Source organism: Sebastes umbrosus, chromosome 18 (assembly GCF_015220745.1).
Source record: "Sebastes umbrosus isolate fSebUmb1 chromosome 18, fSebUmb1.pri, whole genome shotgun sequence".
In the NCBI taxonomy this organism is placed as follows: domain Eukaryota; kingdom Metazoa; phylum Chordata; class Actinopteri; order Perciformes; family Sebastidae; genus Sebastes; species Sebastes umbrosus.
In genome coordinates, this window is record NC_051286.1 from 15,634,375 (window position 1) to 15,689,692 (window position 55,318).

The window sequence follows — 55,318 nt, forward strand, 5'->3', positions numbered from 1 at the left end:
CAATTGTCTTGATACTCAATACTCTACTAAATATTAGAATTAAAAGAATTTGCAATTACTAATTGACCCAAGTCTGTACGTGACATCGGATGCAGTGCACAGAGTGCCTGCAGTAAGTGTAAAAAGAAAGTGCTATAAAAGCCGTAGAGAGGTAACAGAGCAGTGAGTCGATGTGTCAGAACAGTACATTGGCACGTTGGCAATGCTCACCCAATCTGACCCTGATACTGGGTGAAAAACAGGAAGCCAGCTGCTATACAGTACCGTGAGTGTGTTTCAGTATGCTGGTATGGCTGAAGAAAGAACAGGCAGAAACTGTAAGAAAGCTAGTCCAGAAAATGGTAAAACACCATTACAAAGTGTGTTTCACAGACAGACCAAGTTGCTGTTAAGGCTTTGTTGTATATGAGCGAGGTTGTCAGATAAATAAATAAATGCACAAAAGTGTTGTTACAAAAGTAACGCCAGTGTAAGAGTTATATTTCCCAAATATCTTTACCCGGTAAAAAGGTTAATACATTGCTGAGATTTTGGCATGTGAAGTGCTGAGGTTCGTACATCACAGTATGTACAGATTATACCGTTTATAACATTACACGAAACACAAACGCTTTAGAAAATGGCTCCGGTTTGTGTTCTCCGCAATCGGTGAGTTCAAAAAAACATCCAGCTGACGGTTGATGTCAGCGTTCCAAGGTTGTATCGGTCAGTTCAGTCAGTCAGTCTTACAGGTTACACAGTTAAAATACATTGTACAGTTTACAGTACCGTGACATTATACCAACTTAGTGAGTTAAAAACGCACTTGAGTGAAAAGTAGACAAGTGAGACACTTGTACGAAAGAGCATCCAATAGAAGTGCAAGCTGTACAAAAAGAGAAAAAAGTGAAAAGAGCTTAATACAGTGTGTATTGTCTAAAAGTTTAAAAAGCATAGTATAGTGGATATATTCATATATTCCTCTTTTATCTTTCATATATTGTTATGTCATCTCTTCCAGCACAGTCCAGCTGACTTGTACGTAAATTTGGCTTTTTCATTTCTTTAGCAGCATTGTGCAAAACACTTTAATTCTTCGTCTTCGTTGATCCCTCGTCCGTCATCTGATAGAACCTCTCAATTCCTGCTTTTCTCAGATATCACTGGAGGAAAGAGCACTTTGTCAAATTGGCATGTATTTACTAAGATTGTCCATCCATTCGCGCCCACCACCATAAATCGTCTTCTTTTTTTCCCCCTGCAGGGCTACAATACTCCGCCCCCAGCAGAGGGAGCCATTTCTCATGAATTGAAGCCCGACTCTCCGCTCTCAGAGCCTGTGAACAACCAGCAGTGGGAGAAAATATGCTGGAGGACACTCCTGGAGGACTCTCCTCTCCTCTGTTTACAAAGGAAGATCAAACGCCTCAAGAAACAAGAAGATTAAGGGATGTCTTCACCCTCTCCTCCTCCTCCTCCTCCTCCTTCAGGCTGCTCGACGTGCGAGTGTGTTTGCGTGTCTGAAGCTGTGTGTGCGTGTCGTAGGCGGGTCCAGCGGGCCCTGTTCTTGTGCAGGTGACCCATCATGGTCTGGCTGAGCGGGCTGGGCTCGGTGAAGCGGTGCCACTCGTCAAACAGAGGCTCCACGATGTAGGAGATGAACCCTGAGAAAAAAAACACAACAACGGTGGGTCATCTCCCAATACGTTGAGGGTAGAGCTGTCAATCGATTCAAATATTTAATCGCGATTAATCGCATGATTGTCCATAGTTAATTGTGATTAATTGCAAATTAATCACACATTTTTTTATCTGTTCAAAATGTACCTTAAAGGGAGATTTGAAGTATTTAATACTCTTATCAACATGGGACTGGGCAAATATGCTTGCTTTATGCAAATGTATGTATATATTTATTATTGGAAATCAATTAACAACACAAAACAATGACAAATATTGTCCAGAAACCCTCACAGGTACTGCATTCAGCATAAAATATATGCTCAAATCATAACATGGCAAACTCAAAACCAACAAGCTGTCAGTGTGTCGGTGTTCTGACTTGACTATGACTTGCTCCAAACTGCATGTGATTATCATAAAGTGGGCATTTCTGTAAAGGGGAGACTCATGGGTACCCATAGAACCCATTTTCATTCACATATCTTGAGGTCAGAGGTCAAGGGACTCCTTTGAAAATGGCCATGACAGTTTTTCCTTGCCAAAATGTAGCGTAAGTCTGGAGTGTTATTTAATCTCCTTTGCAACGAGCTAGTATGACATGATTGGTACCAATTGATTTCTTAGGTTTTCTAGTTTCATATAATGCCAGTATCTTCTCTCTAGCTTTAAAACTGAGCTTGTTACAACTTAGAAATTGCAAGTTGCGTTAATGCGCTCAAGAAATTTGTGGCGTTAAAATTAATTTGCGTTTACACGTTATTATTGCGTTAACTTTGACAGCCCTAGTTGAGTGACATCTTGATGATGATACAGTACACAGTTGTAGTACTCACCTATCTGAATGGCTGGAACAGAGTCAGCCTGCTGGTTACACAGAGGACTGATCTCCAGGTTGAACTTTCTCTCCAGGTCACCTGTCAGGTTAAAAGCCAAAAGTTCAGAAAACAGTATCCACATAAATAAATAAAAGAGAAGACATAACAAAATATAATACTGATGCAGACCATCATAACATATGTAGGGTAATATCTTAACACTTTGATGAATGCCAAAAAAAAGGTAGGGGACACAAGTATGTTTTAAGCTGTTCAAACATCAATATTAATCATTATCATTAATTATTTTCAGCAGAGATACACCAATTGCAATTTTCTTGGCTGACCCGAAGTCGGACCTGCCGATTTTCTTTCTTTCTACAAACTATGATTGACAGCATACACAAACATTTTTATAACTTTTCTTTCATGGAAAATTGCAATTCAATTGTATGTTTATAATAAATACATTGACTATTATATAACTTACATTTTCTTCTTCTTGTTGTCATAACCTTGTTTTTAAGGTCATCCATGTCTTGTTTTGGGCTTGCAGGTGTTACAAATTGTGAGCTTTATGTCTTCTTCGCTCGCGCTTTACAGTCTGCGCTGCTGTATGCACGGCGTAAAATCATCATGCGGCATCATGTGTGTAAATTTGACCGGCAAAAAAATGCAAGATATGACCGATCAGCTGACAACCGTCCGGTTTTGACCGGTGGCCGATCAATCGGTGCATCTTTGTGACCAGAGACCATCTCTGAGAAGAGTTGCATTCAAGTCTTAATTACAACCTGGAAGCTCAGATTTTTCTGATATGATTTTCCAGATTTAATGGATATAGTGCTATGTTGTTGACAGTGTTTTTAACCCTCACACAGCCTCTGCAATCATACAACCATCTTGAGTTGTAAGTTTCTTTCAATCATCTTTTAATATGAAGCAAGGGGGTTTGTGGGAAATGTGGTCTTATTGTCTCTAAATCTAATTCTGACATGAAATTGAGACTATAAATCATTCCCTCTGTGGTAAAATACATGTTAATGGTATCTAGGTATTTATTTGAAAATTCCTTTCATAAGACACAAGGTATTTTTTCTCTTTGTATTGTTTAAATCAAACTTTACTCACCCTGCCTGTAGAACTCCTCACACACCCTCTCACTCCACTGTCTGCTCAGCTCCCAAACCCGACATGGATTACAGACATCTGCACACTTCAGAGCAATCTGAAGGCAAAGAAATGAAGAAAAGATTAGGAAGTATACATTATAGTTTGATTTTTCTTTTCGTGAAACATGCATGGACATACTGTACTGTGAGCTGTGGGTGAGCAGCATACCTGCAGTATGAAGTGCCTGTGTGAGGCGAGCTGAAGGTCGAGGTCCTGGTTGTCCAGATGTTCTCTGAAGGTCGTCAGGAACTCGTTCTGCCTGCTGATGTCTGTAGCCAGGATGAGAGAGCCCAGCTGCTGTTCCATGTCCTGCCTGCAGAGCACAGAGGGGGGCGCCACTGAGCCAAAACAACACAACCACTAATACCTGTGATCATTTTGATTCTACCTGCACCAACAGCTATATTTTTGTTGGAACATACTGTATATTTGTTAGTAAGATATCATAGACTGTACTCTGTTGTTCTCTGTGCCTTTCCTACTCCTTTTCACAGCTAAAAGAAGAGCTCCTATGTTGGTGTTCTATAACTGACCCTGACGTCTGACCTTACTGTGGAGGCTGGTGGATCAAAGGAGATTATGATGCCGAATGCATCATGAATATTGAACCATATCAAACATACGGATGTGTGTGGTTATGTGCGTGTCTAAATTCTTTGCAGGTGCTAGGTTTTTGGAATTTCTGGATGTATGTTCACTGATAAGTTACAAGAAATTGCAGTGCAGATATGTCAAACATATGTTTGTGGTAAGTAAGACACAGTAGTACATAGTTTGTCTACTACAGAGCACTAACTAAGGTTATAATAGTTCTGAATTTTTAATTAGTTTGTATTTTATTTTTTAGTTTTAGCTTTGCGATTTCATTTTAGTTTAGTTTTTCAGAAAAGTTTAGTTTTTATACATTTAGTTTTACAGTTGGCCTAGTCTGTTTGTTTGTTTTAGGGCCAGGTATATTGTCTCAGAAGTATGTAGCTACATATACTGTATGCATACAAAATACATGGTTGGAGAACTGTGTAGGAATGGCCATAATGTTTAATCTTCACGCTACTTTAGTGAAGCAATTGTGGCGTTTTCTCCTGGAATGTCAAGTTCTTTCAATTTCTGTGGTTCAATGTCACGAGTGTTGGCGGAAATTTATGTCTCCTTTTTTTTGTAGTGATTTATTATAGCTAAAAAACTAAAACTGAAATTAGTTTATGTTTGTTATTCGTTTTTTACCAAGGCAATATCGTTTCAGTTTAGTTTTTCTTAATATATCGTTTTCATTTAGTTTCAGTTTACAAAAAATTATTTTCACTACTTATTTTTGTTTTAGTTTAAGTTTTAGTTTACTATAAAAACCTGGCACTGACACACACATACATGTATGTATCTTGGTCGCAATTCTTCAATGACCAAAAGAGTGAGGAATCCTGATGACATATTTGTTTATATTATAATAAAAGTTCTTACGACATGTCAGCAGGCAGGTGGGACAGCAGTCCTGACTCTCGCAGCATTCCCACAGTGGATCTCCAGTGGTGACTCTCCAGCACGGACGTGTTCTGTAAATGTGTTTTACAAATAGACTCTGTTACACGCTGGACACTAAACCTACCGCACATGTTAACCCCCGCGCTGACGCACATCAGCACACCCGTGTGTACCTGGTAGAGGGATGCCAGGTGGTGTCTGGTCTTGATGAGGAAGGGCTGGTTGACTCCAGGATGGTCCACGTCGTGGGCGGCTGCTGCCATCAGACCCAGGAACACGTCCAGGGGACTCAGCTGCTCTGCCAGCTACAACACACATCATGGTCCACAGGGTAACAGTTGTTCCTTACGTTCAGTAGGTACTCATTTCAAATGAAACTTGATTGCTAAGCAGCCCTTGAAAGATTCAGGAGAGGCGTCATGAAGAGCTGAATTTATAGTGTTTATCCCGACCAGTAGCCGGTTTCCTCAATATTGTCAGCTCGCTTTTTCATTATTGTGGCTCATCCATAGTGGTGAACTTTGTAGGACTTGAGCTCTTTTAATCCTTGGGGGATATATTAGATCACTAGAATTACCGCTTTGCGGTTGTATGCCTCCACCGACCAGTCAAGTTGCAGTTTACATCCATGTCTGTCCTCAAATGTCCTCACTTCATCATTTTATCCTGTTAGACATTTGTAAATTTGTTTTGTGACAGTGACCCTTTGACCACCAAATCCTTATCAGTTCATTCTTGAGTTCAAGTGGACGTTTGTGCCAAATTTGAAGAAATTTCCTCCAGGCTTTCCTGAAATATTGCACTAAGGAGAATGGGTGAATGGGTGGACGAAACGTACAGAAACATAATGCCATAATTTCTACAGAGACCATCAGATGAGGACTTAAGCATCCTCAAATGGATGCTGACCTCAAAAAACATTATCCTGAGTCTTACAAACTGCACTCTAGATTAGGTTCTGAAAAGTTCTGACTGTGTTTTTACTCTTCTATTTAACTTATACAACTGCATGTTTTGTGGTTTATCGTCGCTTTTAGAAAACAAAAGTTCCTTTTGTGATTAAAGTATAGTAGAGGACACATTCTGGATAATTCTATAAATGCCAAATACAAAATAAGTAGGTACTGGAGGGCTGCAACTAACGATTAATTTTATTGTTTATCAATCTGTTGATTATTTTCTTGATTAATCGATTAGTTGTTGGTCTGTAAAATGTCAGAAAATGTTGATCACTGTTTCCCAAAGCCCAAGATGACGTCCTCAAATGTCTTGTTTTGTCCACAACTCAAAGATATTCAGTTGACTGTCATAGTGGAGTAAAGAAACCAGAAATTATTCGCATTTAAGAAGCTGCAATCAGAGAATGTTGACTGTTTTTTTTTTTTTTTTAATCAATTATCAAAATAGTCGGCGATTAATTTAACAGTTGACAACTAATCAATTAATCTTTACAGCTCTAACTAGACTGTGTATCACACGGTGACGATACATGCTTAATGGTCAGTAAAAGACAAAATGGCATATTGATCGGAGAAGCGGCAGCAGGCTTGACATCTTATATTGTGAGTGTGTGCTTGTTATGTCGAACACACCGGCGTGTGAGCTGCGCTCAATTCAATTTATTTATGCGAGTGCTTTTAACAAAATCGGTGCATCACAAAGTGCTTTAGAGGACACAAAAGCAATTACTGTATGAAGGGAAAGATGCTGAGACTCTTAATCTGGTCAGAGGGCTTCAGGGATTTCTCGAGGCTGACGATGGATGTGTTGTCGAGTCTAAGTGAGCAGGAATTATCCCTCAGGAAGAGAAGCTAATAGAATATGTCAAGGAGAAGCTCAGGCCTAGTCAATTCAATTCAATTTATTTTTTATTTAGCGTCAAATCATAACAGAATTTATCTCAAGACGCTTTTAGAGTGGAGCCTTATAATGTGTGTGTGTGTGTGTGTGTGTGTGTGTGTGTGAATACAGTATTATTGATTACCTTGGGCTGCTTCAGGTAGCAGTACATGGCTTGGGTGACATCAGCAGCATGAACAGCATTGTGATAGGGATTCTGGGAGTGGTAGTCCTCTTGCACCATGCCTGGCAAGACAGAACAAGGTTAAACCCCATTAAATTATCTCACCTTCCACTTTTTCTAATCTGATTGCAATGCCAGTTTAGCAATACAGCTGAAACTGTTATGTAATTGCTTTAACCCTTTGAACTCTGCTATAGAAATGGTCTGCCATTGCCTACATGGTATTTTTGCTTGTCGTTATGTCATTTTTTGGAATATCTTCAAATGAATCATATCCCTGAACTCTGTACAACCTAAGCTACAAGGTTATATTAGTCAATAAACCATAATAATTGATTAAAGTATTGACATTGTGTCATAAATAAATAAAAAATACCAAATGCGGACATGTTTTTCCATAAAATGTTACTAAATAAACACAGAAAACATATTGATCCAAAAATATAAATGTAGAAACATGAACAAAGTATTTCTTAACACTCCAGAAGTTATTTGAACTATGTACAATTCTTTGAGACATGCTCATTTTAATGAGCAGAACAAGTGTAAAGGCATTTTGATAGTTTGTAACGTTCAGCACGTAACATAATATAATGACGTCATCACGAGTGTACAAGGTGATGACGAGAAAGACAAAATCCTTAGCTCTCTGCTGCAGAAAGAATGAATGCTGTAGCTATTATGTTTTTGTTTTTTTACATCAATTTAAACAGGATCATGCAGACGCAGCGATCTCCCACGGCCGCCCACGGGAGGTCCATTTTTAAAGGGTTAATTTGTTTATCAGAGTCTTGTGTGTGATTCAGCTTGATATTTTGATTTACTAGGGCATGTAAACATTTTGAACAAAATAACAGTATTAGCTCTTATTAGCTGATTAGCTAAATCATGTTACTGCAGGTTATTTTCATACATTACATTTTGTGTGTGGAAAAAAACAGAAGGACAAAAAAATGCTGATCACACACTTTGTTTCCATAACAACACGCAGCTAATTGTTGCTTTGCTGCATCTGATAGCAGCATTTAGGGTGCTACAGATACTGGATTAATATTCCCTTACAACTACCCATATTTGTTTTTATCGTGGGGAACATAAACCCTGTGACTCTTTGGTAATGACTGAGTGGCAGACAAAAGAACCAGTTGACATCAGTCTGGGCTTTCCTGAAATGTGAAACCCTTCTCACCTTTCGAGAGCATTGTACCCCGCCAAAAAGGCCGCCAGGTGCACTTTTTACAGTAAGTAAATGCTTTAGGCTATATGAGGGACCTGACCTGACCTGTAGTGCTATTTATCAGTCTAGATATCAGTCTCGGTTGCCGAGTGTTGGAGATATCGGCCGTAGAGATGTCTGCCTTCTCTCCAATATAATGGAACTACGTGGCACTTGGCTTGTGATGCTCAAAGCGCCCAAAAAATACATTTGAAATACTCATCAGAAATAATACTCTTTCCAGAAATCATGACCCATCAACCGAATTACCGCACAGAAGGAAGCGTGCATCTACTCATGGACGAGAGGCTCGAGCTTCTGTGGTCTGTGGATCATCTTGAGTAACTGGGTCATGATTTGAAATGTATTTTTTTTTGGGCACTTTGAGCACCTCAAGCCGAGTGTCATCTAGTTCCATCGAGAGAAGGCAGACATCTCTATAATCGATATCTCCAACACTCGGCAACTCACACCACAACAGTCTAGATTGATAAATAGCACTACAGGTAAGAGGAAAAATATGTATTTTTGATTTGGGAACTGTACTATACTCAACGTTTTTATATTATTTTTTTGTTGAGTCGAGCAAATTCCTTAAGTCAACAGACTAAAATATTAGAATGTACTTTTACACCTCTTCCTCCTAGGGAGAACAAAGCGAGACAGAAGGGTGGATGGGTGTTATCAATGACAGCTTACCGAGAAACCTGTGCAGTTTGACCATGTCCAGCTGGAAGTGGTGAACGAGACCGTAGACGTTGAAGAGATGGCACATCAGAGTCACCAGGCTGTTACCTACAGCACACACATTCATTCAAGATGTGTTTTAGTGCAGTTACTCTGACAATTACACTACACAATGTGCATAATAACGGTATTGTGAAAGAGAGAAAAAAACTTGTAACGAAAAGAAAACAATGCTAATATAAAATAGTTAAATTGGTGAAATAATATGGGAGGTGAGGGACATCTGTTAAACTTTAAGTCATACAAAAAGCCATCTTACCATTTGTAAGACGATCGAAGAGGAAAATGTCAAAGTTCCATGTGCCTACTTTTGATAGCATGTGCTGTAAAGAAAGAGAGATTGTGATTCACACATGACGCATAACACAACACAGAGAGCTGGAGATATTGGGTACCTGCACCTCAAATGTGTCGGGCTGTGTGTGTTCTTACCGCAGCTTGTCCCAGGTAGTCGTCGTCCAGTAGGTGTAGTGACCCGGGGGTGTGGGGCACCAACCCCCTGAGCAGCCTGGAAGCGTGGCAGTATCTCTGGAAGCTCAGCAGACGCTTCACCTTTCTCCTGGTGCCGGCCTCTACCTCCCCCTGCTGGGCACTGGCTGGAATTACAAATGATCTACATTAACACACCATGCAGAGTGCCTGACAAAGCAGTGCATCAGTAGATAAAGCATCTTAAAAAACAGTTTTACGATTTCCTGAATTATATGTTGGTCTCTCCTAGGATCAAGATTTTTTTTTTGTCTTGCGCAATTAAGTGCAAGTTCAACATCAGGATCACATTACCCAAATGTAATGCACAATTACCCTGATTCTGCCTCCCAGCTGTATTCAGAGTGCATCCCATGATCCATCGAGATCTACCACTGGTAGTTGAAGTGATCAAGTTCATGACAGCGTAAATACAAATGCAGATTTGATCTAAATCACACATTATCAGCCACATATACAAAATGATCTAATGTGCAATAAATATTATACTTGTTGGTAAATCTGAGTAAATGGGTTATCATGTAAGTTTGCTGTCTATTTTTTCACTGATTTAATGTGCGTTCCAACATCCATATTAGTATGCCAAAAAAATGTCCTACGACATTCGGTCGCATTTTCAGTAAGCAAGCCAGCATGCTTTTCTGGCTATTCTGACCCACAATCCTCTGCGAGCAAGTTAAAGTTCAAGGTGCAAGGTTATGACAGAGTAGTATGTCCCAATTGTAAGCATAGTGCATGCAACAGTATGTACTTTGTAAGGGCAGCTGCAGTAAGTAAACAGAAAAGTATATGCAATTTGGAACATAGACAACCTAAGATTAAAAAAAGGAAAATAATATCAGGTTACGTCTCTTAATTTATGTACAGAACTACTCAAGGAACAGCTTTATTTCTTGCAGCCTCCCTTCATGTTAAAATATGTTAAAATTAGAAAAAGCATCTGTTATTTATTTATTTACCCCCAGTTGCAAGTTTATTAGGTACACTTAGCTAAAACTAATGCACTCTAATACAACAGTCCTGCAATAAATCCTCCCTTCATGAAGGTTATAATGTTCAGTTCAGTATTATTTAGAGAGGTGTTGATTCAACTGTGTGCAGGGTAGGCTGCATTTTGACACTTAACATACAAAAACAAGTGTTAAAAACAACTTACACATGCATTTACTTTTAAAATGCAAAAAATAAGATGCATTGAATGCACGCATTTTAGTTGACAAAATAGTTTATTTCTAAGAAAACAAATAGATGAGAGTTGTGTGAGTGGACTGAAAACTGCTGACAAGACCAATGAATGTATGGTGATTTGCATTTAAAATGGGTCAGGAGACTTACTTCTGAGGATTCGCAGGTCAATCAGTGGGTAGGAGCCTCGTCTCTCAACCAGCAACACACCAGCATGACCAGTGTTCAGTCTGCCATCAGCTGCACACAGACGGAGAGAAAGAGGAGAGGAGAAAGAAAATGTTTATCACTGATGTTCTGTTGCTGACATAATGCATGATGAATCAGCTGAGGAAATAAGAGGAACAAAGCAAGCAAAAGGTTGATGGCTGAACGATAAGTCGAGCAGCCGGCGGGGTGACGAGAGGACAAAGTGTTCCCTGGTGGAGATGCTCATAAAAGCAGATTTAGAGTCTCTCTTTAAAACCCGCCTCTCTGAAACAAGAGGATCTTTGACATCGCCGAATCACCAGGACATCATGCATCTGGTCCGAGTTTGCCTGAGGAGAATGGATTTCACGCCACTGTGCAGCTGTTACGGCGCAACGATTGGAGCTGCAGTGACTCGAGTATGTTCTGCTCAAACAATAATCCTTCTTGTTTTTACTGTAGTTTCACACTGATACCGATAGGTTGAAGTGGTTCGTTTTGAAGCCTCATAGTTCTGTGTGTGTTGAAACCACGTACCAAACTACAAAACAATCTTTTTGAAGAGTTTGATTCCAAAACATGATACAAAAAAAAAGGAAATGCGTATTACTCATAAGTTTAAAGTGCCCATGTATTTTCTCCTAAGCGTTTTTGTTTACTGAATGATTTTTTTTTCCACAGGAAATGTCTGCAGAGTCCCAGAAGGAACCTTTTTTTGGGGTTTTAATACTTGCCGCGTGAGCACCTATCAGACGGAGAGGGAACACAAGCAGCCCGATGAGTCCTTGAATGCTGCCTCTGTTTTAAAAATGCTCAATTCACACACCCTGAGGCCAGTGACAACAAGACACAACAGAACTCAAGGTCCCAAGCCACAGTGCACATGCACACACATGAATTTTTCACTTGAATAAACCAAAAACTATGAAAAACACTGAATAATTCACGGATCAGATGTGAGGAACTGGAGCGTGTTATGTCCCCGAGGTCGCCAGGTTCACATCACCTCTGTGACTTATGAGAGCAGCTAAACTACCTGTTAATGGGGTTGGAGTCACTGTGGTAACTCCCTCGGGTTGCCAGATCTTGCCTTGCAAGTGTAAGGGGGTTGCCAAAGTGGCATAGTTTGCTGCTGTGGTTTTGGCGTGGTGTATGTGTGTGTGTGTGGTGGCTATACATAAAACATACGGTGGAAAAGTGGCGTCATTCCCTATTTATGCATCTTATAGTCCGACAAACACATATAAACCGCTTGGGGGAAGTGACTCAGCCTGTTAAAGCGAGGCAGAAGAGTCCTGCTGGCCTAGTTTGAGTAAGAAAAGGAGAACAGGGGGAAAGCCTCTTTGCTTTTATATCCTGTCCGCTGGTGGGCAAGGAGAGGGGGAAATGCATCATCTGGAAAACCCCCCTCCAACACAGACAAATAGACACACACACACACCACCCTCTGGCTCTCTTCCTTCACTCGAGCTCTCTCTCCATCCTTCATTCCTCCCGTCTCCACATCCTTCTCTCTCTCTCTCTCTCTCCGCTACAACCCCCTCAACCTTCCCATCATCCTTCATTCCTTCCTGTTCAACAACAACACCCCCTCTCCCCACCTGATCCATCCTTTCGTCTCGCCCCCCCCCCTCCTCTTTCCCCTTTCTCTTCCTTTAACTCTCTGTGTGGTAAATAGGTCATTGTCTCTGCGCGGCGCAGAACTGGGTCATTTAAGATGACAACGTGAATCAGCCGCAAAGGGTGTTTGTAGATGGCGACGCACACGTGTCACATCATACACTCACTGCACATATATAGATATATATATATACACACACACACACTTGCGAATGAGGTTAAATCCCTGATTCCAAATGCGAAAACAAGATCGCACACTTGGCACACACACCCACACACTCACATATGGGACACCGATACGAATATGTTTGTTTGGGCTTCGCTGAATCTGTAGGTGTTTACGGCACATATGGTGCTTTGGGGCTGCGTTCCTTCTCAGAAAGAGAAAGTCAGACACATCGCTGCCATATGCTGCGGCAACAACTCGAATACAAACAGTTTTAAAACAACACAAAGTGGCAGGTGATGTGTCCTGCTGCCTGCAGCTGCTGCTTCTTCATGTGGATACGTAGATGCATCCACGCAGCTGGCTGGAGTCTCCGGATACAGTTAACTCGCTGGCAGTGCTAACACTTTTTCTTCTTCTGCGTGTTTGTACTAAAATGATGACTTGACAGTGACAGCAGCCAGATGCGTCCCTGTTTTGAATGTGACGGTACACTCTTTTACTGATTTATTTTTTGCACATCCCACACCTTTCTATCGAAACACAAACAGACAGAATTATCACATTTTTATAGAACACCGGAAACTTATTTTTTAGTTCATAAAAATGTCAGAAAATAGTTTTTTTAAAAAAGGGCCGTGGCAAAGCCCATGTTGATATATCCAAATGTCATCTTTTGTTCAAACAGCAGCCTAAATTCCAACTATATTCCGAAGAAAAACAGCTAATGGTCCCAATTGAGGGACTGGAATCAGTGAAATTTGGCTATTTTTGATTAAAAAAAAGTAAAGGATGATTAACAGATTAGCAAAATAGTTCTCCTACAGATCAACTATTCGACTTCATCATTTCAGCTCTATTCTAATGATTTATTTTTGATGGTTATCTATTTAAACACAAAAGGCTGAAAGGCTTGAACCTGAAAGAAAATGTGCCTATGTATATTCTTTTTAATAGCGTATGACCTGTAGGTGAATTCTTTTTATCAAATGTATTTTACACATCGTCTTTTAATCCGGGTAGCTCCTCTAATTCAATGTTCTGCTATTGCAAATGTCTCAAAAGATCAGTGTGTAGCATTTAGGGGGATCTATTGGCAGAAATGGAATATATTATTAATAAGTATGTTTTCTTTAGTGTATAATCACCTGAAAATAAGAATCATTGTGTTTTTGTTACCTTAGAATAAACCGCTTATATCTACATAGGGCCATTCACATCGGCCAGCGTGGTTCTCCATACACACTTAGCACATTGGAGAAGTTTCAGTTGGTTGCAATCTTCAACCTCACCGCTAGATGCCGCCAGATCCTACACACTGCACTTTTAATAACAAAAAAGGAGAATTTTTAATACATTTTAATAAATGTTTTGAAGATTGAATAAACTGTTTTGCCTGTTGGCTTGGGGTAAAATGCTAAACTGTACTTTTTCTACCTACATGTACCTATAAATACTGGTCTTTTCGGGCCCTTTACATCCTTGGAAATGGCAGAATGACTCACTATCAACGCTGACGTTATCTCACAGTGTCTCGACACATGTTGTAAGTGGTGAAATCATCAAGCAGATAGCCTTTCACCCTGTGTAAGGAGTCATTACATGAATGAGGTCATCACGATGCAAAGGGAAAGTCACAGGCAGTGATGAGCGTACATTTGCCCGTTTTCCACCTTATGAGTCAGTGGTTGCGAACAGGTAATTCCCCACAGTGTGAATCATCACTTCATCATAACTCTTCTAAAAGCACATTAAAGATGTATATGTACATTGTTCCATTAGTATTATCTGATTACTGATTAAAGTATTATTCATAATGCCAGTTAGTAGTCATTAATCTTGTTTATATGCTAATATCACAGTCAACATCAGATTGTACATTATCATCGTTGAATATACGATTTACCTTATTTCCTGTCGTCACTGCTGACATTAAACATCGGCTTAAGATCACATCATCCCCCTCTATAAGCAATCCACATCGAACTGTCAACAATGTCAGTTTGTATCATCAGTGTTTCACTCTGGACAGACGGGAGTCTGCTTGATTGATGGGAGTTACGTCAGTGTCATCGGGACAACTCAGCAGATGGTAACACACTCTGGCTTTACAGCGCAAATCCCTGATTTCCCTGTTTACTCCGCCTGGGCGTCTGAACTGCTCTGAAATGCGTCTCGACCCACGCCACTTACAAAACACACGCGCGTAAACATGCGGCCGGAGGCTCGTTGGTCAAATTTAAATCTGTCACACACACACAGGCACTTGTCAAAAATGAAAACGTGCACCCAGGCGTGTAGTCAAGTCGAATATTGAATTGCAGAAATGTACCCTTATTCATAAAAAGCCACTATTTTGAAGAAACAAATAAACAATGAATTATAAATAATTACATATCGTGAAGGAATGTGCCACACACACTATCTGTTTTGTACCATGGATGTGTTTTCATGTAGCATTCACAGCTACTGGGTCAAAAAAAAAAAAGAAAACATACATTACACATTAAACATTGATGAGAACTCCCATGAGCTTTACTGTACATGCAACATGTATTATGTGCAAGTTACCTTCCTGATGAGCACTCCTGTCCTCTATGTCAAGCTTCACCTCCTCTACCTCTTCCTTCTCTGATTCCACCCAAGTGCTCGCCTGACTTCTCTCGGGCCCCCGGGGGCCTCCCCTGCGAGCTCTCCAGGCCGCCCTGAGCTGCCGTATGAGAGCCGGAAGCTCCAGGGACAGCGACAGCCCTCCACAGGTAATTGGAGGAGTCCTGAGAGACCCCCAAACCGGCGAGTGGGGAGCCTCATCGGGACAGACCCCGACGCCAAGACCGGAGTCCCGCATCCTGCTGAGATCTGGGCCCCAGAGCCCCTCCAGCACTGGCATCCTCGCACCAAAAGACAACAGATAGGTGACAGACAGGTGCAAGGGAAGGAAGGATCAAAGTAAAGACGGGGGGTGAAACAGAAGAAGGGGAGAGAAAGAAGGAAGAGTGGGAGAGGAAGAGAGACGGCGGAAGGGAGAAGCTCGCCCGTCAGGTAGCCATAGGTGAGGAAGAGGAGGACAGACAGATAGTGAGCAAGTCAGAATGTAGGACAGAGGAATAAAGACTGCAGAGAGACAGAGTCAGTAGAAGGAAAGAAAGAGGGACAAAGAGAGCAAATGGGTGAGGAGTGATAAAGACAAAACAAGCGCAGGGAAAAGCCAGAGAAAAAAAAAGTGAGGATCCGTCTCTATGTCCTTTCTCTCAGAGTCGGCCACTGACGGTCCGCTCCCTCCTTCTGCCGCATTCTCTCTCCTCTCTACTGTCTCACTCGCGCCGGTGTTGTTGTGGAGTCTAAAAGCCCCTCCTCTCCCCGCTCGGAGCTGGCTCGCACACTCTCTCACTCTGCTACATATGCTGCTACACCGACGGCAGACCAATAGGATCTGTGTGAACGACTGTGGGACTTTGGGTTCACGGACATGGCCTCATGGTCAGGTCAGTGGGGACACGCAGAGTCCTACCTTTCCCACATGAATCTCTATAACAAATATACTTTTTTGAAATCCAATATTAAGTCTATCTGTAAAGACTTTGCATTTAAAAGCAGATCGGAACATCAGAATTGTGTGCCAAAAAAACGAATCAACTAATTGTTTGATCTATAAAATGCCAGTAAATAATGAACTACTAGAATAACCGCCTTGTGGTTTTATGTTTCCGCAAACCAGTCAAGTTGCAGTTACTTCCATGTTTGTCCAAAATGTCATCACTTCTTCAATTTATTCTATCACGCACTTGTGTGAAATTGTCATAATTAGCATATGAATTATTGAGTTATGAGAAAACGTGTTTTCTGAGATCACAGTGACCTTGACCTTTGACCACCAAACATACTTGCCAACTCTCCCGATTTTCCCAGGAGACTCCCGGTTTTCATTGCCCTCTCCCGGCTTCCTCCCGGGGTTTTCACACCTATTTTTCTTTTTCGTTATCTCAACGTGTTTCTGGCACTGTACAGCGTGTGTTATCCATACTGTTTCCACCCGGACGACAATAGAGCTACACCGAAATGTCTTTTCCCGGCGCTCGCCGCACATCACAGCAAAGCCGTCATGGCGTGGCGCAAGCCATTGGAAATAACGGGTTTCAGAGCTAACGGCAACAGTTGTCGGGTTGTGTCTGAAAGGGCGTTCAATGAGTGAGAGGAGAGAGAAATGGAGAGTACTAAGAGATAGAAATAAAGGGTCAAAAGTGAAGGAATGAATGAAAACTGATGAATATTAGCCTAGTTTATATCAGAGATTCACACAAGTTCACGTCAGATGGGCAAATTATTGAGTTGTCTTTCCTGAGAATTAAAAGTAAAATTAAAAGTCGGTCTATTTAACAAAAAATGCTGTTGCAGTATACTTATTATTTTGTTATTTTCATTCTTTAAAAGTCACCAGAATGCAGCAAACAAAGTCTCTGAAACTCAAATTTCTATGGGGGAGGACCCCCCGCTTTGGTTTTGAAATACTCCATAGTTTTGAGGTCTCAAGGTTGGCAAGTATGACGCCAAAATCTAATCCGTTCATCCTTGAGTCCAAGTGGATGTTTTTGCCAAATTTGAAAAAGTTCCCTCAAGGCGTTCCTGAGATATCGCATTTAGGAGAATGAGACGGACGGACGGATAACCAGAAAACATAATGCCTCCAGCCACGGCTGTCGACATGGTGCTTGTTTTGTCAAAAACTTAAAAGTTGCTAACAATATAAAACAGGAAGAAAAGCAGGAAATACTTGCCTTTGAGAGGCTGAAACCCGCAACTTTTTGGCATTTTTTATGAATTCCATAGATTATTAATTGATAAACTAATCAATTAATTGTCTAATTGTTTCAATACTAATTGTGTGCATAGTTTATTTAACCTTTAACGCTCTTTTCCACAAACATCTTCATTCCACATACACTGAATGAGTAACATAATGGCACACAGGAGCAGACTCCAACAGAACAGAATAATAAACTTATTCTGCTTGAAGGTAAAACGCAGTACATGCTGCGAGTCATTAAGGCTTCGCCAGTATAGAAACACTTCAACGGGTTTGTTTTGATTTATCTGTTCTGAATGCTGCTGTCCAGGTGACTAACCAGCCTTGGGCTTGAATACAACTAGGACTTCTGATGGAAGCAGAAGAACAAGATTGAAGTTCTTGGAAGATGTTTGAAGAAATGTCGAATGAAAACAGAGAAATGGTTAAATTTATGATGATTAATGCGAGGACCACTGTATGAAACTGTACAAGATTCCAACTTTCTACTGATTTCCAACTTAAGCTTCAAATTCATACTTGCCTTATTCTCTACACTTGTGCTCTGGTGAGTCTCAGAAAATGAACCGCTTTTAATAACTCAGATGAACTGAACATTTTGTTTGGGACTGAAAAAACTCTCATCTTGTTGTCCTTAAATGTCACACACATACACCCGAAAGGCTTTACGGTGGCTGTCGAAAACCAGATATCAATAAAAATGCGGAATACAATTAGGTGAATGTAAGTTAATAAGACCCGTGTGTTCCTTTTTGCTTCATGAAGGATGCAGTGTTACAACCATTACATTTTTCCACGGAAATGTTCCCCGGAGAGACAGTCACATGCAGACAAAAGTACTGAGACACACACACAGACACACACACACAGGCGCAGACAGACACAGCCTTGAACATCACATAACAGACGCAAGAAGTTGACTGCAAGAAATCATGAGACAAAGAGCGTTAAGATAAAAGATACAGGCCGTGAGAAACTGTGAGAAGCAGTGGGACATAATGTACAGAATGGTTATTCAGAGAAAATGCACCATGTCTATTGGTCAATGTACTGTTGTTTTATTGTAGCTGTGATCAGCAGATGACATTGTGGGGTAAAAAACTGTCTTTTCTTGTTAGGAGCAGGCAGTAACCTCCGGGTCTGAGAAGTGAAGCCAATGCTGAAATGCCTTAAACTTGCATTCTTTCTAATAGCCAGCAGGGGGCGACTCCTCTAGTTGCATAGAGAAGTCTGATTGTATAGAAGTCAATGAGATAATGACTCTACTTCTCACTTGATTTATTACCTCAGTAAACATTGTAAACATGAGTTTATGGTCTAAATCGCTAGTTTTCAAATCTTCTTCAATACAGCATGATGTTCGTTTAGTAAATTATGGTCCTATTTAAAGTCAAATAGACCATAAAGCAGCGTATGCTTTAGCGCGTGGCTACCTTGTGATTGACAGGTCGCTACCACAGCATTGTCCGGTCTGGGAGTTGTCCGTGTTTTCATCTTACAACATACAAAAAGGGAAATATTCCTGCTACATGAAGTCGGATGTGCCTCTTCCCATTGTAAAAATCTAAGATGTTTTAAGAGAATAACAGGCAGCGACAAGATCACAAGACAAAATGAATAGAGTCTTTGAACACCACACGCTGTATGATTTTTATCCCAAGCTGTTGGCACCAACTGGCCCAGACTATAGAGAGACGAAGTCCTGCCCCTTCCGGTGGACCACAATGGGACCTTATTTCAGAAAAAATATGAACGGTAGTCAATGGCGAGAGACAATTTGTGTTTTCGTCTTGTTTGAATTGCGCCATGAATCACACATATGATGTTTGTCAATTTAAAAGACAATTGTTCAAGTCAAGAATGTCGCAGTTTACCTTAAAAGTTAAAACAAATATATATCAGACTGTGAAAATACATAATTAGAAAGTCTACACAGTCAAAAGTTGCGTAAATGACGTCTCTCTCGCTGAAGCTACAATGCCCGTGTGTAAAACAGCCTTTACCAGGATGATTAAGGAGTGCAACAATGCCGCCGCAGACGACAGGGAAACTATCCTTCTTCATGTTGCCACTGGCAAAAAATATCATACTGTGTGACTTCAATAGATGAGAACATGGGAGCAAAGCTGCGATTAAACAAACAGAGCTAAGATTCGCAACAGTGTGAATGTGTGAAAAGAAATCATGTGGCAAAAAGAAAGAAACAGTGATAATAATGGCACAGAAAGAGAGAAAGATATCAGAGAGGCGACGAGGTCAGTGGGGAGTTTTGAAGTGTAAACTTGGGAGTCAGCCAGAGGACTGCTGGCTCCAAAAGATCCTACCCTTCCTCTCTCACACACATACATACACAATGCACAGTGTACATTAGAAACTCTTATTTTTGATTCTCTTTAATGACGCTACTGGTCACGTTTTTCTGGCAGGTCGCTGCAGAGAAGTAGGGCAGCCGGTGAATAAAATGGCCTGTCTAAAGAAAACAGCGGCAAGCGTTTGTATCTACATTTCTGCTTGCTCACTCGCGTGCAAGTATGTGAACACATGTGTGCAGATTGTTTTGGCACTGCTAATTTACACCCTACCCTTACCGTACATTTTTCATCATATGTTTAAGGTTGCCTCACACTTGCACGCAGCTAAGCACTTCTTCAGGCAACTTTTAAACAACCTTGACATGAGTATGGGAAAAAACATACCCACATTTCAAGGTCTGAATTTTCAAGGTCTGAGAGTGCGGTAATGATAAACAGCTACATTTTACCGTCTCCAGTCCAGACACTACTTCAAAAAAACATGCCTGGAGTAAAACGTTCTGTATTAGCACCACCGTTATTCAACAAAACCCATTCAACTGGACAGTGCAGAGCATATAGAGAGATAGCAGAAATATGCCTCAGTGTTTGACAGAGATTATACTGGGCCAAAGGTTAGTGACGGCCTGAAGCGCTGTTACCAAATATTTGGACACATTTTTTGCACCATCAATTCGCAGCTGGCTACATGCAATATATTCACAACCTTTTGCACTGCGCTATTCAGGTCAGTTAGTGTTCTTACCCAGCATGCAAACTTGTATGGCATTCTGCTCCGACCTTTTCAGTGCGACTGCTCCACACCGCTGTGGCAGAGAGAAAGAGGGGGGGGGGAGAGAAAGAGAGGCTGAGATTAATATTACAACACCCCAAAATACACACACTGCTATCTAAGAGCATCAATGAACCACGTTAAGAAATAGGAACTGTGCGAAAAGTCACGGTGGCCCTCTGCAAAAACAGAGAACCTCTTTCAGACTGATGTGCCATTCTGCACTGTTTTCACACAAGCCCCTCAAAATCCAACTTGATGTTTAGTTTTCTATTCTTTCACATGCAACTACTAATTCCGACTGTGGTGAAAGAATTCAAATACTGAAAGTTTGTTATCCACTCACTATGGTGGTGTTTAACAATTTCTCACCTTCATCTGTTTGGTTCTAAATCACAAACTGAATCATGATTTTGTGAGTGGATAAAAGGCATCTGTGTAAAGACCACCCTTCGTCTCGGTGAGTAAGAAGCATACAAGCGACGTCTGTGTGTTGGCGGACTACACTGAAAAAAGTGGGTCAGGCCGCCTACTGGCATAGACTGGCAACCATTTGCACATTAATCACATGCTTCCTCATGGTTGGTCCTCACGGTAGGAGGTCTTAAGGCATCTTTTTTTAGCCATTTTTCCTTATCAAAAGGTGTGTTTGTGTCAAGTTCAAGTCATGTGTTTTTGTTTTTTAGAGAATACTGGCAACGGAAAGACGTACTAAAATAAAATTCCCTTGTACATCCCATTAAGTTAATAATAATAAGGCTGGTCATAGTGAAACATTCACCATCACCACTGAAAGTTGGTGAAAACTGGTTAAAAACCACAATAACCATGAATTAAAATCATGGTTGCGAGTAACAATTATTTTACATTGTAGTTTTTTTTTTTATTAAATGTTCAAAAAATTGTGAAATTTGCTCAGAAAAATTTCTCAGAGTCCAAGATGTCAATGTTAACCTGAGGGGTGCTGGAGGGTGGGTGTTACGCTTCCGCGACGACGCCATTGGTCGGGACGGCGTTATCAGCTGTAACCGCCGTATCAGAGCAATGCAGAGCGGCGGCTCAATTTTCCTTCGCTTGACAAAATGATTAATCAACTCATCGTTTCACCTCTGATTCACATCAAGCCTCTATTTGTGAGTCCTGACTGATCAAGACTTGTGTTGTCTCACTCCAAGCCCCCCCCCCCCCTGCAAAGTAATGTGAGTGTTGACAGACAAATATTTTCCATCAACAGCCCTGCCCTGTTTTTAGATTTACACCAGCGGTACCTAAAATTGATAAAGTACATCAGTAGTGTGGCAATCTGCCATTGCACGCTGATCTGAGGTCAGTTCCAAAACATAATTACAACCCAAAGACTTGCTCTGCAGTTCAGGCAGCTCAGTACATTTCCCAATTGGGGTCATCTATTTATAATGGCTAGTAATGGCTATAATGGTTATAAAGGCTAAACATCTGTGCGCATAGCGGACAAGAGTGAGAGTGGACTGAGTGCACTATAAGCAGTGTCAGTTTAGAGAAACACTACGACAAAGACACGTACACATTTGATGGAAACCAGAACTGACCTTATATTTCTTATTACTGTACATAGCGTTCAATGTTACCCCCTCTGCAGGAAGACAGTCATAATGGTGTACCTCGAGTAGGAGGATTTACATCGAAATTAGACACACTGTTGTTTAGCAGCATGCAGGAAACGGGCGGATGGAGACAAACCAGAGGCGATGACGGTTCACTCATCCAGCCCACGTGGTTATTGCATGTTTACAGGACGCCCTCTGTCAAATGTGTTTCCATGATCTCCAGCTCTACGCTCACATCATTATTCACCTTAACCTGAAAGCTCTCGAGTCAAACTCTGTCTTTGCTTAGAGCGAGCTGCTGTCAAACTGTTTACACTGTGGGCAGGTCTGTTCACTGTCTCCTGTATGTTCACCAGAGCTGGCAAAAATGTTTTTTTCAAACTTTTTTTTTTTTTTTACATATAAAACAAGCTCTCCCTGACAATCAACAAGTAATGGTACATGTCCACAGGGGTGTTTCTTATCGCTGTGGATCAACTCGCTTCCCAGTATTGGACGCTTGATGGGCTGCCACTTGACACAAGGCACTCAGTCAGCACCTGATTGGACGAATGCTTTCCCTCATGGGCTGCTGCTTCCAGCTTTCAAACCAGAACTAGCATGGCAGCTTGTTTGGAAACTTTATTCTCTTATATCATGAAAATAATTCACCGAAATGTGTTTCTGAAAACATTTTATGCGAGAAATAAGCCACGCAGTTGCTGAATCGGTCTTTGTTTTGGATCGACAACGCTTAGTTTTAAAAGTTTCTCGGGAGTTTCCAGAGACGGCGGGTTGCGTCGGACGCCCCGTGATTTGAATAAAGTAGCCTAGACCTCAACTTTATGCAAATGAGGAGCGGACAACGTGACGCCCCGTCTCTCGAATCGCGCCGCCACGCTACCAGAATGCATTGCACGGCTGCTTACGTAGACAATGAATGGGAAGCGTGGAAAGGACGGTGGCTGTGGACATGTACTATAAGAAGTGCTTATTTATAAATATCAAATAGTAGACAAAAGTGGTCAATATGCAAGTGATGACAACTGAGCCATCTCCATGACAACCAAGCAAACTCCATCTGCTAAGGGAAACCATGAGATGTGTTAGAAAGCTCTGAAAAAGCCTAGTAAGTGGCCAATGAGTAAAACTGTTTTTTGTCAAACTTGTTTTCAAGTTCAATAATGAACCTTATGTTTGACAGCTATGAAGTGGACCTTGAGTAGGGCTGTCCCGAATACTATTTTTTGGGCTTCCAAGCTTCGGTGAGAAATATTCGAAGGTAATCGAATCTTCGCTGCGTCGTGGTGCAGCAGGCTGACATGTTCTTCTATCTGTCTGTCTCCATCTCCCCTGTTTCAGTGCTGCTGCCACACTACTGTACACACACGTGTCTCTACACACAACAAACAGTGATATCCGTCTGAGAATAACTAATAATAATATTTAATGTTGAATATGAATGATGAAAAATGTGGGATTATTCCTTACTTTATGGACTATTTGGGGATTTATACTATATAATTACATACTTATATATGTTAAAAAACATTTTAATACTGATTTGGAGGTCGATTTGGAGGACGATTCAAAGCATTCTGGTCAGCCCTATAACCTTGAGTTAAGATTTTTCTTAAAAACTACTGTTACTAAGATCAAAAATGAACTCTCATGCTCAAATATGCAAATTTGTTTCACATAAGACAGTCACTCTACATGTAATGTAACTGTACTATACTCAAGTTCTTGCACAACCACTTTACGCTGTACTTCCTGTACATATTGTGTATAATAACACATCTTATGATGCATTCAGATCTGTTTTTAACACATATACTAGAGCATATAACCAACACAAACACCCAAAACATTCCCTCTAATGCATCCTAGCTGAACACATGTCCCTTCTCTACATGTGGTCTGCAGTGTGTCCAAGCTGCAGGTTCACTGCTGTAAAGCTGTCAATAAACTGACACATTGCAACAATACACCAGGAACTACTGTAGCCCATCACTGCAGCTTATAGAGGAGGTTATATATATATGAAGAAGAAGAAGAAGTCTGCACCAAAAACTATTCCTAAACCAAGGTCACTATAAACTACCTACCTATAGAATCAAAACATTTTAGCCCCTATGACAGTACTATCACAAACATATAGCATACACAAAGTAGACAACAATATGGTCATTATAAACTCTTTTGAGCACTAAAAGAGACTTTATAGGTCCTTAAATGATTATAGGAAGGCAACACTGTTTTTCATTATGTTGCACCAGGCCTATACCAAAACAACTCTGTCTACAAGCCCCTGTGTGTGTGTGTTTTTATAGCTGTAAAGTCTACATACCTCGACCATTAAACAGGACATTTAACCATCGCGGACGCTCGTGGATAGCAAAGTGACGGAATCAGGCGCGTGCGGTGAATGTTTTCATGTCACCTGAAGCGCACGAGGGAACCTGCAGGAGGAAAAGGTGACTGTCTGACTGGCTGTGACAGTGACACCTGTTTAAAAAGCGACCTGTTTCATCCTCTGACCTTCCTCCTCGCACTGTATAGGGGACAGTGTCGGAGACAAGGTGTCTTGTGAGACTAAAGGTGAAGTTGCTGTTCCTCCGCGTGCCGTTTTGTGTGACTGTATGGTGGAGAGCCGCAGAGAGCGGAGAGGGGCGGGGCTGGCTGCAGCAGCGTCATCACAGGGGGCGGGACTTGTTGTGGGGATTGGGCCAATCAGAGACGGATACAATCACTGATTGGAGTAGAATTGGTGGTCCTCAATTAAATAATAGCTTTATAAAAATAATAATAATACTTGTATTTGTTGTGCTGCCTTTGAAGTTAATTTTGTAATTTAAATAAGTTAAAAAGTGAGCTAAAAAAGGTGAAAACATTAAAAAGAATTGTGATTAATTTGTGGTAGTTCAGATTGTGTGCTGCCACCTACTGGTCAGAGAGCATGCCTGCAGTCAGGCACCCTCTTCAATTAAGCACATGCTTCAGTTGAGCACAGAGTACAATTGAATTTATTGAAAGGATAGGATAGCCCCTTGAGATGGGTCCTATAGACACAAATACAAAAAACACATACAGACAAAACAGCATTACATAACAAACATATACTGCAAATACACAGATACAGACAGCTTGCTCACCATCTCCCACCCAGACCCTTCATCAGCCCTCTGCTGTTATACAAGAAACATTTGATACAATTACCATATTTAAATCAATTACATCAGCATAAAGAACAATTGCAACAGTTTGTCTTCAGTTTGTATGTAGCACAAATAAACTGAGGATCATAAGTACACACAAATTAAAAACATGAACAGGTTGTTTTAAGATAAGAAAATAAAGATGTCCTGAAGCAACGGAAAGAGGTAATAGATCTCAGAAAAAGAGGAAGATTATTCCAGTCTGATGGAGCTTTGTATTAGAATGACCTGCGTCCAACTTCTTTGAAAATTCTTGGGACAAAGACAAAGGGATGTTGCATATGTCTGGGTGAATATGAAGATCTACATGGAACCAAAAACTGTTTCAAATAGGAAGGACAATTAAAATAAACACATTTGAATAATTGGTGGTCCTCAATTAAATAAAAACTTTATAATAATAATAATAATTTGATTTGTAGAGCACTTTTCAAGCCCAATGCACAAAGTGCTTTCCAAGGAAATTCACATCATAGACAGCAGAATACAATGAAACATAAATAATTAAATAAAAAAACAATAGAATGGGAAAATAAAGAAACAAGCATATATATATTCATACAATTACATATGCACATACATACACATCAGAACACAAGCATACAAAAGACTAAAATTAAAGTAATTTAATTTAATTAATTTAATTTGTAAATTAATTTGGGATATTTTACTATAAGAGTGTGAGGGAGGGATATGTTTGCAAAAGGATGTTTCCCAAAAAAAAGGAAATGAAAGCAGGGCCCAGACAGTTAAGCTTGAGAAACTGAGGAACAGTTTTTTTCCCATAGGCCGTCAGACTTTTAAACATCTAATTCATACAACACCTTCTCACACAAAAAGTACCTCAATAATATATCTTATACTGTATATACTGTATATATATATGTTCTTACTGTATATGTTCTTAATATGCTTTGTACAAAGTATTTCTTATATATGTACATTCATACTTCCTGATATGTATATGTTGTTAACATGCCTTGTACAAAGTATTTCCTTTTATAATTGTAATATAACTTATTATTTTTAATGGAGTTTCCCAGCAAAAAGCATTTCACAAGATTGTACTTGTATAACCGGCATGACAATAAACATCTTGAATCTTGTTTTTTGTGTTGAAAACAGGAACTTTCTTCTCAATATTGTGTTGTTACTGGGGAAGTTTCATATATATGTATATATATAGCCTAGATTAGTGTGTGTAATGCTGCTCACAACAAAATACACCTAATTTATCACTATCCTACTTGTGTATGTGTCCAATCCAACTGAACACTGAAAGATATCTCTGAATAGTTTCCATGTTTGTACCTTTTTGGAATTCACTGAAAATGAAATACAGGGAGACTTGACTGTAACACTGCAGCAAGCTCTAATAAGCTCAGGGTTGGTTTAAACACAATAAAACAACTTACTTACTTACTTTTGCATTGTCTGAAAACAAAAAAAACACTTAGCCACCACATATGCCTAGTTTGCACATATCCCCAGAACTGTGGTAAACATGAGGAACAAATATCTTCTCACACACATTTTGGCTACATATGAAAGTCCAGACCCTGAGAAAAAGCCACTTGACTGAAATGATCATTATTATTATATTTTTTAAAGCATTCATTTGTGAAATAGCTGAAAAAAAATGTCAATTGAAACAATGTCAACGCATGGTCTTAATACGCAATACTGACACCTGCTGGAAAAGAATTTAAGTGAGTGAACAGGCTGCACTATAGAAGCACTTGTGAGTGAATAAAGAAAAAGGTCAAACTGTGATCCATTTCCTTTTCTTCATGTCCTCTATTATAATTATTATGCACACGTTTCACTTTTTCAATTCTTCATTATGCTGCACCATTAAGCTAACGCAATACATCACATGGTAATATTTATGTTTAATATTGTACATGGTCCCTTACAAATACAATCAAATATGAGCACTTATAATAATAATAAATATGAAACTTATTAAGTGTTTCTTTTGTGGGTAGAATTTTTGAGAACTGTCCAGTTCCTGTCATGTGTTGAGTCCCGAATGTCAGATGTGCCTCCACAGGGTTTACATTTAATGCATTTAAGCCATCCATCCATCTCATGACAACAGGCTAAAAATTGTGAAGAAAAAAAATGTGAATTGTAGTGTGATTGATATGAGGGTTTTCTTGTTTAACTGTAACATTTCAATGTTTGTATGTTTTGTGTGTCCTTTATATTTTGATAGGTCACAGTGACATAGCAGGATGTGGGTGACAACTTATTGTGCTGATGATTTTATGTTGTTGCATCCTGTTACTTAGAAATGCTGTAGGAGTTGCTGAGAAGAGCAAAGTGTCTGCAGATATATTTAATATTTTATAGGAAATATGAAAATAATTATGATTGGATAAATCTTGCAGGAAGGTTTCAGTCAATATTACTGAGATGTCTTGTGTTTGTTTTTTTAATTGGAGGGCCACAGAGAGCCCATAACATGCATTTATGAATAGAATGCCTTTTGGAGCAAAATTTCAGTTTTAGATCCAGGTACAAAGTTACAGTGCACAGGTTAGTGTGTACCTGCTCGTGAAAGAAATGTTTGACAAGACACTGCAGGAGCACTGCAGGAAGTCCTGACTTCCTGCCGCACTAGTGCTTTCTACACTAAGGCGTCCTAAACATCTGTACTTCATGCACTGCTGTAGGAGATTCTCCAACATGACAAACCAATGGGGCTTAATCATCAAAACATGATCTAAATTGCTCATTCAGATCATTTTTCAAATCACAATAGCTTAACCAAACTTTAGTCTGATATCATTTATCAGCAGTCATTCTTAACAGACAGATATCTATTTGACGAGTGATGTATGCTGCAGAAATTATTAATCCCTTTGAGGCAAATTTGTGATTTTTGGTTGCAGTATTAAAATAAAATTGACATGACTTTTCGTTACTTGTTATAACACCACTTTTGAATGCCATTATTATATTTGAAAATTATAGATTCATGTCAAGTATGCCACTAATGTTATAATATCAGCTAAACTGGTCCATCCTTCTATAGAAAACTAATTACATTCACTTAGAAGTTGACTTTTCTCTGACAAAAAGAAACATAATCAATCTGTCAATTATTGTTTTTATGTAGAAACTATTTATGTGTGATTATGTTTGGTACAAACTTACTACAAATAGAAACCTGCTGTTACAGATTTGCAAACATGGATTAAGCTTTGTATGAATAAAGCATTTCCAATTTTGATCATTTTCGAAAACTCACAAGGGAAAATTATGCTTATACACAGCTGTCCTTAACAGAAAAATTACTGAAGTGGTAATTTTGCTGATATACTTCAGAACTACGCCACAAATACTCCTTCTGCATAATGTCGGTTTGTGGGAGGTTGCACCTCCTTTCCTTTGTGAACTGAAACAGCTACATCTGAGGTTTGCAAAGGGGAAACTTAGACTCAGCACGACTCAGTCTTTCATTTTTGTTCATCACCATAGACAAGAAGCCCTCTTCTGGGGCTGTGAAATGATCTTAGATGGTATAATACAGAAGACATCTCTAAAAGATGTCTAATAGACATAGATATCTCTGATCCAACCAACCATAGATGGATATCTGTTTTTTTTTTCTCTTAGCTGAGATGTTGAACCAACGTGAACAGAGGAAAGGTCAGTAACCCATGTTCTGTACAAGGATCTCAAGAAAAAGGTATGATTCTTCTTTAGGTGTTTGGGGGTGATGGAGAACAATGTTATGTACTTTGTCTGGGAACACATGTTAAATCATGTGTCATCAGCGTATAGGGAATACCGATTTGAAAAAGTGCTTTGAAGTTATCAGGCAGAGAGATACTTTTATATTTTTCACAGTGACTTATTTTAAAACGTAACAATGTTTTAGTTCGTAAGATAAATTGATGAGATTCTTCCTTCTGTAATAAAAAAAGTCTGACACAAATGAAAAACAGTTATCAGAAATAACCCAACAAGGAAAAGGTTTCATGTAATTATTTAAACAGCATTTTGACAGTCTCAACATTGCTGTACATTAATTAATACAATATCGGATATAATAGGTTACAATTGCATTCACGTGGTTTAAACCACACCTACCGCCTACCGCCTACCACCTTTCAACGGAAGACAGGCAAAATACAATGGCGGCCTTAGATGAAATAAAAACAAGGGTAAGTAACATTTTAGGCTGAAATGAACATACCTGTGCAAGCATTAGGTAAAGTACGTGGAAGTACTGCGGTTTGGGAAGTTACTGGTTGCATTTGAATGTGGATTGACTTTGTGAATTACTTGAAATTAGAGTAGTTCGTTTGCAACATTAGCATTGCTAGCACTAGGGCAAAAACATGCCTGTTCAGAACGGGTCGAATGTTTGGCCTGTGGTGTTGCTGCTTGCCGCTTTCTCGAGAACTGCTCATAAAAACAACTTCACGCTCAACACTGCGCTTTCTTGGGTCCTGAGCAATACACCCGCCACGACAAAGCCACAGACCCAAGTCGCGGCTACTCGTGGTCAGAAACACCGGGGAACGGGAAAAAACACCCGGGGCAGACTTTACCGTTTAATTGGGACCCAACTAAAAGGGCCCTAAACAGATATTGATTTATTATGCTGTTTAGATATGAAAAATATTGAATTATGTTACTATTTTAACTCACTGTATCCTGAAATAACATACAAAAGGCCCCCAAAGCACTTCAAAAATATGTAACGCAACTGTAGGCTACTTACTGTGTGCCTCTACTTCAGAAGAGAAGCTCCCATTAGCTGTTAAAGTGGTAGTTTGGTATCACAATATGGACATTATACGATACATTTCATGATCGTAATACATTTTTTGAATTACAGATTTCTATCGAGTGTGAGGACAATTGTGATGGATTTCCTGGTGTGGTCGTCTATGGCAATATATCCTACCCCATTCCGTCTCAACATGTAAGATTTATACCATTTAATTAGAAATGCAGGGTTGAAATCTATTTAAATGTATAATCTCAAATAAAACATTTGAATGTAGTGCATGTTATGCATTTTGTTTGTTTTTTTCTTGCATGGCCAGGATACCATAGAGCGGACTGCTTCTGGTGATGGACAAAGCCCTTACAGGTTAGACAAAGCATAACATAGACATGGAGGCATTAAGACAAGATAAAAGCAACACTATAGGCATTATGAAAATACAATATAAAAGATACACATAAATGGGATTTAAAAGCTACAGCTGTCCGGTTCACATTTTTCTTTTGAGCCTACTGAAGAACTCAAGTTTCTCTAAATCCTGCTGAGACATAAGTCCCTTAATTCATGACACATTTTTAAGGTGGTAGTAGGCTCATTTTGTAATTCACTTCATGCAGATGTTAAAATGTAGGTCTGAGTGAGTGACTGCGCCAAGATTTCTGGCTTGGTTTGTGGTCTTTAGCAACTGAATCTGATTGTTTTAGTAATATTCTCATCAATATCTGTTAATACAACAGGCTAAACTTATCTATTTTACCTATCTTTCCATTCAACTGCTGTACTGTAGCTCTGTGAGACCTTTCCAATTGGCCCGTCATGAGAATGAGGACTCTGCCACACTGGATATTGATCCTCCAGAGAATGCCAGGTAAAAAAAAGATCTTCTTTCAATCTACAGTTGCATGAGGCTGATAATCAAATGGGTTGCATTGCACCGCTTTCATTAAATTCCAGCTGTTATTTCTGCTTTGCTTTTTCTTGCAAACAAATTGCCAAAAAGCTAAATTAAGTCTCAGTACACTGTTTTTTTGTATAGCATTTGACGCCAATCCAAAAGGAGTTGTGGACATAGTGTAAAAGTAATTTTTTATAAGTATTATTTTATAATTTTTTTAGCCAGTCCCTTTTAATTTTTTAACATTTACTAGGCCTTTTTTTCCCCATGTATTTCTTAATGAACGATTGATCCACATTTGTTTGTTTTCATAAGGCTACATATTACTGGATGTGATGTTTGTTTGAATACTAGAATTTATTTATTTTGAAACATAACCTCTTTGAAAGATGACAACTGTCCTTGTTGTTTCCCCATTTCTAGTCTTTATGCTATGCTAAACTAGCTACGCCCAGCTTTGCAATTAACGTACAGACACGAGTTGCATTAGTCTTTTAATCTAATTTGAGATATTGCTTTAAGATTTATCCTGAACTACACTAAATCTTTGATAAATTAGATGATAAGTTACCACAGATTCACCTTGCATAATGTTTAATTATCCAACATAAACACTATGTACAGCTCCATCCAGCGCCACTAATCTATCTAATTTACTTGTCTCCCTTTGTGCAACTGTTGTAGTTCTGTGAGACCTTTCCGATTCCTCCCCTTCTGGCTGGATGAGGAACTTGATGGGTGTGATCCTCCAGACTTAAAGTGATTCAAAGGCCAAGTAAAAGGTGCGTGGATTTCCTCTCAATCAATGTAAATTTTCTTCTTAAAAATGATTTGTAGAAATCTGTCCATTTACGCACATGACTTTTTTTAATTAAATTAAGTTCTATTTAATCAGACGTTCACTTTTTTTATTTCACCGGCTAGACTATTGATAACTCATGGATTCTATTAAATTAAATTAAAATGTTAAATTCTATTTTATAACTCTCAAGCTTTTGGGGGTAATACAAACTAATTAGGCTTTCCTTGGTGCACTTCTTTGCTGTCAAAAATTCATTCGTCTTTCATGCATTGCTTTTTCTTACAAAACTATATTTAAAGGGACTATTTGTAACTTTCAGAATTGCTTGTTAACAGCGACACCTGTGGCCGTGAAATCAACGAAAGTCAGTGTCAGTCAGTGTTATTTCTGCTTTGCTTTTTCTTGCAAACAAATTGCCAAAAAGCTAAATTAAGTCTCAGTACACAGTTTTTTTGTATAGCATTGTCACCTTGTCAGTCCAAAAGGAGTTGTGGACATAGTGTAAAAGTCATTTTTTATAAGTATTATTTTATAATTTTTTTAGCCAGTCCCTTTTAATTTTTCAACATTTACTAGGCCTTTTTTTTCTATGTATTTCTTAATGAACGATTGATCCACATTTGTTTGTTTTCATAAGGCTACATATTACTGGATGTGATGTTTGTTTGAATACCTGTGATTATAAGATCTGTGGTAGTCACTCTAAACTTCTCTGCTGCAATTCCCACAGTCTCCAGGAGGAGGAGGAGGAGGAGGAAGAGGAGGAGGGTGAATAGGATGAATGAAGGCATCTACAGTCATCAGTCACAGTTCTTGTATTGGGAGCCATGTGATCATCCAAGAACATTTGTTGTTGGTCCAAACTGAGAAATACTAAATTGTATTTATTTTGAAACATAACCTCTTTGAAAAATGACAACTGTCCTTGTTGTTTCCCCGTTTCCAGTCTTTATGCTATGCTAAACTAGCTACGCCCAGCTTTACAATTACCATACAGACACGAGTTGCATTAGTCTTTTAATCTAATTTGAGACATTGCTTTAAGATTTATCCTGAACACTAAATCTTTGATAAATTAGATGAGAAGTTACCATGGATTCACCTCGCATAATGTTTAATTATCCAACATAAACACTATGTACAGCTCCATTGTTTTAGATTTGAGTAAATGTGGACCATGAACAGTCAAACTGCTTTGTCAGCAAAGTTTCCTGCTCATGTTCATGGTATGTGAAGCTGTGGCAGAACTTCAAACATTAAATGTGATATTTGTACAAATATCTGTGAGATTAAATTAAATTTAAGTGTCAATTCTGTTTGTTCTGTTCGTCATTCTTGTCATACCAATAAAGAGCCTTTATTTTACAGAGGACACTCAAATTAGACACAGTCCCAATTGATAACTTACACTCTCATCATTTCCTATAAATTATTAATTATCAAAATGTATGTTCTGGTTTGACCAAATTAAGGCATATAAGGGTTAACAATAAGACCAGATATGGCTGACCTTTAACTGCCTGTGTAAAAATATTTGTGGGAAGTACATGTCATTGTTGTGGAATTTAGATGGTATGAATCATAACCAGCAAGCCGAGATGTTACTTATCTGTAATTTCTCTCAGTTGAGAGAGCGGATCAAAGCAGACCAACATGAATGGAGGGAAAGTCTGATCAACGTTTTGTACAAGGAGCTCAAGAAATGAGGTATGATATTTTTTGGGCAAAAGTCATTTATAGACAATGAAATATATAGTATGTTGTCCTACATGGTGATATTAACTATATTTGGGGTAAATTAGACCCCAGAGAGGTCTAACTCCCTGTCAGAAGAAACTGTTAGAAAACTTCAATAAGAGAAATCCAAATAGACTGATTTGGGATTTGTGAAGGGTTATGCTGCGTAAAAAGTGCTGACAACACCAAGCAGTTTTTTGAATATTTTTATGGAGGGAGAGGGGTACTTTTATTTTTCTCACAGGAGGAGTTGTTTCAAAAATAAATAATGAAATAATAATGTAATATCATTTAATATAATATTTGATTAAGGATCCCCATTATTATTGTTATTCAGTTGATTGAGAGATCGATTGTTTATTATACAAGGATGAGAGAGTAACAAACAGGAACAAAGAATCTCACTGCCATCTCAATGTGTAAGTGATCAATAAACTAAACTTGAACTTGAACTTGATTAGTTGGCGCCATAGCAACCAGCTAATCTTCCTGGGGTAAGAGAAATTAATCAGAGATTCTTCCTTCTGTAATAAAAACAAAGTCCGACACAAACGAAAAACAGTTATCAGAAATGACCCAAAGGTTTCATTTAATTATTCAAATAAGATTTTGACAGTCTCAAAATTGTTGTACATTAATAAATACAATATTGCATAAAATACGTAAATCTAACGTGGCCTGACGCCACCATGCTGGTGCGACGCACCATGTGTTTGAGTGGAAGAAGAAGGAAACACAATGGCATCCTTCAATGAAACAAACCGTTTAAACATTTCAGGCTGAAATAGAAATTTCCTAATGGATTAATTATGAAAATGCATGTTCTGGTTTGTCTAAATCAGGGTGTGATGAATACCAATAACACTAGATTCGGCTGACCTTTAAAGCTGCAGTTGGTAACTTTGAGCAAATATGATAAAAAGGTTTTTAGAAAACGGTCACTATATCCTGACAGTAGTGCATGAGACAGATAATATGAGAAAAAAATCATGTTCCTCTGTCCTCCTAGTGCTCCTTATGGCATTTGTAAAATTTCACAGACCGAAGAAAAACAACCAATCAGAGCCGAGCTGTCTCTGGGCAGCTGTCGATCAATGCTTGCGAAACTCGTGAACTCTGATCAAACTGTCAAACTACTGTAGGCAGCTCTGATCAAATATGAATTAATATTCTCTTACTATAATGCCTACTTCTCACCTCAAATATTTCTAGAAACAGCTTGTAGTGTACTGTTTAGCTGTAAAATGAGAAAACATTTGAGGCGAGAAATAGGCATTACAGTAACAGAATATTGATTCATATATCATCAGCTCTGCCTAGTTTGACCGTTTACAACTTTCCAGTGTTGACAACTGCTGTAGAGACTGCTCGGCTCTGATTGGCTGGCGCGTTGAAATCTTGTAAATGGAGCACAGGAGGACACAGAGAAACATGATTTTCTTTTCATAGGTTACCTGTCTCATGCACTACTGTCAGGATATAGTGACAGTTTTCTAAAAATAACATGTCAATATCATAATTACTCAAAGTAACCAACTGCAGCTTTAACATTAATCACAGTGACGTGACCGTTGAACATACTTGGGTATCGAATAATAAATGGCTCAGAAAGATAATAGTCAAAATACAATATATTCAACTTGGCTTATGAGGTGAACAGCAAAATACCTGCTTTGAAATCAGACTGTGATGAAGGCCACCGTTTAACATGCTTAAAACCTTCTGTGGTCAGAAAATAATAGTATATCTACAGCAATTGAAAGAACACTTGCAATTGCGTGGGTCAAATAGCAACATCCCCACATTTCTCAAATCTTGTGAAATCCTCCATCCCACATAGCTTAATGGCAGTCTTCCAACTTTTAGATTCAGTTTGAACCGGAGAGCACAATGAGTAATCTGCAAACAGCTGACTTGTAACAATATGTTGGGGACAGTCAGCTGATCATATTTGTCTGACTCTGCATCTTAAAGGTCCAGTGTGTAGGATTCAGGCAGATTTATGGGCATAAATGGAATATAATACTTTTCATTAGTGTATAATCACATGAAACTAAGAATCGTTGTGTTTTTGTTAGCTTAGAATGAGCCCTTCATATCTATATAGGAAGCGGATCCTCTTCATGGAGTCTGCCCAAGTCCCCATGAGCGCCGGTCGTTGATCCCAATTTACACAGCGGCCAAACGGCGGTACTACAACTTCCGTGTCTGTCACGTAACGCCATTGGGCCCAAAAAGACATTTTCCCATAAACTTACATTGGGAAAGAGATGTCTGTAACTCAGCGGATAATTTTTTTTTAGGTGAATCAACTTCCCAGTACGAACGCCTGAATAGCCCTTATTTAAATCATTAGGTCCTAAAAGTTGTAAAATGTACTGATAGCCGAATCCAGAGTTATTTCCCTTCCTCCGTTCATGTGAATGAGACCCAGACCGTGGCTGGAGCTAGGGCTGGGAGGCGGAGTTAGCAAGCCGTGACAACACCGTGACGATTGTGACCCCGTGACCGAGCCATGTGACAGAGCGGACGCTACTGCGCCAGTGGATGGGGAAGATCGATGGAAGATCCGGGTACTTTTCCAGGCGGAAGTTGAGCCATTTTGGCATCATGCGCCACTGAGCAACTTTCATAGGAATGAACGCTGTATCCAGTTCTCTTAATACATCCATGAGTCCGCCATGTTTGCAACGCCATGTTTTTACGGTAGCCCAGAACGGACAAACCAAACATGAGGGCCACCGCAGTTCTCTGAAATGTTTGGAAAGGGAGGCAACCTCACAGCTAGATGCCACTAAATCCTACACACTGCTCCTTTACAGGAAAGCATGATTGATGATTATCTTCCTATAAACATAAAGGCATTTGCTCAATTTGAACTACATTGATAAAGTGTTGAGTTACTTTAACTTTTACTAGTTTAGATACAAAGCTTTTGCCTCCAGTTCTCCCAAGGTTGTACCGTTAAACTTAATTGTGGGGAGCCTGGGTTAGCTCAGTTGGTAGAGCGGGCGTCCATGTATTAAGGCTTGGTCCTGACCGCGGCGCCCCGGGTTCGAATCCGGCCTGTGGCCTTTTCCGCATCCACTCTCTCTCTCCCCCCTTTCAAGACTCTATCCACTGTCCTGTCATAAAAAATGGAAAAATGTCCCCAAAAAAAATAACTTTAAAAAAAAAAAAAAAGTTAATTGTGGACAAAGGGAACTGAAACAAGATGTTTTGGGAACGGAATACAGAAGTATTTGCAGGGAAGTACGTCTTTATTCACATTCAAGGAAATTACTTTAGATGGTATGAATCACAACCAGCAAGCAGAGATGTTACTTATCTGTGATTTCTCTCAGTTGAGAGAGCGGACCAAAGCAGACCAACATGAACGGAGGGAAAGTCTGATTGGAATTCAAGGATATCAAGAAAAGAGGTATGATATTTTTTGGGCAAAAGTCATTTACAGACAAAGAAATATATAGTATGTTGTCCTACATGGATATGTAAATTATATTTGGGGTCAATTAGACCCCTAAGGGGTCATTAGCCCTGTTAGAACAAACTTAGAAAACTTCAATAAGAGAAGTCCAAATAGACTTATTTGGGATTTGGGAGGAGTAGTGCTGCGTAAAAAGTGCTGACAAGTAGTTTTGATATTTTTTATGAAGGGAGAGAGTTATATTTTCATAGTGAGTGTTATTTTAAAAATAAATCATGTTTTAGCTTCTAAGAAAAATTAATCAGAGATTCTTCCATCTGTAATAAAAACAACAAAATCTGACACATTATGAAAAACGGTAACCTAGAATAACCCAGCAAAGCATAAGGTTTCATGTAATTCTTTCAATGGTATTTTGACAGTCTCAAACCTGCTGTACACAAATTAATACAATATTGCGTAAAATATATAAAAATAACGTGGTCTGACGCCACCGACGACGTACGTTTGAGTCAAGCCCTGTAGAAGGAGGAAACGCAAAGGAGTATATGCGCCATCAATACGCGCCACAATCTGGTCTGCTTCCGTCGATCATGACTGACGTAGCTTCCGTTCTGACAAAGACGATGGCACGTGGCACTGGAATAGCTCGTGTAGGTTTATTAAACATTTTAGGCATTTTAGAATTACATTTTAGAATTATATGATAATTTCCCAATTTGGTACATCTATCTATTTATATATGTCATTATCATAATACATTTTTGATGATATTGCAGATTACCATCGAGTGTGTGGACAATGTTGATGCATTTCCTGGTGTGATCATCAACGATGATACAACGTACCCTATTCCTTCTCAACAAGTAGGTTTATACTATTTAGATTGAACTGCACAGTCAAAGAAATATTGTACTGTCCACACCACAATCATGTTTTACAGCTGGAGTCTGTGAGAAATACTTCATTCCACTCCACTTTATTTTCTGTTAACATGTTGAAATAACTGAACAACTGACAAAAACATACATGCACAAGTGTTGCAAGTACGTCCAACAACTGCAGCTTTAATAGTTACAGTTTGTGTCTGTGTGTGAAATACATTTTTGAAATGCATTGAAGCACATGTTGATGTCACAACTGTAACAATGAATTTCATAATGTTACAGATTGACAGTGTGAATGTTGTGGTGAATAACACTCTCCCTCAACACGTAAGGTTTCAACTAGTTAGTTTTAAGTGTACATTGAAAGTGACATTTTTTCTTATACAATGGACATATTTTGATGTAGTTTGATCAGGGTTTTTCCTGCATAGAGAATTAGTATTAGATAAAGTATGTGGAAGAAGTAAAAGTAAAGTACTGCGGTTTGGGAAGTCACTGTTTGTATTTGGATGTGGATTGACTTGGTGAACTGATTGAATCAAGTCGAGTGTGTTCGTTTGTAAAAATTAGCATTGTATGTTGAGGAATTCGGCATTGATTTAAGCACCTTGCTCTTATAGTGGTAGTTTGGTATTGAAATGTGGGAATTATATGATAATTTCCCAATTTGGTACATCTATCTATTTATATATGTCAGGATCGTAATACATTTTTTGAATTGCAGATTTCTATCGAGTGTGTGGACAATTGTGATGGATTTCCTGGTGAGGTCGTCTATGACGATATATCCTACCCCATTCCGTCTCAACATGTAAGATTTATACCATTTAATTAGAAATGCAGGGTTGAAATCTATTTAAATGTGTGGTCTCAAATAAAACATTTGAATGTAGTGCATGTTATGCATTTTGTTTGTTTTTTTCTTGCATGGCCAGGATACCATAGAGCGGACTGCTTCTGGTGATGGACAAAGCCCTTACAGGTTAGACAAAGCATAACATAGACATGGAGGCATTAAGACAAGATAAAAGCAACACTATAGGCATTATGAAAATACAATATAAAAGACAAACATAAATAGGATTTAAAAGCTACAGCTGTCTGGTTCACATTTTTCTTTTGAGCCTACTGAAGAACTCAAGTTTCTCTAAATCCTGCTGAGACATAAGTCCTTTAATTCATGACATATTTTTAAGGTGGTAGTAGGCTCATTTTGTAATTCACTTCATGCAGATGTTAAAATTTAGGTCTGAGTGAGTGACTGCACCAAGATTTCTGGCTTGGTTTGTGGTCTTTAGCAACTGAATCTGATTGTTTTAGTAATATTTTCATCAATATCTGTTAATACAACAGGCTAAACTTATCTATTTGACCTATCTTTCTATTCAACTGTTGTACTGTAGCTCTGTGAGACCTTTCCAATTGGCCCATTATGAGAATGAGGACTCTGCCACACTGGATATTGATCCTCCAGAGAATGCCAGGTAAAAAAAAGATCTTCTTTCAATCTATATGTGCATGAGGCTGATAATCAAATGGGTTGCATTGCACCGCTTTCATTAAATTCCAGCTGTTATTTCTGCTTTGCTTTTTCTTGCAAACAAATTGCCAAAAAGCTAAATTAAGTCTCAGTACACTGTTTTTTTGTATAGCATTTGACGCCAATCCAAAAGGAGTTGTGGACATAGTGTAAAAGTAATTTTTTATAAGTATTATTTTATAATTTTTTTAGCCAGTCCCTTTTAATTTTTTAACATTTACTAGGCCTTTTTTTCCCCATGTATTTCTTAATGAACGATTGATCCACATTTGTTTGTTTTCATAAGGCTACATATTACTGGATGTGATGTTTGTTTGAATACTAGAATTTATTTATTTTGAAACATAACCTCTTTGAAAGATGACAACTGTCCTTGTTGTTTCCCCGTTTCCAGTCTTTATGCTATGCTAAACTAGCTACGCCCAGCTTTGCAATTAACGTACAGACACGAGTTGCATTAGTCTTTTAATCTAATTTGAGATATTGCTTTAAGATTTATCCTGAACTACACTAAATCTTTGATAAATTAGATGATAAGTTACCACAGATTCACCTTGCATAATGTTTAATTATCCAACATAAACACTATGTACAGCTCCATCCAGCGCCACTAATCTATCTAATTTACTTGTCTCCCTTTGTGCAACTGTTGTAGTTCTGTGAGACCTTTCCGATTCCTCCCCTTCTGGCTGGATGAGGAACTTGATGGGTGTGATCCTCCAGACTTAAAGTGATTCAAAGGCCAAGTAAAAGGTGCGTGGATTTCCTCTCAATCAATGTAAATTTTCTTCTTAAAAATGATTTGTAGAAATCTGTCCATTTACGCACATGACTTTTTTTAATTAAATTAAGTTCTATTTAATCAGACGTTCACTTTTTTTATTTCACCGGCTAGACTATTGATAACTCATGGATTCTATTAAATTAAATTAAAATGTTAAATTCTATTTTATAACTCTCAAGCTTTTGGGGGTAATACAAACTAATTAGGCTTTCCTTGGTGCACTTCTTTGCTGTCAAAAATTCATTCGTCTTTCATGCATTGCTTTTTCTTACAAAACTATATTTAAAGGGACTATTTGTAACTTTCAGAATTGCTTGTTAACAGCGACACCTGTGGCCGTGAAATCAACGAAAGTCAGTGTCAGTCAGTGTTATTTCTGCTTTGCTTTTTCTTGCAAACAAATTGCCAAAAAGCTAAATTAAGTCTCAGTACACAGTTTTTTTGTATAGCATTGTCACCTTGTCAGTCCAAAAGGAGTTGTGGACATAGTGTAAAAGTCATTTTTTATAAGTATTATTTTATAATTTTTTTAGCCAGTCCCTTTTAATTTTTCAACATTTACTAGGCCTTTTTTTTCTATGTATTTCTTAATGAACGATTGATCCACATTTGTTTGTTTTCATAAGGCTACATATTACTGGATGTGATGTTTGTTTGAATACCTGTGATTATAAGATCTGTGGTAGTCACTCTAAACTTCTCTGCTGCAATTCCCACAGTCTCCAGGAGGAGGAGGAGGAGGAAGAGGAAGAGGGTGAATAGGATGAATGAAGGCATCTACAGTCATCAGTCACAGTTCTTGTATTGGGAGCCATGTGATCATCCAAGAACATTTGTTGTTGGTCCAAACTGAGAAATACTAAATTGTATTTATTTTGAAACATAACCTCTTTGAAAAATGACAACTGTCCTTGTTTCCCCGTTTCCAGTCTTTATGCTATGCTAAACTAGCTACGCCCAGCTTTACAATTACCATACAGACACGAGTTGCATTAGTCTTTTAATCTAATTTGAGACATTGCTTTAAGATTTATCCTGAACACTAAATCTTTGATAAATTAGATGAGAAGTTACCATGGATTCACCTCGCATAATGTTTAATTATCCAACATAAACACTATGTACAGCTCCATTGTTTTAGATTTGAGTAAATGTGGACCATGAACAGTCAAACTGCTTTGTCAGCAAAGTTTCCTGCTCATGTTCATGGTATGTGAAGCTGTGGCAGAACTTCAAACATTAAATGTGATATTTGTACAAATATCTGTGAGATTAAATTAAATTTAAGTGTCAATTCTGTTTGTTCTGTTCGTCATTCTTGTCATACCAATAAAGAGCCTTTATTTTACAGAGGACACTCAAATTAGACACAGTCCCAATTGATAACTTACACTCTCATCATTTCCTATAAATTATTAATTATCAAAATGTATGTTCTGGTTTGACCAAATTAAGGCATATAAGGGTTAACAATAAGACCAGATATGGCTGACCTTTAACTGCCTGTGTAAAAATATTTGTGGGAAGTACATGTCATTGTTGTGGAATTTAGATGGTATGAATCATAACCAGCAAGCCGAGATGTTACTTATCTGTAATTTCTCTCAGTTGAGAGAGCGGATCAAAGCAGACCAACATGAATGGAGGGAAAGTCTGATCAACGTTTTGTACAAGGAGCTCAAGAAATGAGGTATGATATTTTTTGGGCAAAAGTCATTTATAGACAATGAAATATATAGTATGTTGTCCTACATGGTGATATTAACTATATTTGGGGTAAATTAGACCCCAGAGAGGTCTAACTCCCTGTCAGAAGAAACTGTTAGAAAACTTCAATAAGAGAAATCCAAATAGACTGATTTGGGATTTGTGAAGGGTTATGCTGCGTAAAAAGTGCTGACAACACCAAGCAGTTTTTTGAATATTTTTATGGAGGGAGAGGGGTACTTTTATTTTTCTCACAGGAGGAGTTGTTTCAAAAATAAATAATGAAATAATAATGTAATATCATTTAATATAATATTTGATTAAGGATCCCCATTATTATTGTTATTCAGTTGATTGAGAGATCGATTGTTTATTATACAAGGATGAGAGAGTAACAAACAGGAACAAAGAATCTCACTGCCATCTCAATGTGTAAGTGATCAATAAACTAAACTTGAACTTGAACTTGATTAGTTGGCGCCATAGCAACCAGCTAATCTTCCTGGGGTAAGAGAAATTAATCAGAGATTCTTCCTTCTGTAATAAAAACAAAGTCCGACACAAACGAAAAACAGTTATCAGAAATGACCCAAAGGTTTCATTTAATTATTCAAATAAGATTTTGACAGTCTCAAAATTGTTGTACATTAATAAATACAATATTGCATAAAATACGTAAATCTAACGTGGCCTGACGCCACCATGCTGGTGCGACGCACCATGTGTTTGAGTGGAAGAAGAAGGAAACACAATGGCATCCTTCAATGAAACAAACCGTTTAAACATTTCAGGCTGAAATAGAAATTTCCTATGGATTAATTATGAAAATGCATGTTCTGGTTTGTCTAAATCAGGGTGTGATGAATACCAATAACACTAGATTCGGCTGACCTTTAAAGCTGCAGTTGGTAACTTTGAGCAAATATGATAAAAAGGTTTTTAGAAAACGGTCACTATATCCTGACAGTAGTGCATGAGACAGATAATATGAGAAAAAAATCATGTTCCTCTGTCCTCCTAGTGCTCCTTATGGCATTTGTAAAATTTCACAGACCGAAGAAAAACAACCAATCAGAGCCGAGCTGTCTCTGGGCAGCTGTCGATCACTGCTTGCGAAACTCGTGAACTCTGATCAAACTGTCAAACTACTGTAGGTAGCTCTGATCAAATATGAATTAATATTCTCTAACTATAATGCCTACTTCTCACCTCAAATATTTCTAGAAACAGCTTGTAGTGTACTGTTTAGCTGTAAAATGAGAAAACATTTGAGGCGAGAAATAGGCATTACAGTAACAGAATATTGATTCATATTTGATCAGCTCTGCCTAGTTTGACCGTTTACAACTTTCCAGTGTTGACAACTGCTGTAGAGACTGCTCGGCTCTGATTGGCTGGCGCGTTGAAATCTTGTAAATGGAGCACAGGAGGACACAGAGAAACATGATTTTCTTTTCATAGGTTACCTGTCTCATGCACTACTGTCAGGATATAGTGACAGTTTTCTAAAAATAACATGTCAATATCATAATTACTCAAAGTAACCAACTGCAGCTTTAACATTAATCACAGTGACGTGACCGTTGAACATACTTGGGTATCGAATAATAAATGGCTCAGAAAGATAATAGTCAAAATACAATATATTCAACTTGGCTTATGAGGTGAACAGCAAAATACCTGCTTTGAAATCAGACTGTGATGAAGGCCACCGTTTAACATGCTTAAAACCTTCTGTGGTCAGAAAATAATAGTATATCTACAGCAATTGAAAGAACACTTGCAATTGCGTGGGTCAAATAGCAACATCCCCACATTTCTCAAATCTTGTGAAATCCTCCATCCCACATAGCTTAATGGCAGTCTTCCAACCTTTAGATCAGTTTGAACCGGAGAGCACAATGAGTAATCTGCAAACAGCTGACTTGTGACACACTGGATAATGTTGGGGACAGTCAGCTGATCATCATATTTGTCTGACTCTGCATCTTAAAGGTCCAGTGTGTAGGATTCAGGCAGATTTATGGGCATAAATGGAATATAATACTTTTCATTAGTGTATAATCACATGAAACTAAGAATCGTTGTGTTTTTGTTAGCTTAGAATGAGGCCTTCATATCTATATAGGGAGCGGATACACTTCATGGAGTCTGCCCAAGTCCCCATGAGCGCCGGTCGTTGATCCCAATTTACACAGCGGCCAAACGGCGGTACTACAACTTCCGTGTCTGTCACGTAACGCCATTGGGCCCAAAAAGACATTTTCCCATAAACTTACACTGGGAAAGAGACGTCTGTAACTCAGCGGATACCTTTTTTTAGGTGAATCAACTTCCCAGTACGAACGCCTGAATAGCCCTTATTTAAATCATTAGGTCCTAAAAGTTGTAAAATGTACTGATAGCCGAATCCAGAGTTATTTCCCTTCCTCCGTTCATGTGAATGAGACCCAGACCGCGGCTGGAGCTAGGGCTGGGAGGCGGAGTTAGCAAGCCGTGACAACACCGTGACGATTGTGACCCCGTGACCGAGCCATGTGACAGAGCGGACGCTACTGCGCCAGTGGATGGGGAAGATCGATGGAAGATCCGGGTACTTTTCCAGGCGGAAGTTGAGCCATTTTGGCATCATGCGCCACTGAGCAACTTTCATAGGAATGAACGCTGTATCCAGTTCTCTTAATACATCCATGAGTCCGCCATGTTTGCACCGCCATGTTTTTACGGTAGCCCAGAATGGACAAACCAAACATGAGGGCCACTGCTGTTCTCTGAAACGTTTGGAAAGGGAGGCAACCTCACAGCTAGATGCCACTAAATCCTACACACTGCTCCTTTACAGGAAAGCATGATCGATGATTATCTTCCTATAAACATAAAGGCATTTACTCAATTTGAACTACATTGATAAAGTGTTGAGTTACTTTAACTTTTACTAGTTTAGATACAAAGCTTTTGCCTCCAGTTCTCCCAAGGTTGTATCCTGTTAAAGTTCATTGTGGGGAGCCTGGGTTAGCTCAGTTGGTAGAGCGGGCGTCCATGTATTAAGGCTTGGTCCTGACCGCGGCGCCCCGGGTTTCGAATCCGGCCTGTGGCCCTTTCCGCATCCACTCTCTCTCTCCCCCCTTTCAAGACTCTATCCACTGTCCTGTCATAAAAAATGGAAAAATGTCCCCAAAAAAAATAACTTTAAAAAAAAAAAAAAAGTTAATTGTGGACAAAGGGAACTGAAACAAGATGTTTTGGGAACGGAATACAGAAGTATTTGCAGGGAAGTACGTCTTTATTCACATTCAAGGAAATTACTTTAGATGGTATGAATCACAACCAGCAAGCAGAGATGTTACTTATCTGTGATTTCTCTCAGTTGAGAGAGCGGACCAAAGCAGACCAACATGAACGGAGGGAAAGTCTGATTGGAATTCAAGGATATCAAGAAAAGAGGTATGATATTTTTTGGGCAAAAGTCATTTACAGACAAAGAAATATATAGTATGTTGTCCTACATGGATATGTAAATTATATTTGGGGTCAATTAGACCCCTAAGGGGTCATTAGCCCTGTTAGAACAAACTTAGAAAACTTCAATAAGAGAAGTCCAAATAGACTTATTTGGGATTTGGGAGGAGTAGTGCTGCGTAAAAAGTGCTGACAAGTAGTTTTGATATTTTTTATGAAGGGAGAGAGTTATATTTTCATAGTGAGTGTTATTTTAAAAATAAATCATGTTTTAGCTTCTAAGAAAAATTAATCAGAGATTCTTCCATCTGTAATAAAAACAACAAAATCTGACACATTATGAAAAACGGTAACCTAGAATAACCCAGCAAAGCATAAGGTTTCATGTAATTCTTTCAATGGTATTTTGACAGTCTCAAACCTGCTGTACACAAATTAATACAATATTGCGTAAAATATATAAAAATAACGTGGTCTGACGCCACCGACGACGTACGTTTGAGTCAAGCCCTGTAGAAGGAGGAAACGCAAAGGAGTATATGCGCCATCAATACGCGCCACAATCTGGTCTGCTTCCGTCGATCATGACTGACGTAGCTTCCGTTCTGACAAAGACGATGGCACGTGGCACTGGAATAGCTCGTGTAGGTTTATTAAACATTTTAGGCATTTTAGAATTACATTTTAGAATTATATGATAATTTCCCAATTTGGTACATCTATCTATTTATATATGTCATTATCATAATACATTTTTGATGATATTGCAGATTACCATCGAGTGTGTGGACAATGTTGATGCATTTCCTGGTGTGATCATCAACGATGATACAACGTACCCTATTCCTTCTCAACAAGTAGGTTTATACTATTTAGATTGAACTGCACAGTCAAAGAAATATTGTACTGTCCACACCACAATCATGTTTTACAGCTGGAGTCTGTGAGAAATACTTCATTCCACTCCACTTTATTTTCTGTTAACATGTTGAAATAACTGAACAACTGACAAAAACATACATGCACAAGTGTTGCAAGTACGTCCAACAACTGCAGCTTTAATAGTTACAGTTTGTGTCTGTGTGTGAAATACATTTTTGAAATGCATTGAAGCACATGTTGATGTCACAACTGTAACAATGAATTTCATAATGTTACAGATTGACAGTGTGAATGTTGTGGTGAATAACACTCTCCCTTAACAAGTAAGGTTTCAACTAGTTAGTTTTAAGTGTACATTGAAAGTGACATTTTTTCTTATACAATGGATATATTTTGATGTAGTTTGATCAGGGTTTTTCCTGCATAGAGAATTAGTATTAGATAAAGTATGTGGAAGAAGTAAAAGTAAAGTACTGCGGTTTGGGAAGTCACTGTTTGTATTTGGATGTGGATTGACTTGGTGAACTGATTGAATCAAGTCGAGTGTGTTCGTTTGTAAAAATTAGCATTGTATGTTGAGGAATTCGGCATTGATTTAAGCACCTTGCTCTTATAGTGGTAGTTTGGTATTGAAATGTGGGAATTATATGATAATTTCCCAATTTGGTACATCTATCTATTTATATATGTCAGGATCGTAATACATTTTTTGAATTGCAGATTTCTATCGAGTGTGTGGACAATTGTGATGGATTTCCTGGTGAGGTCGTCTATGACGATATATCCTACCCCATTCCGTCTCAACATGTAAGATTTATACCATTTAATTAGAAATGCAGGGTTGAAATCTATTTAAATGTGTGGTCTCAAATGCATGTTATGCATTTTGTTTGTTTTTTTCTTGCATGGCCAGGATACCATAGAGCGGACTGCTTCTGGTGATGGACAAAGCCCTTACAGGTTAGACAAAGCATAACATAGACATGGAGGCATTAAGACAAGATAAAAGCAACACTATAGGCATTATGAAAATACAATATAAAAGACAAACATAAATAGGATTTAAAAGCTACAGCTGTCTGGTTCACATTTTTCTTTTGAGCCTACTGAAGAACTCAAGTTTCTCTAAATCCTGCTGAGACATAAGTCCTTTAATTCATGACATATTTTTAAGGTGGTAGTAGGCTCATTTTGTAATTCACTTCATGCAGATGTTAAAATTTAGGTCTGAGTGAGTGACTGCACCAAGATTTCTGGCTTGGTTTGTGGTCTTTAGCAACTGAATCTGATTGTTTTAGTAATATTTTCATCAATATCTGTTAATACAACAGGCTAAACTTATCTATTTGACCTATCTTTCTATTCAACTGTTGTACTGTAGCTCTGTGAGACCTTTCCAATTGGCCCATTATGAGAATGAGGACTCTGCCACACTGGATATTGATCCTCCAGAGAATGCCAGGTAAAAAAAAGATCTTCTTTCAATCTATATGTGCATGAGGCTGATAATCAAATGGGTTGCATTGCACCGCTTTCATTAAATTCCAGCTGTTATTTCTGCTTTGCTTTTTCTTGCAAACAAATTGCCAAAAAGCTAAATTAAGTCTCAGTACACTGTTTTTTTGTATAGCATTTGACGCCAATCCAAAAGGAGTTGTGGACATAGTGGAAAAGTCATTTTTTATAAGTATTATTTTATAATTTTTTTAGCCAGTCCCTTTTAATTTTTTAACATTTATTAGGCCTTTTTTTCCCCATGTATTTCTTAATGAACGATTGATCCACATTTGTTTGTTTTCATAAGGCTACATATTACTGGATGTGATGTTTGTTTGAATACTAGAATTTATTTATTTTGAAACATAACCTCTTTGAAAGATGACAACTGTCCTTGTTGTTTCCCCGTTTCCAGTCTTTATGCTATGCTAAACTAGCTACGCCCAGCTTTGCAATTAACGTACAGACACGAGTTGCATTAGTCTTTTAATCTAATTTGAGATATTGCTTTAAGATTTATCCTGAACTACACTAAATCTTTGATAAATTAGATGATAAGTTACCACAGATTCACCTTGCATAATGTTTAATTATCCAACATAAACACTATGTACAGCTCCATCCAGCGCCACTAATCTATCTAATTTACTTGTCTCCCTTTGTGCAACTGTTGTAGTTCTGTGAGACCTTTCCGATTCCTCCCCTTCTGGCTGGATGAGGAACTTGATGGGTGTGATCCTCCAGACTTAAAGTGATTCAAAGGCCAAGTAAAAGGTGCGTGGATTTCCTCTCAATCAATGTAAATTTTCTTCTTAAAAATGATTTGTAGAAATCTGTCCATTTACGCACATATGACTTTTTTTAATTAAATTAAGTTCTATTTAATCAGACGTTCACTTTTTTTATTTCACCGGCTAGACTATTGATAACTCATGGATTCTATTAAATTAAATTAAAATGTTAAATTCTATTTTATAACTCTCAAGCTTTTGGATGTAATACAAACTAATTAGGCTTTCCTTGGTGCACTTCTTTGCTGTCAAAAATTCATTCGTCTTTCATGCATTGCTTTTTCTTACAAAACTATATTTAAAGGGACTATTTGTAACTTTCAGAATTGCTTGTTAACAGCGACACCTGTGGCCGTGAAATCAACGAAAGTCAGTGTCGGTCTCGCGCTTGCTCGCTCTAAATACATTTGTTTGTTTTCATAAGGCTACATATTACTGGATGTGATGCTTGTTTGAATACCTGTGATTATAAGATCTGTGGTAGTCACTCTAAACTTCTCTGTTGCAAATCCCACAGTCTCCAGGAGGAGGAGGAGGAGGAGGAAGAGGAGGAGGAGGAGGAGAAAGGAGGAGGAGGAGGAGGAGGAAGAGGAGGAAGAGGAGGAGGGTGAATAGGATGAATGAAGGCATCTACAATCATCAGTCACAGTTCTTGTATTGGAGCCATGTGATCATCCAAGAACATTTGTTGCTGGTCCAAACTAAGAAAAACTTCATTTTATTGTTGTTTCCCCGTTTCCAGTCTTTATGCTATGCTAACCTAGCTACACCCAGCTTTACAATTAACGTACTGTAATGACGGCTCGCCGTTACGGGAGTAATATAGTAATTTGTGTGTATGTTTAACTAGTGATGTTACGTGCTGTGCCGAGGCTTCGGAGCGTGTGTCGAGTAATCCAGGAAGTTTCCTGCGATGCGCGTATCGAGGCTTGTATCGATTTAGACCAATGACGTCATTGATGACATCCGAAGCCTCGCTGCCCGGCCGTACCGCCCACTGGTTCATGAAGTGGTTCAGATCTTCACTGGTTCAACCAATGTCGCTTTCCAGAAGTGACACAGAACACTAATATTAACCCTCCTGCAATTATTATATTATATTACACTCCACTACAATACAATTATTAACTTAGGATTGGTTTGCACACATAAGATGAATTACTCACAAAACAATTACAGTTTATTATACATGTATCTTATATACTCATAATATACTTACTAAATAGACATTTTATTAAATATGATATATATATATATATAGATATATACATATATATCTATATATATAAATTGATTACATGGTAATAGATTTTTTTTCATTGTTTATAGTCATTCCCAACAGCCTTTACTGGCGCAAAATACAGTATATCACAGATCTGTGTTCCCAGTAGACCACAACCAGCAGTGATACCAGTAGAGCACTTACACTTACACACCAAAAACTGACAAACTGACAATAACCTGATATTTTCAGGTGGATTTTCATTTAATTCTAACTGACAATATCATTTTCCACTCGTGCAATTTTGTTAATAGTCTGTTTATTGTCAATACTGTATAGACTCCTATTTTTATACTTGGTTCATATTTTGTTACACTTTGTTTAGCTCTTTTTTACTGTGTTAGCTGATGCATCTTGTTTCTTGCACTATATCCCCTTTGCTGCTGTACACTGCACATTTCCCCACTGCGGGACTAATAAAGGAATATCTTATCTTATCACATGGTTAAGATCATATTTGTCTGTTTTACACTCTTTGACCACCAGGTGGTTTCGTGTGCACATGAAGCCTCGAGCTATGAACCCTTTTTCGAACCAATTTGCTGGAAAGCTTCAAAGCTTCATGAGGCTTCATCTCGCCATCACTATGTTTAACTATAATTACTAGACGTATGGATTATTGAATACACTTGAACACACAGAGGTATTAATTAATTAAAACCGTCAATAACATGTCCAACTTACTACTTCCGGTTTCCATCTCCCAAGGTGCGCGGGTGAAAGAGATCCCCGGGGACTCGCGCCCTATTAATAGTTCCGGGAGGGCGAAACCAGTGGGAAGTGGGTGGAGGGGAGTTCGGCGGGACTGTTTATTGTGTATTTGTGAAAGGGTAATGTTTATGGATATTTATTGAAGATAGTTAGGTGTGTATGTATTTATTAAGAGGATTTATATGTGGGAAATGTCTTTAGGTACATAAATGTGGATATTTTTGTATATTGGTGTGGTGTTGTGTTTTGGAAATGGTATGGGCCAATATAGGGGAGTATAAAAACCATGAGTTTGGGTCCATTTGGGGGTATACTACGGTGGAGGCAACATGTGTGACGGGTGTGAAAAGGAAAATAAATGCTATTATGCTGAAATGCCATCCAGACTGATCCTCATTTCCTCCATGACCGCTCGGGGATTCTAACACGTACAGACACAAGTTGCATTAGTCTTTTAATCTAATTTGAGACATTGCTTTAAGATTTATCCTGAACTACTATTGAGTAAATGTGGACCATGAACAGTCAAACTGTTTCCTGCTCATGTTCATAGAACTTGAAACATTAAACGTGATATTTGTATGAATATCTTGTGTCAATTTACTAAAGCTCAGTATTACGTTTTGTTTTGATTGTCATTCTTGTCATACCAATAAAGAGTCTTTATTTTACAGAGAACACTCAAATTAGTTATATACACAGTCACAATTGATTACTTACACTCTCATCATTTCCTATAAATTACTAATTATCAAAATGTATGTTCTGGTTTGACCAAATTAAGGCATATAAGGATTAACAATAAAACCAGATATGACTGACCTTTAACTGCCTGTGTAAAAATATTTGCAGGGAAGTACATGTCACTGTTGTGGAATTTAGATGGTATGAATCATAACCAGCAAGCACAGATGTTACTTATCTGTAATTTCTCTCAGTTGAAAGAGCGGATCAAAGCAGACCAACATGAACGGAGGGAAAGTCTGATCGACGTTTTGTACAAGGAGCTCAAGAAATGAGGTATGATATTTTTTGGGCAAAAGTCATTTATAGACAATGGTACTTTTATTTTTCTCACAGGAGGAGTTGTTTTAAAAATAAATAATGAAATAATAATATAATATAATATTTGATTAAGGATCCCCATTAGTTGGCGCCATAGCAACCAGCTAATCTTCCTGGGGTAAGAGAAATTAATCAGACATTCTTCCTTCTGTAATAAAAACAAAGTCTGACACAAATGAAAAACAGTTATCAGAAATGAGACAAAGGTTTCATGTAATTATTCAAATAAGATTTTGACAGTCCCAAAATTGTTGTACATTAATAAATACAATATTGCATAAAATACGTAAATCTAACGTGGCCTGACGCCACCATGCTGGTGCGACGCACCATGTGTTTGAGTGGAAGAAGAAGAAAACACAATGGCGTCCTTCAATGAAACAAACCGTTTAAACATTTCAGGCTGAAATAGAAATTTCCTATGGAATAATTATGAAAATGCATGTTCTGGTTTGTCTAAATCAGGGTGTGATGAATACCAATAACACTAGATTCGGCTGACCTTTAAAGCTGCAGTTGGTAACTTTGAGCAAATATGATAAAAAGGTTTTTATAAAACGGTCACTATATCCTGACAGTAGTGCATGAGACAGATAATATGAGAAAAAAATCATTTGAGGTGACAAATAGGCATTACAGTAACAGAATATTGATTCATATTTGATCAGCTCTGCCTACATCAGTTTGACAGTTTCATCAGAGTTCACGAATCTTGTGAAATCCTCCATCCCACAAGGCTTAATGGCAGTCTTCCAATTTTTAGATTCAGTTAGAACCAGAGAGCACAATGAGTAATCTGCAAGCAGCTGCCTTGTGACACACTGGATAACGTTGGGGACAGCCATCTGATCATCATATTTGTCTGACTCTGCATCTTAAAGGTCCAGTGTGTAGGATTCAGGCAGATTTATGGGCATAAATGGAATATAATACTCATAACTATGTTTTCATTAGTGTATAATCACGAAACTAAGAATCGTTGTGTTTTTGTTAGCTTAGAATGAGGCCTTCATATCTACAGTATATAGGGAGCGGATCCTCTTCATGGAGTCTGCCCAAGCCCCCAGGAAGAGCGCCGGTCGTTAATCCCAATTTAAACAGTGGCCAAACGGTGGTACTACAACTTCCGTGTCCGTCACGTGATGCCATTGGGCGCAAAAAGACATTTTCCCATAAACTTACATTGGGAAAGAGACGTCTGTAACTCAGCGGATCTTTTTTTTTTAGGTGAATCAACTTCCCAGTATTGACATGCGTCCTCAGTGATCCGATCACAAGTGAACAGCTTTAAGTACGTCTGTTCACACCTAGCATTAAAATGTGTCTCCACATGCGTCTTCAGTGGCCACTGAAGATGTGATCCGATCTCACTTCCCCGCCCCATATGCAAATAAACACAAAGTAAACACACGGCTAATACAGCAGCCGTTGTGACGTAATATTACATGAATGTCAGTAGTAATATCCTACATATTCGTTAATTCTGGTACATTGTATTAACATCAAAATAAAAGGTTATTGTACCGGTGGTGCCTGGGGACCTCCGCGCCGCCGGTGCCGGCACCGCTGCTTTTGCCAGACAATAGCAGGGTACAGCGCTCCAGAGAGCCGGGGAGGACAGAGAACAGGCGGGCGGGCGGTCGGGTGTCAGCTCCGCGCAAAGCAGCGGAACAAAAACACAGACACATCCCTGAAAGTATGATAATAATGCACTTTGCGTGCCTAGTCTACATACAGTAGAGCACAGAGGCCGTTTCCTGGCTGACAAGCGCCAGGGTCTGTCTGTTTATTCACCTGAGGGGCGCGGTGATCCCGCGGATCCCAGCAGGACATCAGTAGAGTAGGCGGTCCGTAATGTGGCCAGGACGCATTCGCATACACACTGCTAAAAGAATGTGGTCGTATGTGGCCCAGACCACCTCTGAATGTGTTCTGAAAGATCCGATCTCAATGCATCTTGAGTGTGTTCACACCTGTACTTAAAGCTGTCCACTTGTGATCCGATCACAGAGGACGCATGTTAGTACCAGGTGTGAACAGGGCCTATGACAGTCGGCTGTCAATCACTCGCGAACTCCGACCAAATGGTCAAACTAGGCCGCGCTGATCAAATATGACTCAATATTATGTTACGTTAATGCCTATTTCTCACCTCAAATGTAATCATCTTGTAGTGTACAGTTTAGCTGAAAAATGAGAAAGTTTGTGACACGAATTGTAAAATCTGTTGAAAGAAAGACAAGTTCTGGACACATGACCGGAGCACCGTAGGGGGAACTGAAACAAGCTGGTTTTGTTATTCTTGTGTTGTAATAGAGAAGTACTTGCAGGGATGTAAGTTTTTCTTTCCATTCCAGGAAATGATTTATCATTTAGGGTGTGGGGAAGTACATGTCATTGTTGTGGAATTTAGATGGTATGAATCACAACCAGCAAGCAGAAATGATACTTGTCTGTGATGTCTCTCAGTTGAGAGACATAGCAGACCAGCAGACCAACATGAACGGAGGGAAAGTCTGATTGGAATTCAAGGATATCAAGAAAAGAGGTATGATATTTTTTGGGCAAAAGTCATTTACAGACAAAGAAATATATAGAATGTTGTCCTACATGGTGATGTTAACTATATTTCTCACAGGAGGGGTTGTTTTTAAAATAAATAATGAAATAATAATATAACATCATATAATATAATATTTGATTAAGGATCCCCATTAGTTGGCGACATAGCAACCAGCTAATCTTCCTGGGGTAAGAGAAATTAATCAGAGATTCTTCCTTCGGTAATAAAAACAAAGTCTGACAGTTATCAGAAATGACATAAAGGTTTCATGTAATTATTCAAATAAGATTTTAGTTAATTATATTTGGGGTCAATTAGACCCCTGAGGGGTCATAAACCCTGTTAGAACAAACTTAGAAAACTTCAGTAAGAGAAGTCCAAATAGACTTATTTGGGATTTGGGAGGAGTAGTGCTGCGTAAAAAGTGCTAACAAGTAGTTTTGATATTTTTTATGAAGGGAGAGAGTTATATTTTAATAGTGAGTGTTATTTTAAAAATAAATCATGTTTTAGCTTCTAAGAAAAATTAATCAGAGATTCTTCCATCTGTAATAAAAACAACAAAATCTGACACATTATGAAAAACGGTAACCTAGGATAACCCAGCAAAGCATAAGGTTTCAAGTAATTCTTTCAATGGTATTTTGACAGTCTCAAACCTGCTGTACACTATTTAATACAATGTTGCGTAAAATACCATACATGCGCAGTAAAATCTGGTCTGCACTCGCCAAAATTGAGCTCATCGAAACGCGCGACCGCAGCTTCAGTTACACTGCGCATGTCCGCCCTCGGCCCAGCTTCCGTTCTATAGGCCTTGGTTTGAGTGCAAGAAGAAGAAAAAAATGCCGGGCGTCAAAGAAATAACTTGTGTAGGTTTATTAAACATTTTTGGCTGAAATGAACATACCTGTAATATATAAAGATGTGGAAGATGTAAAAGTAAAGTAGTCACTGTTTGTATTTGGATGTGGATTGACTTGGTGAACTGATTGAATCAAGTCGAGTGTGTTTATTGAAATATTAGCATTGCTAGCATGTTGAGGAATTCAACATCGATTGGTAGTTTGGTATTGCAATTTGGGGATTATATGATAATTACCCAAT

The 55,318-nt window shown here is 38.6% G+C and overlaps 1 protein-coding gene across 5 annotated transcripts; it reads right to left on the reverse strand.

Moving 5' to 3' along the window:
* Positions 1 to 445: 445 nt before the first annotated feature.
* LOC119476686 (cAMP-specific 3',5'-cyclic phosphodiesterase 7B-like) lies at positions 446 to 32,573 on the reverse strand. 5 transcript variants are annotated; one of them, XM_037750114.1, is made up of 13 exons: positions 32,553 to 32,573; positions 20,626 to 20,686; positions 10,940 to 11,029; positions 9,548 to 9,711; positions 9,375 to 9,438; positions 9,068 to 9,163; positions 7,114 to 7,214; positions 5,303 to 5,434; positions 5,109 to 5,200; positions 3,819 to 3,963; positions 3,609 to 3,705; positions 2,496 to 2,576; positions 446 to 1,643 (listed from the first exon to the last, which is right to left on the reverse strand). In XM_037750114.1, the coding sequence occupies exons 2-13, from the start codon at positions 20,630 to 20,632 to the stop codon at positions 1,423 to 1,425; spliced, it is 1,290 nt and encodes a 429-aa protein (XP_037606042.1). In that variant the 5' UTR covers positions 20,633 to 20,686; positions 32,553 to 32,573; the 3' UTR covers positions 446 to 1,422. The 5 variants fall into 5 exon arrangements, with proteins under 5 accessions (XP_037606042.1, XP_037606040.1, XP_037606039.1 ...); XM_037750112.1 differs by lacking the exon at positions 32,553 to 32,573 and adding an exon at positions 24,568 to 24,864; XM_037750111.1 differs by lacking the exon at positions 32,553 to 32,573 and adding an exon at positions 22,221 to 22,259.
* Positions 32,574 to 55,318: the final 22,745 nt, after the last annotated feature.

Bases quoted from the DNA above. Each gene is read 5' to 3' on its own strand.
- LOC119476686 (XM_037750110.1), bottom strand. From the start codon at position 15,654: ATGCCAGTGCTGGAGGGGCTCTGGGGCCCAGATCTCAGCAGGATGCGG. The intron at 9,439-9,547 runs GTAAGAACACAC...CTTTCTTTACAG, and splicing joins ACTACCTGGGACAAGCTGCG to CACATGCTATCAAAAGTAGG. The intron at 3,964-5,108 runs GTAAGAACTTTT...TGTGCTCTGCAG, and splicing joins CACCTGCCTGCTGACATGTC to GCAGGACATGGAACAGCAGC.